Source organism: Rutidosis leptorrhynchoides, chromosome 3 (assembly GCF_046630445.1).
Source record: "Rutidosis leptorrhynchoides isolate AG116_Rl617_1_P2 chromosome 3, CSIRO_AGI_Rlap_v1, whole genome shotgun sequence".
NCBI classification, from domain to species: domain Eukaryota; kingdom Viridiplantae; phylum Streptophyta; class Magnoliopsida; order Asterales; family Asteraceae; genus Rutidosis; species Rutidosis leptorrhynchoides.
In genome coordinates, this window is record NC_092335.1 from 20,355,269 (window position 1) to 20,427,357 (window position 72,089).

General features: G+C 33.4%; 2 protein-coding genes and 1 long non-coding RNA gene across 9 annotated transcripts; 2 read left to right on the plus strand and 1 right to left on the minus strand.

The window, feature by feature from the left end:
* The first annotated feature begins 100 nt into the window (after positions 1–100).
* On the plus strand, positions 101–2,989 carry LOC139895810 (uncharacterized). Of its 4 annotated transcripts, none has more exons than XR_011776035.1 (4): positions 101–445; positions 596–681; positions 1,609–1,726; positions 1,803–2,989. It is a non-coding gene; the product is annotated as an uncharacterized lncRNA (long non-coding RNA). The 4 variants fall into 4 exon arrangements; XR_011776034.1 differs by having other exon boundaries at positions 632–681; positions 1,803–2,988; XR_011776032.1 differs by having other exon boundaries at positions 101–681; positions 1,803–2,987.
* A 16,141-nt stretch (positions 2,990–19,130) lies between these two features.
* On the plus strand, positions 19,131–24,689 carry LOC139895811 (uncharacterized). Of its 4 annotated transcripts, none has more exons than XM_071878353.1 (9): positions 19,131–19,488; positions 21,157–21,242; positions 21,879–21,944; positions 22,095–22,337; positions 22,545–23,233; positions 23,324–23,504; positions 23,615–23,734; positions 23,867–24,004; positions 24,141–24,689. In XM_071878353.1, the coding sequence occupies exons 1-7, from the start codon at positions 19,443–19,445 to the stop codon at positions 23,645–23,647; spliced, it is 1,344 nt and encodes a 447-aa protein (XP_071734454.1). In that variant the 5' UTR covers positions 19,131–19,442; the 3' UTR covers positions 23,648–23,734; positions 23,867–24,004; positions 24,141–24,689. The 4 variants fall into 4 exon arrangements, with proteins under 4 accessions (XP_071734454.1, XP_071734455.1, XP_071734456.1 ...); XM_071878354.1 differs by having other exon boundaries at positions 22,548–23,233; XM_071878355.1 differs by having other exon boundaries at positions 21,160–21,242.
* Positions 24,690–25,120: 431 nt separating this feature from the next.
* Positions 25,121–53,625, minus strand: LOC139899740 (protein FAR1-RELATED SEQUENCE 5-like). The gene is made up of 7 exons (XM_071882581.1): positions 53,478–53,625; positions 52,849–53,009; positions 38,682–39,334; positions 27,129–27,387; positions 26,682–27,023; positions 26,042–26,269; positions 25,121–25,899 (listed from the first exon to the last, which is right to left on the minus strand). Exons 1-7 carry the CDS (start codon positions 53,623–53,625, stop codon positions 25,273–25,275), a joined length of 2,418 nt encoding a protein of 805 aa, XP_071738682.1. The 3' UTR covers positions 25,121–25,272.
* Positions 53,626–72,089: the final 18,464 nt, after the last annotated feature.

Sequence of the window (72,089 nt, forward strand, 5' to 3'; positions counted from 1 at the left end):
TGCACACTCTAGAAATGGACACGTGGCAATCACATCTTAATAATTCATCTAAACTGTAAATTACTAATTATATAAATAAAAATAAAAAACGCAGGTTTTAGCCTCATTCTCTCTCTCGGGTCTTCTTCCCCAAGTTCCTTTCAATCTCCGATTATGGCCGAAGGTCTTCTGAAAATGGTTAACCGCTATCAAAGATTTAATCTCTGGACTGTTACGCACATAAATGTATAAATTTTTTATAGCCCCAAAACCCTTAAATCCTCCATCCATGATTTCGTTTGATCTAGCGAGATGCTACTCCCAAATCTATAATCCAAACTCAATTTTAGAATGAACACATCAACCGATTAAAATCCATTTGAATATCCCTCTGTAGATCCCGGTCACTGAATGTTTCAATATCATCTTTTATGTTTGATCAACGATGTTTTGGGACATCAAAAAGGTACGTATTTGTTTGTTAGGGATCAGATCCCATCCCAAATAGGTATGTATTCATCTCTAAAAATAGATACGTATAATGATCATTTAATCATTTATATATTTTTTGTTTATATTTTTGTTTATATATAATATATACTCCGTATATTTGTAGGTTATCCTCTCATCATTTTCCGATTTCGTTTTCCAGATTCACACTGATTAACCGTCTAACGGATTCACATCATCATCTCAGATTAGGTAAATTTTCTTGCAATTCAAATTTTTCTGTATATGTTGTTGGTAAATTGTTTAATCTATTGCATTTATGTCAAACCCTAATTTAGATGGTAACTTATTTTTAATAGTAATAATAAAAAATGATTTCACCCTTTGTTCGTACAAAAATAGAAAAAAAAAAGAAGCAATTATAAAGCTTGAATTCTTACCAATATTTGAAAAATATCATATCTGAAGCTTTAATTTATCGGCGTGGCCTATAAACTGCTCATAATTTTATTTGTCTATGAAATGATTATAAGAAATTTTGAATAAGCAATTAGTGATCTGATTAGTTAAAGCTGCTTAATGATCATTGATTGTAGATTATAAGTTTCTTTTTCATTGATACAACTTTGTATAGTGAATTAAGAATTGTTGTTTGTTAAGAATTTTGATTGATTGAATATGGGCTATCTGAATTCAATATCATCGCCGGGTCAACCCAATGGTGATTCGCCTGTTAATGGCGGTGGGTTGAGCGAAGATTCTAAATTCATCTACGGATTTGCGAGTTCACCCGGAAAGAGATCTTCAATGGAAGATTTTTACGAGGCAAGAATTGATAGTGTAGAGGGTGAAACCATCGGCCTTTTCGGAGTATTTGACGGTCACGGTGGTGCTCGAGCTGCAGAGTACGTGAAACATCTGTTTAGTAATCTAATTAAACATCCAAAATTCATATCTAATACTAAATCAGCTATATCTAATGCGTATAGTCATACTGATACCGAGTTTCTGAAATCTGAGAACAATCAGAACCGAGCTGTGTTACAGTTAAGATGTAAGACACACGCTATTCAATATCGTGTACGGTGTATCTAATTATTGGATGTACGCTTAAAAGTAATTGCAGAATGAAGAAAATGTTACCCTCGGTATGTACTAAAACATCTTTCTTTTTCACAGAATGAAGAAAATGTTACCCTCAGTATTAGGCTGGCTGCTTTAGCTTCTCGAAAATGACTCTGACCTTGGGAAGTAGTTACGCTCAAATATAAGCACTCCCAAAGATACTCTCATTGAGGTAATTGGTAACAATTTTTTGTACATTTGTTAATGAGGTAATATAAGCACTTATAGGTACAAATTCCTTATTGTAGCAAAAATTAAGATCTCGGTGTAGAAGAACTCATTTGGAGGTACCACCATGCCATATGTAATATGTAAGGTAACTCTTCCCATATTTCCTTATTGTAGCAAATTAAGATCAGATCCGAAATATTAGAGTATTTAAAGGAGTTATCTTGAGTTACTTCTAATGCCAATGGGTCAAAGGGGTATAATTTATCTTAGGCCAGGTTAACATAGGCTCATATTTGTTTTTGTAATCATATTTACAACATTAATAATTGTCGAATTTTGAAAGAAGTTTCAAAAAGAAGTGGCGGTGACCATTCCGAGCCAGTCATTTATACTTCATTGCACGTTTAATTTTATCATGTTCTCTACTTATCATGATCAAAGAACATGGTGTTTGCATATGTCAACAAGGCCTCTTCCATCTACTTCACCAGTAATCATTGAGGTAAATGCTTTTCGCACTCGCTTTCATATTTCAATTTTTCTTAGGTATAGTTATCATGTACTGACCTGATGTGATTCTCACATCAATGTACATTTTATATGTTTGATATTGGTCAGCGGGATGGATTTTCAACCATTTTTTTGTCAATATGATTAGTAGTAAATATGTAGTAGATTAGAGCCTATGATGAATGTTGTTTTAACTGTTTTAGCACGTTACTATGTTTAGGTAATTGAAAGGTATATGGTAAATGTCTATATCTATTCGCTTTACAGATGTCACGTGAATACGTTTGATTATGAATCATGATACTTGACTTCACTGCCAATGGTTTGGGGTGTCGGGCTCAATTCTTCTCTCTGATGCACTTCTGCCCGAAGGTGATGGGTGTACTTTACGATTTAACTCTCGGTCATCTCTCTACCAAAAACCAACATGTAAGTTGTTTTAATTTGTAAGAATTCATTTCAATTTTAAGTGACTGAAGTGAAATTGTTATGGTTTTTTATGTCAACATGAACGGGTCGGTTAGGTTGGGAAACGAGGTTGAACGGGTCGATTTCACTATGTATTTATCAAAGTGAGCTTATAATACTGTCAAACAATATAACAACTTTTAGTTTATTAGATGTACAAATATACTTGTCATATTTAGTTTATTAGATGTACAAATATACTTGTCATATTTAGCTTATGATAAAGACAAATGATATAGCGTTTTACATATCAATTTAATTTGCTTATTCACCTACGACTTTAGTAAACGTGCTTTATATCTTTATTAATCTTTACAACAATCCTTAGAAGAAATGCTATGCATTGGTTGAATTAAAAATATTGTTTGTTTACATATCAAGTGTATGTTTTATATTGACGTTGTTATGTTCATTTTTCACAAGTTCGTTAATATTTTATACTTAGTTTTATTTTATTAGGGTCTGCCGTGCAACGCACGGGCTTTTAAAGGCTAGTTAACTTTTAAAAACCACATCACCCACTAACTTGATGTACAAGTAGAGTACAACAACTAATGCATTAGAAAAAATCCTTAAGTCTTAAGAACTATAATTAGACAAACTCTTAAAAAAAAAAAAGTAAGTTTAAGTGCAGAGTACAAATCAGAGACAACAAACAGGGTAATCTCACCCTAATGTGAATTAAACATTTGTCAAAACACACCAACACTTGCGGTGATAAAGAAACAATTGTGGGTTCATAAAAGCATTTACGTAGTTCATGTTTATAGTTACTCGGGCACAATCAATTTGCAACGCTGATTCTCCGGTTCCTTTTCCCGCTAAAATCCTACGGTAACTCCTTCAATTCTTCATGACTCAATTCGTCTGTATATCAACGACTTGTGCCCTTTTATAAATATTCTGTCAAATGATAACTACTTGGGTTTATCTGATTCAATTAGTTTCGCGGATTACTATGCATTATTGGTCTGAGTTGACGATTTTATATTGACAACGAGAAGGTCAATTGTTGATAACTTAATTTCTCATTGTGTTATCATGTTAAAATAAAATATGAATATGATTACAGATTTTCTTTTTGCACTTAAATAAATTTAGTGTATTATGCACTAATAACACACTCTGGGTGCCTTTTGACATGTTCAACTCGTTGACCCATTTTTTTTTTTTTTTTTTTTTAAAGCAAGTTGTTGGCATCGAATACTCTCATTTGATACGCACGCACGCGCTTTTGGGCGGAAACCCGAACCGCATTACAGTGTCCGAACCTTAAAGCATCCCGAGGGGCAATTCGGCATACCTCTTCAGTTTACCTCTTTGATCCTTTATGGATGAAACATAACCTCAGTCGACCCATACATATGTAATTAGTTAAATTAATCAAAACGACGACCTAATTAATCAAAACAACCACCTAATTCAGGCGAGAAAGCATATAATCGCCAATGAATCGATCTATACAGAAACTATTATCACGTGACAAATAAAAAATGCAGAATGTTTCATTGTCATAAAGGAGTCATGTAGCAACTGATAACACACTCGACAAGCCTGCCTAAAAACAACTGATTAAAGAGAGGCAGCGTTCTTAATATCTAATCTACCGTTAAATGAAAAAAATTTCAACATTAATAATTGAAACAACAAACGGAAAATGAAACAGAGAAAGTAGCAAAACTTATTGTTATATGCTTGATGTTCTGAATCGAAAGATGAAATTTTACTGTATAAAACATCGCCACGGGTCGATCCAAATTTTATGCTTAGTGGTTTTATGGATCACTATGGGTGTCCTTGTCCCCTGTAGAATTGACCACCTTCTCCCCTGTTCTAACCTTTTTTACTTTGCAAAAGACAGTCATAAACATACCCAGAACAGTCCAGTTTGGATATATCAACATCATCTGTTATACTTGGAAGGAACTTTGTGTTGCAATTTCCAAATTTTGTTGATTGGCCAAAGCATGTTGCAAATAATATCAGAAAATTCAATATGAAGGTTCTGTCAGCTTCTTTTGTTGTTTTCATATAATCAACTATATCCCCACACCTTACAGTTTGCTTCCCGAAATTCGCTTTCCACATTTTTGTTATTGGTTCCTCTAAATCAACTCTTTCAACTGGCTTTATATCCATTCCACCAATTGGTACTCCAAGTAGTTCATGAACTGTTTTTTTGGTTATTGGAATTGATCCTTTTTTGAGGTTTAAAGTTGATGTAGTTTCATCAAACTTATCAGCTAAATAATATGCAAGCTTCATATTATTTTCAGAGAATTTGATTTCTAAGATTGATCCAAAACCTATCTCCTTGATTTTGTTTCTTTGCTGAATTGACATGGATTGAATGGCGTTGTACAAACATCTCGGAGATGATCTTGATTTCATTATTTCTTCAACTTGTCGTATAGCTGCGTATATTACATATGTAATCAGTATATACATACATTCAATACATGTAACATTTTATAAAAACTACATTGATTATAAAAATTGAATTGCATATAATAAGTTGATTTGTCAATGAACATTACTAACATGCATCATATATATAATATTTTCACTTTTTATAGTTGAATATTAGCTTAAATTGACAACAAATAGAGTTACCTGTTTCTTTTGTACTTTTCGTCTTGCAGACTTCTTTATGTTGAACAAAATCATCATCAGATTGCACTTGTTCACTACTTCCTTCCCCCAAAGTTTTTTCTTTACTTTTTGGAATGACATTATACTTTTTTAACAATTGTACAAAAACATTCTCTAAACACTTTGGATCTAGAATTTACAAATCAACTACTTTCTGTTTCTTTTTGGGTTTTTGTATTTGCACTTCTTTCCGTTTCCCTTGTTCTTTTTTTTCACATGTAACAATTTCAATAATATTCATTATAAAACTGTGATACACTATGAATTATGTACATACAGAGAACATTCATTACATTTATTACTCTTTCATATACTAGACATAAACCATACTATCAAAATCTCTTTTATTATGAAACATTCAACACAAGTAATGTTTTTAAAATTTCACTGAACACACATGATCTGACTCCTAAGCTTCATTAACACAAATATGTTTATCTCTTGAATATTCATTACAACGAATCTGTATGATAATTCATTCAGTTTCATACAAATACAATGCACAATTTAATATTCTATCATATGTTCTTTTTAACTCATGATTTATCATAATATCATAATACTCAGTACATGTAATATAAACATGATGCAATATTAAACTGTGATACACTTTGAATTATGTACATACTGAGCACATTCATTACATTTATTACTCTTTCATATACTAGACATAAACCATACTATCAAAATCTCTTTTATTATGAAACATTCAACACAAGTAATGTTTTTAAAATTTCACTGAACACACATGATCTGACTCCTAAGCTTCATTAACACAAATATGTTTATCTCTTGAATATTCATTACAACGAATCTGTATGATAATTCATTCAGTTTCATACAAATACAATGCACAATTTAATATTCTATCATATGTTCTTTTTAACTCATGATTTATCATAATATCATAATACTCAGGACATGTAATATAAACATGATACAATATAAAACTGTGATACACTATGAATTATGTACATACAGAGCACATTCATTACATTTATTACTCTTTCATATACTAGACATAAACCATACTATCAAAATCTCTTTTATTATGAAACATTCAACACAAGTAATGTTTTTAAAATTTTACTGAACACATATGATCTGACTCCTAAGCTTCATTAACATAAATATGTTTATCTCTTAAATATTCATTACAACGAATCCGTATGATAATTCATTCAGTTTCATACAAATACAATGCACAATTTAATATTCTATCATATGTTCTTTTTAACTCATGATTTATCATAATATCATAATACTCAGGACATGTAATATAAACATGATGCAATATAAAACTGTGATACACTTTGAATTATGTACATACAGAGCACATTCATTACATTTATTACTCTTTGATATACTAGAGGTAAACCATAATATCAAAACCTATTTTATTATGAAACATTCAACACAAGTAATGTTTTTAAAATTTCACTGAACACACATGATCTGACTCCTAAGTTTCATGAACACAAATATGTTTATCTCTTGAATATTCATTACAACGAATCTGTATGATAATTCATTCAGATCATAATTATGTTCAAACAGAGCACATTCATTACATTTATTACTCTTTGATATACTAGAGGTAAACCATACTATCAACACCTCTTTTATTATGAAACATTCAACACAAGTAATGTTTTTAAAATTTCACTGAACACACATGATCTGACTCCTAAGATTCATTAACACAAATATGTTTATCTCTTGAATATTCATTACAACGAATCTGTATGATAATTCATTCAGTTTCATACAAATACAATGCACAATTTAATATTCTATCATATGTTCTTTTTAACTCATGATTTATCATAATATCATAATACTCAGGACATGTTATATAAACATGATGCAATATAAAACTGTTATACACTTTGAATTATGTTCAAACAGAGCACATTCATTACATTTATTACTCTTTGATATACTAGAGTTAAACCATACTATCAAAACCTCTTTTATTATGAAACATTCAACACAAGTAATGTTTTTAAAATTTCACTGAACACACATGATCCGACTCCTAAGCTTCATGAACACAAATATGTTTATCTCTTGAATATTCATTACAACGAATCTGTATGATAATTCATTCAGATCATAATTATCTTCAAACAGAGCACATTCATTACATTTATTACTCTTTGATATACTAGAGGTAAACCATACTATCAACACCTCTTTTATTATGAAACATTCAACACAAGTAATGTTTTAAAAATTTCACTGAACACACATGATCTGACTCCTAAGCTTCATCAACACAAATATGTTTATCTCTTGAATATTCATTACAACGAATCTGTATGATAATTCATTCACTTTCATACAAATACAATGCACAATTTAATATTCTATCATATGTTCTTTTTAACTCATGATTTATCATAATATCATAATACTCAGGACATGTTATATAAACATGATGCAATATAAAACTGTGATACATTTTGAATTATGTTCAAACTGAAGCGACCCGTCCTAATTGTAACATCCCGCGTTTTTCCGTTAAATTTATTTTAACGCCGTCTTTTTTTAATAATATCTTTCGTCACCTATATTCGTACACTTCGTTAACTAATGTTCTTGATAATCCCGTTACTCGATTACAACATCTCTCGTTAACTTGCGTTTTAAAAATATTCGATCGGTTAATTCCCGCACCCGACTACAAACTTGAGGGACTAAACTCGCCAAAGAGCCAAACTAGTTGACTAGGTCAACTAGTCAACTCCATCCTCCTCCATTCATTTTCATCTCCACCATCTTCATTACTTCCATCTTTTCTCTCAACCTTCAAACAAAAGATTCATCATCTAATTTCGATTTAGCAAGCAAACATCAAAACAAACTACATATTCTTGATCCTCTCATCATCCTCTACGATTTGATACTAACTTCATTGATTTTGGGTAACATTTCTAAAACTCTAGATTTCTTTAAATTCGTGTTTTTGACTTGAAATGTTGTTAGTTAGTGTCTATGGCTCGTGTATAACATGAATATATGATTTGTATGCTCGATCTTGATGTTTTGGTGTAACTAGCTTGAAAATGAAAAGTGTATGCTTAATCTTTGATTTTGGATGATCAAATGTGTTAGATTGTTAAAGTTCATGTTTTAAAAGTGTTAGTAGCATCATTAGCTTCATGTTGATGTATAGATTGATTAAAGAAACTTCATAAACGTGATTATTGATTTTGTGAACTTTTGGTTAGGGTTTGATAGCTTTAAAACGAACTTTTGATGCGTTGAATGCTCGTTAATGTTATTAACAAGTGTTTAGTTGTATTACATGTTTGATTACCTTCAAAACGGCATATCATATGTATAAATTGGATTCCCGGAACTTGAAATGCATTTGATGAACCTAAACTTTGATTTTGAACGCTTAACGACCATTCAACGAGGTTTCTGTTGTCTTAAATGATGATTTTGATTAATGATATGTGGTTAGTTGTATTCCTTGTCGAAATAGCTTTCCGATGATATAAAATACATGTTCTAATTGTTTGCGGATCATAAAATGTGATTGTTTGTGTTTTGGTTCGTCCATTTGAGGAATTCAGCAAACAGACCCTGGATGCCAATTGGGACGCCGTCCTGACTTTTGGGACGCCGTCCCACTCTTCATATTGGGACGCCGTCCTGATTTTGGGACGCCGTCCCACTCTTCATATTGGGACACCGTCCTGATTTTGGGACACCGTCCTGATACACTAAAATGGGCTGTTTTGCTTGGTCATTTGACGTAAAATGTTTGATATGCTACGGACCTCCGATTAACATGAAACTTGGCCAACATGCTCATATATGATTATATAACTTAGAAAAATTGTCGGATACCCGACCCGACCCCGTTGACTTTGACTTTGACCAAGTTTGACTTTTAGTCAAACTTAACTAAACACTTATGCAATCGTTCTAGTCTTTCTTTTATACTTGATTCTTGCATGAAACTTGACAACGTGATTCACATGCTATACTTTTCGAGTCGTAACGAGCCATAGGACTAATTGAACACATTTCGCCCGATCTTGTGTCGTAACCGGTTAATTGATACAACTTACTTGTTTAGGTCAAGGCTAAGCAACTATCATGCACACGTTTACTTGTGAAGTACTTTTATACTCGTGCACTCGAGGTGAGATCATAGTCCCACCTTTTCAACAACTTTTTATACTTTTAAATTGTGGGCTGAGAAACATATACTTTGTTACATTTTGTACTACTTACTTTTATACTTTGAACACAAGTACAAGGAAAACAAACATTCCACAGCGAGTTAGAACAAAAATCCTCAATTCGATTATCATTAGTTACACTTGCAGGGTGTAAGCGAGAACTTATATTGTGTGGCCATACGGGTTTGACAAACCCTCATTACGGACGGTTCGCTACCGTCTACGGATGAAATATATTTTCGAGAAACAGTGTATGTTCTAACACTATTGTGATGGGGTTCTATGGAAGGAAACGTTAAGTCTTGATAATTGGGTGCTCGCGAACAATACTTTTGGAATGCAAACGATTATGATAATCAACGTTATGGGAATACTAAATCTTGTGGTTCAAAAACAACGTTTATTACAAACACCTATGATTTCACCAACGTTTTTCGTTGACAGTTTTCTATATGTTTCTCAGGTTCATACTTGGCTATTTGATACATGCTTCCGCGTACACTCATACTTGCTTGGAGTCGAGCATACATGCATACACTCTGATTTCTTGCTTGGGGTCAAGCATACATACATACATACGCTAGTGATAGCACCTTTAGATTCAAACATATTGTTTACATACTTACGCTATTTATAGCAACTGTGATTTTCAACTTATATTATGTCGCAAGTTATGTCATTTATACTTTACAATTTTTGTAATCTTAAACTTGTTGTCGAATTGTTTGTAAACTAAACTTTGCAAGTCTTGTACGTTTCAAATGAATGCGACATAATTTTGGTCAAACGAGTCTCATATAGGGACTACGACCACGTTTCGGGACCTCATTTAGCGACGCCGTCAATGACGATTTTGGTCGGGTCGCCACAGATGGTATCAGAGCGTTGGTTGTAGGGAACTAGGATGTGCATTAGTGTGTCTGACAGAGTCGTTGGGACGCATTAGTGAATCTAGACTACAACCGGATAGTTAGTCATTGCATTCTGACATACATTGCTATAGATAGCACTTACTTGACTACTTGTGCATTATACTTGAATCATTCTTAGGCAAACTTTTTAATGGTACCCAACCTTCATCATACGAACTCGTATTCCGCCACTTTTTGGTAACACACGTGAATTCAAGGTTTATACGCGTACGGATGACCACGACTTCGTTAGTCACTCTAGTTCGGGAATTCTGACTCCTTGGTTGTTATCCACCCCGTCTCAGCGTACTATCCACGAGTGTTGTAAAGTTACCACCACCACTCTAGATGAGTATCGCCATCACTATTTATCACTACGGTTGCGTACTACTCATTATCATGACTCGTTACTCTTTTCATACCTGAATACGTTATTGTCTGACTCGAACCGCATTGACGTGAACAAACATTTATACACTTCCCTCGGGGAACGCTTCTTTAGAATTGCAGAAATTCTTTCGATTAAATACGAGTCACGTTTGAGACGTCGTTACACTTTCTTTATTCTAGATCTTCACAGTTACACGAACTTGATGTTATGGAGTGATGTGGGAATGGAGGTATGAGTTAGCGTAATATAACGACACTCGATCAACGTGGTTATATTACGGTAAGACATACCAAAGTTCTAGTGACACGTGATGGTGGTTAGACTCGATCAACCTAAACACCACCATGTGCCATGTACATGACTTCATCTATTCATGTTTGGACATCTGAAAACTCCGAAAGTACTGACAACAACCATACCGGGGACACACCTTCGAATATTGTCGAACCATATTTATGCTTCCGAATGAATGACGAATTCTTTCAACTTCAAACATACGTTATACATGAATACTATCTCGTCCTCGCACAGTTTTATCAACGAACTACAATATACCTGTTATGCTCACACCGAGGTGGAAACTTCTCTCGTATTACACTCGTACTTCCGTATAAGGAAATCTTTGATTCTAAATTTTCAATGGAGAGATAGACTCTTCACGTTATACTAGTACTCGCCTCGAGGGTGAATAGCCCCGACGAACGTTTTCAGAGACCGATGAGAACTTGCTCCGACAAACGTTTTTGGAAACAGATAAATCTTTCGCGACGCAAATTTCTTGAGAAATTTGTTCTAACTAACGTTTTCGAGTCCTGATGTACCCGTTCAAACATACCTTACAGAAATGTACCTCATTTCAGATCGAGATTCTTGTTTCACTTCTAGATTTCGGAGTGCTTTTCGAAAAGCCTCGGGACCACGTTTAAACATGAGTACAACACATCAACGCATCTCGAAGGGCCAAACAAACATACGATTCAAACCTTGGAAATCATAAAACGAATTCGTGTTATCGACTTCAAAATTTCTTGAGAAAAGTCATTGCCTTTACTAAATTCTCTTACGCCGATGGTTATCATTCAAGTCTTAACGTCAGACCTTTTGAAATCTTATGTGACCGGAAACGTCATTCTCCTTTTGTAGAACCAAGTTAATGATAATCAAACCACCGAACCCGAGCTAATTCATGGAACAACCAAGAAACTTCTTTAACCTCAGAAAGGCTCGAGACGACCGTAGTCGCCATAGGAGCTATGCCACTGTTAGACGTAAACTTTTTAAATTCCATGTGGAAAACCGCGTGACGTTAAAAGTCTCACCTTGAAAAGGTGTAGTCCATTTCGGAAACGTAGAAAGCTATATCCGCGATGTTTTTAGTCCTTTTGAAATTTTGGGGTGTGTTGTGCCCGTTGCTTACCGCTTCGAACTTCCGACTCAAACAAATTCCGTTCATCCTACATTCTGTGTATCAAACTTAAAGGCGTGTCTTGCGAGACAAGAACTTGTTATCCTCTTCGATGAACTTACTATCAACGATAAACCTCACTACCAAGGAGGACCGGTTGAGACTATAAATCGTGGAACCAAACTTTAAACCAACGTAAAATCACGACTGTCGAAGTTCGTTGAAATACCCGAGGGAGTACCTTCACTTATTCGTAGAACCGACAACGCAAGATCTCGAGGAAGAAACAACGACTACTACTTCCAACTAAATTTCGGGACGAAATTTCTTTTAAGGTGTAGGTAATGTAACATCCCGCGTTTTTCCGTTAAATTTATTTTAACGCCGTCTTTTTTTTTTAATAACATCTTTCGTCACCTATATTCGTACACTTCGTTAACTAATGTTCTTGATAATCCCGTTACTCGATTACAACATCTCTCGTTAACTTGCGTTTTAAAAATATTCGATCGGTTAATTCCCGCACCCGACTACAAACTTGAGGGACTAAACTCGCCAAAGAGCCAAACTAGTTGACTAGGTCAACTAGTCAACTCCATCCTCCTCCATTCATTTTCATCTCCACCATCTTCATTACTTCCATCTTTTCTCTCAACCTTCAAACAAAAGATTCATCATCTAATTTCGATTTAGCAAGCAAACATCAAAACAAACTACATATTCTTGATCCTCTCATCATCCTCTACGATTTGATACTAACTTCATTGATTTTGGGTAACATTTCTAAAACTCTAGATTTCTTTAAATTCGTGTTTTTGACTTGAAATGTTGTTAGTTAGTGTCTATGGCTCGTGTATAACATGAATATATGATTTGTATGCTCGATCTTGATGTTTTGGTGTAACTAGCTTGAAAATGAAAAGTGTATGCTTAATCTTTGATTTTGGATGATCAAATGTGTTAGATTGTTAAAGTTCATGTTTTAAAAGTGTTACTAGCATCATTAGCTTCATGTTGATGTATAGATTGATTAAAGAAACTTCATAAACGTGATTATTGATTTTGTGAACTTTTGGTTAGGGTTTGATAGCTTTAAAACGAACTTTTGATGCGTTGAATGCTCGTTAATGTTATTAACAAGTGTTTAGTTGTATTACATGTTTGATTACCTTCAAAACGGCATATCATATGTATAAATTGGATTCCCGGAACTTGAAATGCATTTGATGAACCTAAACTTTGATTTTGAACGCTTAACGACCATTCAACGAGGTTTCTGTTGTCTTAAATGATGATTTTGATTAATGATATGTGGTTAGTTGTATTCCTTGTCGAAATAGCTTTCCGATGATATAAAATACATGTTCTAATTATTTGCGGATCATAAAATGTGATTGTTTGTGTTTTGGTTCGTCCATTTGAGGAATTCAGCAAACAGACCCTGGATGCCAATTGGGACGCCGTCCTGACTTTTGGGACGCCGTCCCACTCTTCATATTGGGACGCCGTCCTGATTTTGGGACGCCGTCCCACTCTTCATATTGGGACACCGTCCTGATTTTGGGACACCGTCCTGATACACTAAAATGGGCTGTTTTGCTTGGTCATTTGACGTAAAATGTTTGATATGCTACGGACCTCCGATTAACATGAAACTTGGCCAACATGCTCATATATGATTATATAACTTAGAAAAATTGTCGGATACCCGACCCGACCCCGTTGACTTTGACTTTGACCAAGTTTGACTTTTAGTCAAACTTAACTAAACACTTATGCAATCGTTCTAGTCTTTCTTTTATACTTGATTCTTGCATGAAACTTGACAACGTGATTCACATGCTATACTTTTCGAGTCGTAACGAGCCATAGGACTAATTGAACACATTTCGCCCGATCTTGTGTCGTAACCGGTTAATTGATACAACTTACTTGTTTAGGTCAAGGCTAAGCAACTATCATGCACACGTTTACTTGTGAAGTACTTTTATACTCGTGCACTCGAGGTGAGATCATAGTCCCACCTTTTCAACAACTTTTTATACTTTTAAATTGTGGGCTGAGAAACATATACTTTGTTACATTTTGTACTACTTACTTTTATACTTTGAACACAAGTACAAGGAAAACAAACATTCCACAGCGAGTTAGAACAAAAATCCTCAATTCGATTATCATTAGTTACACTTGCAGGGTGTAAGCGAGAACTTATATTGTGTGGCCATACGGGTTTGACAAACCCTCATTACGGACGGTTCGCTACCGTCTACGGATGAAATATATTTTCGAGAAACAGTGTATGTTCTAACACTATTGTGATGGGGTTCTATGGAAGGAAACGTTAAGTCTTGATAATTGGGTGCTCGCGAACAATACTTTTGGAATGCAAACGATTATGATAATCAACGTTATGGGAATACTAAATCTTGTGGTTCAAAAACAACGTTTATTACAAACACCTATGATTTCACCAACGTTTTTCGTTGACAGTTTTCTATATGTTTCTCAGGTTCATACTTGGCTATTTGATACATGCTTCCGCGTACACTCATACTTGCTTGGAGTCGAGCATACATGCATACACTCTGATTTCTTGCTTGGGGTCAAGCATACATACATACATACGCTAGTGATAGCACCTTTAGATTCAAACATATTGTTTACATACTTACGCTATTTATAGCAACTGTGATTTTCAACTTATATTATGTCGCAAGTTATGTCATTTATACTTTACAATTTTTGTAATCTTAAACTTGTTGTCGAATTGTTTGTAAACTAAACTTTGCAAGTCTTGTACGTTTCAAATGAATGCGACATAATTTTGGTCAAACGAGTCTCATATAGGGACTACGACCACGTTTCGGGACCTCAGTTAGCGACGCCGTCAATGACGATTTTGGTCGGGTCGCCACACTAATCCATAAGGACGAATACGATAACATATGATTACATCGCGAGGTATTGACCTCTACATGATACATTTTTACAAATATTGCATTCGTTTTTATTAGAAAATCTTTCATTACATTGAAAGTTGACAGGTATGCATACCATTTCATAATATCCAAACTATAAATGACCTAATCTGTCATTTACTTAATAATAATCTCTAATGAACTTCAACGACTCGAATGCAATGTCTTTTGAAATATGTCATGAATGACTCCAAGTAATATCCTTAAAATGAGCTAATGCACAGCGGAAGATTTCTTTCAACCTGAGAATAAACATGCTTTAAAGTGTCAACCAAAAGGTTGGTGAGTTCATTAGTTTATCATAATCGATCATTTCCATAATTTTGATAGACCACAAGATTTTCATTTTTCCATAAATATCATTCTCATATCAGGCATTTCGCAAACTGCATAGAGATAAAAATCATTTATATGGTGAACACCTGGTAACCGACATTAACAAGATGCATATAAGAATATCCCCTATCATTCCAGGACATCCATCTGACATGATAAAAACAACATCGAAGTACTAAAGCATCCGCTCCAACGGATGGGGTTCGTCGGGCCCATAGATCTATCTTTAGGATTCGCTTCAATTAGTAGATCGGTTTACTAATTCTTAGGTTACCAAGCAAAAGGGGCATATTCGGCTTCGATCATTCACCCATATAATGTAGTTTCAATTACTTGTGTCTATTTCGTAAAATATTCATAAAAGTTGCTCATGTATTCTCAGCCCAAAAATGTAAAGGGTAAAAAGGCAAATGAAACTCACCATACTGTATTTTGTAGTAAAAATACATATGACGTCATTAAACAAGTGTAGGGTTGGCCTCGGATTCACGAACATATATCATTTGTATATTTATTAATATTCATAGTTGTAATTGAACACATATACATATATATATATATATATATATATATATATATATATATATATATATATATATATATATATATATATATATATATATAAATGTATTAGTTATATATATATGTTTTATATGTTCATTTTGTATATAAAGATATTAAATTTTTGTTATGTTATATATGTTAAATATGTATGTTTATGTATGTATTTAGTTTGTTTATCAAAACAGTAGTTTTATTATACTAAGTTAATATTAGTAAAACTAATGATAATAACATTAATAATATACATATGTTAATAATAACCCTATTAGTGATAGTAACAATGATATTAATAATAGTACTTGTAAAAATATTAATTTTACTGTTTAAGATAGTTATGATATTAATGATTTACTAATAATAATAATAATAATAACTTTATTAAAAATGATAATACTAATAAAAATAATGATATTGTTATTATTGATACATTTGTTTAATAATAAACATAATAATACTAATAGTTACAAAAGTGTTACTAATACTAATATTAATAAAATTAATGATAACTTATATTATTTTCATAATAATAATAACACTAATAATAATCCTAATCATAATTATAATAATAACAAAAATACAACTATTAGTGATAATAATAATAATTCTCATACTTGTATTTATAATCATATTACATGAGAATTTTATCATAATACTTATATTAATAATAATAATGTCAATAGCTATAATATTAATACTAATAATAATAAGGATAATAATAATAATAATAATAATAATAATACTATTGGTGATACTAGTAATAATTATGATATTCATAATACATAATAATAATAATAATAATAATAATAATGTTATAATAATATCAATACTTAATAATAGTACCACTAATAATATTAATAACAATAACCATAATAATTATAATAATAACAATAATAACAAATAATAATAATAATAATAGAAATAAAAATAAAAATAAAAGCTTTATACCCTTTATAAAAACTGCTGTAAAAAGAATTGCTCCATACCGGGTTCGAACCCATGACCTTTCGCACACCCGACAACACCCTAACCATTGAACCAGGCGTGTTTTTATGAAATTGTACATAACCCATTTATATTTATTCCCTCTTCGTTACACTTCTTCTTCTTCAAACAATCTAGTCGACTATGGTACTTCTATAATCACGATAACGAATTTGTGGGTTCACTTAAGACTTGTAAACGACTAGAGAAGTATAAATTGTATCTTTGATTATCAAAAAAAATAAAAAATTAAAACAAAAGAGCCCTCGCTGCTGCTGTTCGAAATTATTAAGAAAAAAAAAATTCGCTTTTCGATTTTTAGCTTGTTTTAGATCACGCTTTCTACATAAAATAGTTCACAAATCATATCTAGAAACTATTGGAATCGTCAATTGAACTTGAAACATTAAAACGAACTCGAATTTCTCGATGAACGATTTGTTTGACTTTTTGCTAAAAAACTTTGACTCCGAAATTAAGATTCAATTTAAAGAGTTGGAAGTTGTGATTTTGTAGAAAGATTGAAAGAACGGTTCCTAATAAAACTGCAATATTAGTTTTTGCAATTGAATTTGAAATCGAGTTTTTGAAAATATGAATCAAGAACAGGGGGTACGTGACTTTTAATTGTTTTTCTGTTTAATTTCGTAAATAATGGGAGTTAAAAGCTGTTATGGTTGATAATGGTGATAGATAGTTAAATGAATTCCTTATAATTACTAGCTAACCGATTGTTATATATCAGTTTATGGATTTGGCGAATAAAGGAGCCAGAAAGGAAACAAAAAAAATAGTAAAACAGATAAAGACTTGCAACAGACTTTGTTATTTTCCTGTGATTGGTTTCGTTTAATAATCAGATTAGGGACAAGAAGTACAATCACATATAGTGAGACTATGATGTGCAACTGAATTCAATGATATACCTAATGTTATATATTTAATATTAATAATAATTAAACATAAATACATTAATAATAATAATAATTCAATTATTAATATTAGAATTAATAAAAATACAAATAATAATAATAATAATAGAAATAATAATAATAATATTAATATTAATAATCAAAATAATACTAGTAATAAGAATGATATCGTTATTAACAATATTTAATAATAATAAAAATGATAATTTTTGGAAACTTTAATAATAATAATAATACTCTTAATAATAAATAAAATTTGTAATAACAATAGTATTATTATTAATGGTAATGATAATAATAACTATAAGATTGATAATATTATTTTTCATAATATAGTACTAATTATAATAATATTAATATCATTCATGATACTAATAATATAAGTAATAACACTATAACAATTTATATACATCATACTTCATATCTATATCATAATACTGTTAATACTGATATTTATTTTAACAATAATAATGAAAGTAATTATAGTATTATAATAACTATATTTGAACTTGCTTTATCATTTAATTATTAATATTATATTTTATATGATTACATATGTTGAATATTTAATATTTGTACATATCATATATATTATCATATAATTATATTTGTATTTATTAATAAGAACCATATATTTTTATTCTTCTTAATAATACTTAATTATTCTATTTATTATTTTACATTTTTAATTCAAGTGATTAAAGTATATTTTATTAACTCAAAATATTATATATACACTTACTTTTATATTTATTTATATATATATATATATATATATATATATATATATATATATATATATATATATATATATATATATATATATATATATATATATATATATATATATATATATATATATATATATATATATATAGGGGAGGGTTCAATTAAGAACCTCAAAAAGATACAGAACTGCAGGAACTCTTATTAACCGTTGGATTAAATACATCTATGGCTAGTATAATATACTAATAAATAAAAATTAATTAATAATATGTGTACACTAAAAGGGGCATTTACGGAATAAAAGTAATATAATAGGGATCTGAAAACTTAATTTTTGAAAGATAACCGACGCTTCAGTTGAGTGAAATCAGGAACAACGGTTAGATGAACAAATTAACGATGATTCGATCTCCGATTCTAAAGGGATTCAAGCTACAATCCCGAATTTTAATCAACTATGCGTATAACTGCAATTTTATTTGTTGTTATTTTATTTATATGAACCACCAATATTCAAGAACAAAAAAAATTTGGTGTGTAATCGTCCGAACCCGAGGTATGTTTTCTTTTATATGTTCATATTCAGCGAGTAACATTAGAATGGGTTATTCGTGTTACTAATTATTGAAAGCAAAACATTTTTTTTTCAGAGCTGTAGTATATGGAGTCGTCGAAGAAGAAGTCGAATACTGCTGCGAAGAAGACAGGTATGTTAGTTGTTCAAAGTATATATGGTGCAAATAGTGTGTCTTTGTTCACAATTTAGTGCAGACGCATGTATTATGTAGTATGTGCATAAATGTTAACAAGATAATTTGGTTGAATCTTGGTGTTTTGACCTCTGGTATGGAAATTTTTTTTTTATTCACTTGTTTTGATAAGTTCTTGGAAAGATGTTCAGATGATGACATGTTTGATATTAGATGTATGAAATTTTGTTTGAATATGTTCACATTTGATGCCAAAAAGTTACTGAATTTTCTGTTTGGTTATGAGTTTATGTTAAGATGACAAGATACTACAACATGATCATTAGGTTATGATGTTCAGTTGGTGAAATTGCTTTAATGTTAACATGTTAATCAAGAGTTTTAATTAACAGAGGTTATAATATGGTTTGTTCATTAATGTATGACAGGAGAACAATTAGAGATGTGTAGTTGTTCATTAAAGGAACATGTTTAAGAAAACAAAGGATAACATGTTCTGTTTTTTTCTGGTGTGCATTACTTGAACATTGTCTGGTTGGTTAAGATGAACATTATGTGAATATCTGTTAATGTTAACATGTTATTTTTGTGTTTATCAGGTGTTGTATTTAATTAGGATAACAAAATACTTAATGTTTAATGAACAAAGGTACACGTGTTAATGTTAGCATGTATTAGTTGTGGTTTCAGTAAACTTGTCTATTTAGTGTGCGTTATGTGAAAATTTATAAACGTTAACATGTTCATTGTGTTATATTTATAATTGGTAACATGTTCATTTGTAGTTTTTAATTGGTAACAAAGTAACACATGTATGTTTCTTAAACAATTGAAATTATGTTTTAATTAACAAGGGTGCACGTGTGCAGGTTAGCATGTTTGGATGTTAATTAGGACTGAAGTTTTTTTTTTTTTTTTTTTTTTTTTTTGGTGAAAATGTTAATGATTCAAACCAACAATTTAAAAAGTGAGAAGTTTCGAAGAATCTGTTAGTTGTTAACATATTATTTTATTTTGTTCACCTGTATTTGATAAGCCCTATTTCCAGATTGTAAATGCATTAATTATTTTTTTATTTAATTTGTTAGTTTGTTGGTGTGTTGATCTATTGGTTACCTGGGCAAACGTTATAGATATGATCATATTGTTCACTGGTTTAATTGATTGATAGGAGAACATTTATAGTTGTTAAGTTCTTAATTAACAGAACATGATAATAACAGCCTATGATAACAATTTTTTAAGAATTTTTGTAGTTGTGGTTTCAGTGAACCTTTCTAGTTGGTTAAGTTGTGCATTATGTGAAAATTAAGTAATTGGTAGCATTAGTTGTTAATTTTAACGAAGAAAAGTTCACGTGTGCAGGTTAGCATGTTTTGTTGTTAACTAGATAAGGATGTTCATTAGTTGATGTACAGTTATTTATGTTGGTTAATTTGGTGAACATCTTAATGATAACAGGCTAATAATGGCAAAAAATGGTTACGTAAACAATAAGATAATATGTTAGGATGTTAATATATACTGTTCATTAGTTCACTTTTATTTAACATTATCATTTGGTAGTTAATTTGTTGAAAGAACGTATCGATTGCTTAGTTATTGTAAAAATATGGTTAGTGTGTAGTTGGTAATGACTAACTTTATGTAATGTTCTAATAATAGCAGCATTAAGATCATCTGGGAATAGTCGCCTAAAACTGAAAAAAAACTTGGCTGAAGTAGAAGATAATGATTTCGACGTTCATCAGGTAAGAAATAAGTATTCTGAAGGAAAGTCAAATAGTAACAAGAAAAAAGATGATTTGAGCAATAAGCATGCATCAGAAAGTACATTGCCTTTAATTAGAACTAGATCTTCGCCGAAGCCATTGTTCACCGCAATTAAGCGTTTGAACAAAACGCAAAAGGAAAGTGTTAAAGAGATGGGGTTTGGGGGTCTACTCAATTTTAATATTAGCAGATTGCCTGGTAAGTTAGGGTACGTTGCTGTCGATAAATTCGATGATGATGATTTGGATTTCAAAATGAACGGAAAATCATTAGTTGTAACAAAACAAACAGTCCATGATATGTTTGGGTTACCAATCGGGGGTGTAAGCTTAAGATCCTTGAGTTACAGTAAGGTAAATGATGGAATATGGGAAGAATGGTTTAAACAGTATGATAAGAGGAGCGTAAGCCCGAACGAAGTACAAAAGAAAATAAAGGAATCTGATGTTGCAGATTGGAACTTCAAGTTAAATTTCCTTGTGTTATTCACAAGCGTGTTGGGGGGATCATTTACAAGGGGAACATGCAATCTAATGATCTCTAAGTATATTCGCGAAGAAACGTCTATCAATAACGTTGATTGGTGTGGTTTTCTGTTTGAGTCTGTTAAACAGTGCAAGGGTGGATGGCAAAATACCGACGAATCAAGTTACTTTGTCGGTCCACTAGTGTTGTTAACAGTAAGTTAATCTTGTATTTTTCTTTGGAATACTATAAATCATTGGTTAACATGTTTGGTTCGTTTATATTTGTTAATAATCTGATGACAATTTAAGTAATAATGTACCTTGTGTATGCGATGTGTAACCTACAAGAGTTTAAAATTGCAGTTGATTTATGTCGATGGAACAATAGTTAAAGGAATGGATGTTGAGCAAAAAAGGCCGGCAATCAATTTTTGGAGTTATGAACAACTGAAGAAGAGAGAAAAACTAGAGCTAGATATTGGAGAGTTAGGTGTAGTGAGACTGAGAAATGGTGTTGACGTTGACGAACTCTGGAAAAAGAAAAAAATTGAAGAACAGCGTATTACTCCTGAAAAGTCAGCCAGAATCAGAGATAAAGAGGGCCAGGTTAGGAGTATATCTTTGTAATATTTGTGAATATATACTATGGTATATACGGCAGTTTAAAAGTTGGGGACGTAGAGTACGCATGTCATATCAGGAAATGTTAATATTGTTAATTTGTTATGTATTGAACCGAAATATTTCACGGTTTGTTAAACTAGTATGTGGTTCATATTCGTTGCATTATTAACAATTAGTTCCTAATATTAGCAGGTGTTAGTAAACAAGATGGAGAATATGTATCAGCGGATTCTCAATGAAAAGTTACTTCTGGAAGAAACCATACGGGAATCGCGAATAAAGTTCCCTGATAGTCTAGTTATCGATGCGTTTGCGCATAAAGTAAAAACTTTATTTGGATATGTTGATGAAAACGGAAAGTCAGATGTGTCAAATAGCGAAGATGAACAAACAAGTATGCCCAACAACTGTGTAGATGTACCTGTGATTGTTTCAACAGAGACTGATGAAGTGGACAATAATTTGAATGCATCATTGGCTCCTTGTAGCCAATGGTGGCATGATAATTTGGATTCAATAGAAGAAATAATGCACAGCCACAAGAAAGATGAAAATAAAAAGAAAGGATCAAGTAATGATGCGGCGATGGATTTTGAGCCGCCAAGTTTTAGTTTAGGTTTTACTCAAGAGTTTATGGAGATTTATAATAAGCAGATAGTGGCTTCGCAAGTAACAGACGAGTATTTAGATGTCGAACCAGTTAGTGCTATAAAACCAACTAAAGGAAATGCAGATAATGGGAGACCTGTTAGAACCAAACGAGTAGCAGAATCTGGGTGTTCACCTTTTTATGTACGAATTGTGGATGTTAACGAAGGATTTAACACTGAGGAAAATCAAGTGTTGAAATATATACAATCCGGGCCTGGAATGAGAACGTAAGTTAGATGTTATTTTTAGTACCGTATTTAAGGTGTTCGATGAAAAAATGCAATGGTTTGTTGTTTACTTTATTATCTAATGAACAGGGATATTGTGTTTCAAACAAGAGAGGGTGTTGAAAGTATATTGGACACGTTTCACAGCTTGCTTCCAGATAATTGGGTTGCTTCACCAATTATCGATTGCTGGTCTGCTTTACTGAATCTGGAAGAAGAGAGGAGGGGTAAAGGCGCACGCAAAAGATTGTTTTTTCATAGTGGAATGTTGGTGAGTATGACTGTAACAGATTTGTGAACATGTTAATGATATTTTTTGCTGTAATGTTAACTTTCTTTTTTTTATTTTATTTATTTATCTTTTTTTTTTTTTTTTTGCAGAAAGATGGCATGATTGATGGTTCGATGTCATAAAGGGATTGTTTTAATCTTTTTGTGGCTAATATTGAAGAAGTTGTGATGGGGGACAGAGAACGTCGGGCTTTACCAAACGTCGATTTAGTTTGTTAAACGTGATATCTTTTTATTTTGTTTTTAAGATTAATGTTTTATTAAGTGTTCTTATTGTGTATTTTCCTCGTGTTAAATTAATTATTTTCTTGTTCGATAACCAGTTAATTATTTGTGATGTAGGTGTTTTTCCCTGTTATACAAGATAACCATTTTTATCTCGTGTATTTTGATTTGAAAGAAGAAAGAGTTGGAATACTAGACAACATGATAACAACGCTCTCGTTTGAGGAAAAATACAACGTTTTTCCTAACACGTTGGTATGTTTTTTATTTGAGTAAAGATTTCGATTGAATGTCGTATACCGGTAAAGTTAATGTTATTACTAGTATTATTTAGGTACATGATGTATGAAAGTGCGAATTATAGTTAATTTTTTTTTTTTTTCTGGAACAGAAAACCTTGTTTGTCGAGTATCTTGCGTCTATTAAGCATCCAAAGAAAGAAGAAATCGAAACAGCTGAAATTGAAGTCCATGACCTGAGTTGGGGAACTTACAATAACTTTGTCGATTGTGGAATATTTTTAATGCGACACATGGAGTCTTATGCAGGTGAAGACGTAAGTAGATGGAATTGTGGACTTGGAGGAGCGGGACATTCACAAAAAACTGTGTTGAAAACGTTAAGGAAGAAGTATGTTATAAAGTTACTCTTATAAAATCACAACTTATTAAAGGATAATATTTTGTTTAATGCGGGGTGTTATGCAACCATCGTGAGAAATAATAACAAGAGGATGAAGTCGCGTGGAAGGGGAAATTAAAGAGAGATGAACGTGAATTTGTGACGCAAATGAAGATAACATGTTTTGGTATTTTTAGTTTTTTAAGATTTTCAACAACTTATGGTTTGTTTATGTTTTATTGGTAACTTTATTTCTGGATATTAGGCATTTTGGTATTTGTTATTGGTATATTTAGGTATGTTTCTTATTCGTAGTGAACTTAGGAATGTTATGTTAAGTTCGGTTGTGAAACTCGTGTTACTTTATTCAGTGTACTTGATTGATGTGGTTTTCATGGTTTATTTTTATTTGGACCGTTGTTTGTTGGATAGTTCATGTTATGATTTATATTCGTGTGACAATTGAATTTTATGTAATTAGTTGACTGTGTTGGCGAAAAAAATCAGGTGTCATAGTGAACAATGCATAAGATACGTTAGTGTGTTTAATTTGGATTTTTCATTAAATCATACTTGCCTGTACATAAATCTGAGTAACCATTTTGGACAATCTGCACAGTTTAGCAAGGCTTTTGTAACAAATTTATTGTAATAAAATCATAACACAGGTATCTTACATTTATAATATAGTAATAAGTGAAAGATGAAATTATAAACGTGTTATAAATAAAACACCAACACATCGTTCCAAGAAACCGAAACTGTATAAAAACAACGAAACATAGTTCTAAAAAATAAATACCAAATCGTACTTAAACTGTTCAAATTAGTTACTTTATTTGTGATCATAGTAACCATCGAACGTGATCACTCGTGCATGTCCAGAAATTTCATTGTGTCCTTCACTTACACCTCTTTTTTTTCAACATCTTTTCCTTTTCTATCTCTTTCAACTTTTCACAGTTGCGTGAATCGTGTGTATCTTGATATTCTCCACATTTTTTGCACAACCTATAACATCGTTTGCGTTTCTTGACATGCCTCTCTTCTTGTCCAATCATACGTTTTCTTGAACCAGAACCTTTGGTTTTTACGTTTTTTGGATTTGTAACGTGGATCTCGTCAGGTATGGTCACACCAAGCATCTCGCATATCATGTCTTCTTTTGTTTGTTCAGCTGATCGCGGAGGAGTTTGTAGTAAGACATCTTCCTTCATCTTCTTTACCAATTCAGCAATGTCATTTAACTTTTCCGGATTGCTCTTTAGTCTACTGACAATGGCTTCGACGTCTGAAATTACTTGTGTGCACATTTTTGAGGTTTCATCGGTTTCCATCCCATATCTATGTATCTTATCCAACAAATGCGAAGGTAGTACGTCCCGTCTCCATCGCTGCTTGATATAAGGTTCTGGGATTTCTTCAATTTTGTTGTTGTTAAGGACATGAAAAATGTGACGACACAACCATCCATGACGGCCAAAGTGGTTGCAGCTACAGACAATGCTACCATCTTTGTTATGCACAACCTGTTAGGTAGTAGAAAATAAATGATAAAATACAAAAAAAAAAAAGACAAAAAGCATACATATATACTATTGAAATATAAGTTGTTTATTCTGTTATTTGTATTTTGATTTTGAATTCAACATGGTCCAACTTCTATATTACCTGATGCCGAGAAATGACTTTTGTTCTCTGATTAACATCTTCAATCGCATATACTTCCGAAACATCATCAGTCGAAACAACCTTGTGGAAACAAAAATATAAACCTCTGTATATTTCTTTCTGTACCTTATTAAAAATGGTTAACGTGTAGACACTAGCAGCGTGCTCCTCAATTTTTAATTCAGTAAGCATACGTGGGGTTGTTGTCTTCGTTTGATAATCAAGTTCCTGTATAGTGAAGGTGTTTACATCAGTACTTGTACATGGTGTTATAACAATAGTAATTGTGTTAACAATAGAATAGGATATCAAAGGTTACAATTAGTACATGGGTGTTAACACATACAAATGTAAGTTAATGTAGATACATAACAGTTGTACACTAATTGATGATAAAGTTAACATCAAAACATGTTTGTTAACAAACACATGTGCTAACTTAACATGTTAGTTAACGTGTACCGTTAACATTGGTACACGTTACTAATGGCATGCATCTGTTACAGTTAACATGTTATACTAGTGAAGTTGATAATGTTCACGTTACCAATGTATTAACACCATTGAATATAGTAAACATTTGATAGTGTGTCGACAAAATCACTACTAAGTTAATCGTACAAATTTATAACACTAGTACCTGGTGAGTATGTCTCTGTTTTTCCATTGCCGACTCAAAGCACACCATAAACTGAACAAGTGTGTGCGCTGGATCTGTAAATATATGGAAGAATGAGTTTGAACTTTCTGCCCTCGATGTTGTTTTCATCAAACAGCACATTGGCACGTGAGAAAAAAACCCAGGAACCCATCTATCACGAATCTTAAACATGTCAGAAAGCCATGTGTTAGCTTCGAGATTAAAATCTCTAATCAACAACTGCCACCTGGCCTCAAATTTTTCGACTGTGAGTAGAACATCCCAAACTAGTTTGTGTATCCGTCTCCTAAGATCTGTGTTCTTTAAGAGCTCCCCGCATACCTTGAGGATATTAGATATGTAGATGTAATAAGTAAAAGACAAGATTAGATAATAACGAACACCAAAAACTAGTTAATAAAAAAAAAAATGTTTTATATACATTACCTTAAAAGGTAATTTCCTCATTACATGCCACATGCAAAGTCTATGTGTAGACTCAGTAAAAACCTTTTTTACAGCTTCTTTCATTGCCGCGTCCTGATCCGTAAGAACAAGTTGGGGTTGATTCGGATTCGCTTTCATAAATGCATTAAGAAGCCACTGATAACTCTCAATAGTTTCGTACTTAAGCAGACCACCACCAAACGTTACACACTTGTTGTGGTGATCCACACCAGTAAAAGGAACGATGTCATAACCCGTCCTTAACCATAAGAACGTGTTAGATAACGTATGATTTCATTGCGAGGTATTGACCTCTATATGCGACATTTTTAAAAGAGAAACTGCATATATTATACATTACAAACCATAACCATTATTTTTGTTACAAGCTTTAGACAATAAAAAGATGATTATCGTTTAGCGATAATCTTCGACTTACAAACTTTACATATAATGATAACAACACGATTTCGAGCATATTTTACAACACAAATCCTTGGGTATGCAGTTTTATTTTTGACACAAATATGCGTACGCAAGATCCTGCTCAAATTCAACATAATGCAGCGGAAGCTTTAGTAATCACCTGAGAATAGACATGTTTTAAAAGGTCAACATAAAGTTGGTGAGATATAGGTTTAATGCCGGCAGCAATATATATATATAGACCACAAGATTTCGTATATAAACAGTTTAATAAAAATATTCTAAGTGGTTGAGCACTTGGTAACCATACTTAACATTTAATCACGTCGCATATTCCCTTTATTATGAAATCTTACTACACCGTACCAAGTGTAGTCACGAAACGAAGTACTGTGCAACCGTTGAATACTGGTCGTCCAGTCCGGTTGGGGTTGTCAGGCCCGATAGATCTATCAACAGGATTCGCGTTTACAATACCGCTGTAAATAACAGTTACCAAGCTACAGGGAAGTATGCCAGTGGTACAACTCAACGTAGAATATATTTTTCAGTTACTTGTGTCCATAACGTAAAACATAAAATACATGTATTCTCATCCCGAAATATTTTAGAGTTTAAAAGTGGGACTATATACTCACTTTCGTCTTGAAGATATATATATAATTTGACTTGGTCTCCGGTTGATATCACGAACCTATCCATATATAATATATCAATACCTTTTCTTTTTAAACAAACGTCACAAATATATACTTGTTATACTTTTAATACTTTGAATAATTCCTTAGTCCGTAGTTAGCAGTTCGTTGTTAGTAATTCAATTTTAATGGTTCATTTTTAGATGTTTAATATACCCGCAATGAAATAAATAAAACCCCCAACGAAATAAATAAAACCCCATCGTATATGTATTGGTCGAGATTAATCTTGACCCATGGTACCGGTGTTGTCAAATGACGTGTTGCGTACATAAAGTACCGGTGTTGTCAAATGACGTGTTGCGTACAATCATGGGATCTTATGATTAATCTTCTCGTGTTGTTTACGGGTGATCCTGAACCATATAAAATTGAATTATAAGTACATATATATAAAATATCATGTTAACTTAAAAAGATGTGATTTATTTAATTTTTTTCCCAATTATTTTCGTGGCTAAACTAGTCTTGGATATCCGATTTTGTTTCGGTCATAGTTTCTTCGTTACAACTCCGTTTTCGTTGATTCAACTTGCCATCTCCTTGGATCGAGTCCCTCTTTAAGACTATGAACTGTAAATACCTTAGTTTGTATTCAAAATCACACGGCATAGGTCAAACTTTAGTGAAACTTATGAAGTTAATCATTTTCCATCATGTAAACAACCTTAAATAATTATTTTTCTAAAAATACATATACTTTGAATTAAATCATGAAATTTTTATGTATTATCATATTCATAGAAAATATCATTTTTCCAGAAAATAAACCTCCAATTCAAGGCTCAAAATAGTTTTTAATTATCCAACCCAAAACAGCCCCCGGTTACACTCCGACACCGTAGATTCAGTTTTTAAGGTGTTCTTTGAAAAACCAAGTTATACCTTGTTAAGTTAGCATATAATTAAGATATGTTACAGGTCTTGAAGTATTTTAAAAGTTAAGTTAGAAGGATCTATTTAGTTTGCGAACAAGTTTGAAATCATTCAAACTATGTTCTAGTTTATAAACTCTTATATATATAGCTATAAATATATGAATTGAAAAAGAGTTGAAGTAGAGTTTTTACCCCAAGTTTAAAATGTAAAGTTGCTGGAAAGAAGTAGTAAAATAAAAGTTGAGAGAGTTCTTGCAAGTGTGTGTGAAAATTGGAAGTAAAATTTGGAAAATGAATGTGTAAAAATGAGTTAGAAATGGTGCTTATTTATAGGCTTGAAAATTTGGTTTTTAGTGAAAATATCTAAGATAAGTTAAAATTTATTATGTCATGAATGACATATTATTCCAATAATTGAAGATTTCTATTGGTATATACCAATAGTAAATACTTCTAGAAGCTGTGTATAGTACCCTAGATATACGTATAGGATTATTGAGGAAACGGAACGAGAATTCAAATATAACTATCTTTTGTAAATATACTTATATTGTTTTATGTATAAAAGCCCTTTAAAAATGATTAAATACATTACTTATACGATATATGTATAAACATTATAAATCATCAGTATTTATGTCAAATAACGTTACGTATGGTTATTGCTTTGAAAACTTAAGTTAGTAGTTTCAAGATATACTTATGAATTTTTGTTATTAATACAAAATGAGATATTAAAACATCCTTAGATCATGTTAAATATGTATGTATAATTATCATATATTGTATAGTTCGTGATATCATCGGTCAAACTAGACGGTCAAACGTTATGTAAAACTCTTTTCAAAAACATAAGTCTCAACAATTTGGATTGCTTATCATGTTGGTAAGGTTTAATTTATGTAAATATTAATCTCATAAGTATAGAACGATCGGAAAAGTCCGGGTCATTACAGTACCTACCCGTTAAATAAATTTCGTCCCGAAATTTTAAAATTGTACCTATTTTGCGTCATCGAGAAACAAGTGTGGATACTTTTGTTTCATCTGATCCTCTCGTTCCCAAGTAAACTCAGGACCTCTTCGAGCATTCCAACGAACCTTGACGATCGGTATGTTGCTCTGCTTGAGCTGTTTAACTTCACGGTCCATGATTTCGATTGGTTCTTCGACGAATTGTAGTTTCTCGTCGACATGGATTTCTTCAAGAGGAATGGTGAGGTCTTCCTTTGCAAGACACTTCTTAAGGTTTGAGACGTGAAAGGTATTGTGTACTCCGGTGAGTTGTTGCGGTAACTCGAGTCGATAAGCTACCGGTCCAATGCGTTCGATGATCTTGAACGGGCCTACATATCTTGGGTTCAGTTTACCTCTTTTACCGAAACGTATTACACCTTTCCAAGGTGACACCTTTAGCATAACCATGTCACCGATCTGAAACTCTAATGGTTTCCTTCGGACATCGGCGTAGCTCTTTTGGCGACTACGGGCTGTTTTCAATCTCTCTTTGATTTGTACTATCTTTTCAGTAGTTTCATGTATGATCTCGGGACCAGTTAATTGTCGATCTCCTACTTCATTCCAACAGATAGGAGATCTACACTTCCTTCCATACAATGCTTAGAATGGTGCAGCTTTAATGCTTGCATGATAACTATTATTATACGAAAATTCTGCTAACGGTAGATACTTATCCCATCCGTTTCCAAAATCGATCACACATGCCCTGAGCATGTCTTCAAGAGTCTGAATTGTTCTTTCACTCTGCCCGTCGGTTTGCGGATGATATGCGGTACTCATATCCAAACGAGTTCCTAGTGCCTCCTGTAGTGATTGCCAGAACTTTGAGGTAAATCTACTATCACGATCGGATATAATGGAAATAGGTATTCCATGCCTTGAAACAATTTCTTTTATATACAATCGTAATAGTTTCTCCATTCTATCTGTTTCCTTTATAGGCAAGAAATGTGCAGATTTGGTAAGACGATCAACAATTACCCAAATGGTGTCGTATCCCCAGGCAGTCTTTGGTAACTTCGTGATGAAATCCATGGTAATACCGTCCCATTTCCATTCTGGAATTTCGGGTTGTTGAAGTAACCCTGACGGCTTCTGGTGTTCTGCTTTGACTTTGGAACAAGTTAAACATTCCCCAACATATGTTGCAACGTCTGTCTTCAAATTAGGCCACCAATAATGCGTCTTAAGATCTTGGTACATCTTTCCAACTCCAGGATGTATCGAATATCTTGTCTTATGTGCCTCGTTCAATATCAACTTCCTTAATCCACCCAACTTCGGTACCCAAATACGATTTGCAAAATATCGAATTCCATCTTCCCGCATAATGAGTTGCTTCTCATACTTCTTCATTATTTCATTTCCTATATTTTCTTTAGTAAGTGCTTCTCGTTGAACTTCTTTGATTTGTGAGTTGAGATTCATGCAAATTTTTATGTTCATCGCTCGTACTCGAATTGGTTCTCGTTCCTTTCTGCTTAGAGCGTCGGCCACCATGTTCGCTTTCCCGGGATGATAACGAATTTCACAATCATAGTCATTTATTAACTCGACCCACCTACGTTGCCTCATGTTCAATTGTTTCTGATCAAAAATATGTTGAAGGCTTTTATGATCAGTAAACACAGTGAATTTAACCCCATACAAATAGTGTCTCCACATCTTCAGTGCAAACACAACTGCTCCCAATTCTAGATCATGCGTCGTATAATTCCGCTCGTGAATCTTCAATTGTCGGGATGCATATGCAATAACTTTCTTCCGTTGCATAAGAACGCAACCAAAACCTTGTCGCGAAGCGTCACAATATATTTCAAAATCATCGTTCCCTTCTGGTAACGATAAAATAGGCGCCGTAGTCAACTTCTTTTTCAGTAATTGAAATGCACTCTCCTGCTCAGAAGTCCATTCATATTTCTTCCCTTTTTGCGTTAACGCTGTTAACGGCTTAGCTATTCGGGAAAAATCTTGAATAAACCTTCTATAATAACCGGCTAAACCCAAAAATTGGCGTATCTGTGTTGGTGTCTTAGGAGTCTCCCATTTTTCAATGGCTTCAGTTTTTGCTGGATCAACCTGAATTCCTTTGCTACTAACAACGTGGCCAAGAAATTGAACTTCTTTCAACCAAAAAGCACACTTAAAAAATTTAGCATATAGTTGTTCTTTTCTCAACAACTCTAATATCAACCTTAAATGCTGCTCATGCTCTTGCTCACTCTTGGAATAGATAAGAATATCATCAATGAAAACGATAACAAACTTATCTAAATATGGACTACAAACTCGATTCATGAGGTCCATGAATACAGCTGGCGCATTCGTCAATCCAAACGGCATGACCAAAAATTCGTAATGACCGTAGCGTGTCCGAAAAGCAGTTTTCGGTATATCTTCTTCTTTGACACGTAATTGATGATAGCCCGATCTTAGGTCAATTTTCGAGTACACACATGATCCTTGGAGTTGATCAAATAAGTCGTCAATTCTCGGTAGTGGATACCGATTCTTGATAGTTAACTTATTTAATTCACGATAATCTATACACATTCGGAAAGATCCGTCTTTCTTCTTGACGAATAAAATTGGAGCTCCCCACGGTGAAGTACTTGGTCGTATGAATCCACGATCCAGTAATTCTTTTAACTGACTCTGAAGTTCTTTTAACTCGGACGGTGCAAGTCTATATGGAGCACGGGCAACCGGTGCAGCTCCTGGTACAAGATCTATTTGAAATTCTACAGATCTAAATGGAGGTAATCCCGGCAACTCTTCCGGAAATACTTCAGGAAAATCTCTTGCCACAGGCACGTCATTGATGCACTTCTCTTTTTCTTTCTTTTCGACTTTATTAACATGTGCTAAGATAGCATAGCACCCTTTCTTCAAGCACTTTTAAGCTTTCAAATAACTAATGAGTTTTAGCTTTGAGTTACCCTTCTCTCCATAAATCATCACCGGCATTCTATCCTTACAAGGAATGCGAATTGCCTTCTTGGCACACACAACTTCAGCTCCTACTTTGGACATCCAGTCCATGCCGACTATTACATCAAAACTTCCTAATTCTACGGGTATTAAGTCAATTTTAAATGTTTCTCCGGCTAAATTTATTTTACAATCACGGCAAATTTTATCGGCTTTAATTAGTTTACCATTAGCTAACTCAATCATGTACTTAGCATCTAGAGGTAATGATGAACAATTCAATTTAGCGTGAAAGTCTCTACACACATAACTTCTATCAGCACCAGTATCAAATATAATAGATGCGGATAAGTTATTAATGGTAAACGTACCCGTAACAAGCTCCGGGTCTTCACATGCCTCTCTAGCATTAATAACAAATGCTCTCCCACGTGCAGGTCCGATATTCTTCTCTGGATTCGGGCACTGGCTCTTATAGTGACCTTGTTTTCCACACCCAAAACAAGTAATGGTAGCCAAAGCAGTTCTATTTGCATTGGTGGCAGGAGTCTTGGTACCATTTGTATTTGTAACGAGAGCCCTACAATCTTCAGCAAGATGACCCTTTCGATTACATTTGTTGCATACCACATTACAGTAACCAGAGTGATGTTTGTGGCATCGGTTGCATAAAGGATTTTGTCCTTTATAACCAAAGCTTAAACCACTACCCGCACCTTGCGTGTTTTCTTGTTTCTTAAAAGATTGTTGTTGGTTACCTCGATCATAATTTCCATTCCACTTTCTTTTGTTACCTGATACCTTCACATCAGTATTGGATGCTTTCTTATCCATGATGACCTGATCCATTAGCTCGTTTGCCATGGTTATAGCTTCATGAATTGTCTTAGGTTTCGATGCTGTAACGTTTGCCTTGACCTTTTTGGGCAAACCATCTTTGTACATTTCAATCTTCCGTTCTTCGGTTGGAACCAATTCAGGACATAGCAAAACTAATTCCATGAATCGCTGATTGTAGTTGGTGATTTCAGTACCAACAACCTTCAGACTTCGTAATTCATCTTCCAACTTCCTAACCTCGTTCCTTGGACAATATTCGTTGATTAACATTGTTTTGAATTCTTCCCACGGAGTATCATAAGCTACATCTCCTCCTACAGCCTTCACATAATTTTTCCACCACGTGAGTGCACTATCTTGTAAAGTGCACGATGCATACTTGGTCATGTCCTTTTCAACACAACCACTGATTTTAAACACAGTCTCCATCTTTTCTATCCACCGGGTTAAACCGATCGGTCCTTCTGTTCCACTGAATGATGAGGGCTTGCAAGCTTGAAAAGTTTTGTAAGTGCACCCCACACGAGGATTTGGGTTAACTGCAGCACCTCTTGCAGCCTCGACCCATAACATTCTGTCGTTCACTCGTTGATTGATGAGTTCCTGGATTTCTTGTTCCGTCATTCGGTTCAATCGCGCCATATTCTTCTATAAGAATGAAAAGAAAATAATTATTCACATGGAATATTATAGATGTAGTGTATATTTACAGTACATTATAGCTTATTAATAATATGAACCAGGTATTATTATAAAAGCCTTTTCTTCTTATTAGCGTTTTATAATTATATCTCGGGTAGTACCTACCCGTTAATGTCCATACTTAATAGCTTAGTACAGAATCAATTACTACCATCTAAATAATACTTAACCATGGAAAATTATTGCATTTCACACTTCACTATTTTACATATGCTTATCTTACATCGAACATTAAACAAACCACACTAATAATATTATACAAAACATTATATGATCCCATGGTTTAATACGGCAGCGCATCGTTTGGTCTATTTTCTAGGACGTTTAGGTTCAAAGAATCGCTTAACGCTTATCCTGGCTGTCTGCCTATATTTTGGCTGTGGGACTAAAGAACTGGATGCCGGGATAGAACGAATAGGAATAGCGGGAATAGGGGTGGTAGTGTCTAGTGGAGTTAGTGCCACATCATCCTTACTAAACTCGGGATTTGAATTTTCTAATTCATTAGCCTTTCGTTTCTTTCCTAGTTCGAACTCGTCTTTTGTAATTTCCTGTATTTCTTCCTCGGGTTCACTTTCCTCCTCGGGTTCACTTTCCTCCTCGGGTTCACTTTCCTCCTCGGGTTCACTTTCCTCCTCGGGTTCACTTTCCGGGTTCTCTATAGTCGGTTCATCCGGAATTTGTGAGTCTTCCCCAAAGATATTATTTTCGTCATCGGATAGGTTAATGACTGGAACACCATCTGAAGATTCTGGTTCGGAGTCGCTGAACGTGATGACAAGTTTTGAGCCCGACATCTATCACACCACAACTAACTCATTAGTACTACATAATATTTACATATAAATTTTAACCAACAGTGATAAGCAATGGTTTTTGAAATCAGACCCGGTCAAAGTCCAGACTTACTAATGTATCCTAACGACTTATCAGTTAGACACACTAATGCAAACCTGGTTCGCTAAGACCACCGCTCTGATACCACATGTCATAACCCGTCCTTAACCATAAGAACGTGTTAGATAACGTATGATTTCATTGCGAGGTATTGACCTCTATATGCGACATTTTTAAAAGAGAAACTGCATATATTATACATTACAAACCATAACCATTATTTTTGTTACAAGCTTTAGACAATAAAAAGATGATTATCGTTTAGCGATAATCTTCGACTTACAAACTTTACATATAATGATAACAACACGATTTCGAGCATATTTTACAACACAAATCCTTGGGTATGCAGTTTTATTTTTGACACAAATATGCGTACGCAAGATCCTGCTCAAATTCAACATAATGCAGCGGAAGCTTTAGTAATCACCTGAGAATAGACATGTTTTAAAAGGTCAACATAAAGTTGGTGAGATATAGGTTTAATGCCGGCAGCAATATATATATATAGACCACAAGATTTCGTATATAAACAGTTTAATAAAAATATTCTAAGTGGTTGAGCACTTGGTAACCATACTTAACATTTAATCACGTCGCATATTCCCTTTATTATGAAATCTTACTACACCGTACCAAGTGTAGTCACGAAACGAAGTACTGTGCAACCGTTGAATACTGGTCGTCCAGTCCGGTTGGGGTTGTCAGGCCCGATAGATCTATCAACAGGATTCGCGTTTACAATACCGCTGTAAATAACAGTTACCAAGCTACAGGGAAGTATGCCAGTGGTACAACTCAACGTAGAATATATTTTTCAGTTACTTGTGTCCATAACGTAAAACATAAAATACATGTATTCTCATCCCGAAATATTTTAGAGTTTAAAAGTGGGACTATATACTCACTTTCGTCTTGAAGATATATATATAATTTGACTTGGTCTCCGGTTGATATCACGAACCTATCCATATATAATATATCAATACCTTTTCTTTTTAAACAAACGTCACATATATATACTTGTTATACTTTTAATACTTTGAATAATTCCTTAGTCCGTAGTTAGCAGTTCGTTGTTAGTAATTCAATTTTAATGGTTCATTTTTAGATGTTTAATATACCCGCAATGAAATAAATAAAACCCCCAACGAAATAAATAAAACCCCATCGTATATGTATTGGTCGAGATTAATCTTGACCCATGGTACCGGTGTTGTCAAATGACGTGTTGCGTACATAAAGTACCGGTGTTGTCAAATGACGTGTTGCGTACAATCATGGGATCTTATGATTAATCTTCTCGTGTTGTTTACGGGTGATCCTGAACCATATAAAATTGAATTATAAGTACATATATATAAAATATCATGTTAACTTAAAAAGATGTGATTTATTTAATTTTTTTCCCAATTATTTTCGTGGCTAAACTAGTCTTGGATATCCGATTTTGTTTCGGTCATAGTTTCTTCGTTACAACTCCGTTTTCGTTGATTCAACTTGCCATCTCCTTGGATCGAGTCCCTCTTTAAGACTATGAACTGTAAATACCTTAGTTTGTATTCAAAATCACACGGCATAGGTCAAACTTTAGTGAAACTTATGAAGTTAATCATTTTCCATCATGTAAACAACCTTAAATAATTATTTTTCTAAAAATACATATACTTTGAATTAAATCATGAAATTTTTATGTATTATCATATTCATAGAAAATATCATTTTTCCAGAAAATAAACCTCCAATTCAAGGCTCAAAATAGTTTTTAATTATCCAACCCAAAACAGCCCCCGGTTACACTCCGACACCGTAGATTCAGTTTTTAAGGTGTTCTTTGAAAAACCAAGTTATACCTTGTTAAGTTAGCATATAATTAAGATATGTTACAGGTCTTGAAGTATTTTAAAAGTTAAGTTAGAAGGATCTATTTAGTTTGCGAACAAGTTTGAAATCATTCAAACTATGTTCTAGTTTATAAACTCTTATATATATAGCTATAAATATATGAATTGAAAAAGAGTTGAAGTAGAGTTTTTACCTCAAGTTTAAAATGTAAAGTTGCTGGAAAGAAGTAGTAAAATAAAAGTTGAGAGAGTTCTTGCAAGTGTGTGTGAAAATTGGAAGTAAAATTTGGAAAATGAATGTGTAAAAATGAGTTAGAAATGGTGCTTATTTATAGGCTTGAAAATTTGGTTTTTAGTGAAAATATCTAAGATAAGTTAAAATTTATTATGTCATGAATGACATATTATTCCAATAATTGAAGATTTCTATTGGTATATACCAATAGTAAATACTTCTAGAAGCTGTGTATAGTACCCTAGATATACGTATAGGATTATTGAGGAAACGGAACGAGAATTCAAATATAACTATCTTTTGTAAATATACTTATATTGTTTTATGTATAAAAGCCCTTTAAAAATGATTAAATACATTACTTATACGATATATGTATAAACATTATAAATCATCAGTATTTATGTCAAATAACGTTACGTATGGTTATTGCTTTGAAAACTTAAGTTAGTAGTTTCAAGATATACTTATGAATTTTTGTTATTAATACAAAATGAGATATTAAAACATCCTTAGATCATGTTAAATATGTATGTATAATTATCATATATTGTATAGTTCGTGATATCATCGGTCAAACTAGACGGTCAAACGTTATGTAAAACTCTTTTCAAAAACATAAGTCTCAACAATTTGGATTGCTTATCATGTTGGTAAGGTTTAATTTATGTAAATATTAATCTCATAAGTATAGAACGATCGGAAAAGTCCGGGTCATTACAAACGAACACCATGCTGTACCTGAAAATATAGAGTTAAATAGTTATATATAATGTACAAGTATGGTTCTAAAAAGTATTGTATAAAAGCCCAAAAATATAAACAATAAAATATGATACAAGTATGACACCAAGTCTGATGTTATCTAGCATGTTTTTATTTATTTTTTTAATTCAATTTTTGTTTTTTTAACTTGTATCTTTTTTATTGTTAACTAGTAGATAGAATGTATGTTGATTTGAAGATTAAAATGTTTGAACTCAACATAATTAGTTAATAAATACACAGTAAAACAATTCAACATAGATGCACTAATCAAACCATAACATACGATACACTACACATAAAAATGAAGTTTTCACCTGTTAGTTCGGTAGGTTGCGTCAAATGCAAGTACATCGCCAAACAACTGATAATTACAACGTGAGGTCTCATCAGCCCAGAAAAACGCAACAAGCTCATTTTGTTCAGTTTTGTATTCAAAACATAACTCAGGATTGTTTAACTTCCTGTTGGCGAACTTATTGATCAACATTTGAGCATCTCTCTCACCAATACAAACGTTCACATCTCTCTTATGATTCTTATAATCAACCACAGTTCCCCTAACTTGATCATATCCGCCATTAAGACATGCACGTAACCGGTGTGCCCTAACAGGTCCGATATTGTTCGTACCGGCCAATTGTATAAAACGTCTGTCTTCATACTCTAGCTGTCTTCGTGCTCTTGCTAGATGTCTATCTTCGACTTGATCAAGTACGTGATTGTGCTCCTCCACAAAACCATATAAAAAACATTTTTCCGTTCCTTGAATCAGCCTCAGTTTTATTCTAGCATAACAGTCTGTAACTTTGAAGTTTGAGTTTCGTCTTTGACGTACAGGCTTCTTTTTCTCAGGTTCGTTATTTGGTTCTTCATTACACACGGGCTGCTCTTGAGATTTCTCCATCACCGGGCCACGTTTCAATGAATCAGCTTGTGTTTGAAGCCTCGGTTTATGTAGTGACCCGAACTTTTCCATGTTTATATATATTAATTGAGATTGATATTTACATGATTAAATGTTTCCAACATGTTAAGCAATCAAACTTGTTAAGATTTGATTAATTGAAATATGTTTCATATAGACAATTGACCACCCAAGTTGACCGGTGATTCACGAACGTAAAACTTGTAAAAACTATACGATGACATATATATGGTTATATATATAGTTAACATGTTTTTATTATAAGTATTTATCTCATTAGGTATTTTAACAATGAGTTATATACATAAAAATGAGACTATTAATTTAAGAAACTCGAAAACGATATATATAACGATTATCGTTATAACAACGTCTTACTAGGTACATATGAATCATATTAAGATATTGATACACTTGGTTAATTATGTTAAATGATAAGTAAATATATTATAACGTATATTAACAATGAAATACATATGTAAAAATAAGACTACTAACTTAATGATTTCGAAACGAGACATATATGTAACGATTATCGTTGTAACGACATTTAACTGTATATACATCATACTGAGATATATTATATATCATAATATCATGATAATATAACAATTTAATATCTCATTTGTTATAATAAACAATGGGTTAACAACATTCAACAAGATCGTTAACCTAAAAGTTTCAAAACAACATTTACATGTAACGACTAACGATGACTTAACGACTCAGTTAAAATGTATATACATGTAGTGTTTTAATATGTATTCATACACTTTTGAAAGACTTCAAGACACTTATCAAAATACTTCTACTTAACAAAAATGCTTACAATTACATCCTCGTTCAGTTTCATCAACAATTCTACTCGTATGCACCCGTATTCGTACTCGTACAATACACAGCTTTTAGATGTATGTACTATTGGTATATACACTCCAATGATCAGCTCTTAGCAGCCCATGTGAGTCACCTAACACATGTGGGAACCATCATTTGGCAACTAGCATGAAATATCTCATAAAATTACAAAAATATGAGTAATCATTCATGACTTATTTACATGAAAACAAAATTACATATCCTTTATATCTAATCCATACACCAACGACCAAAAACACCTACAAACACTTTCATTCTTCAATTTTCTTCATCTAATTGATCTCTCTCAAGTTCTATCTTCAAGTTCTAAGTGTTCTTCATAAATTCCAAAAGTTCTAGTTTCATAAAATCAAGAATACTTTCAAGTTTGCTAGCTCACTTCCAATCTTGTAAGGTGATCATCCAACCTCAAGAAATCTTTGTTTCTTACAGTAGGTTATCATTCTAATACAAGGTAATAATCATATTCAAACTTTGGTTCAATTTCTATAACTATAACAATCTTATTTCAAGTGATGATCTTACTTGAACTTGTTTTCGTGTCATGATTCTGCTTCAAGAACTTCGAGCCATCCAAGGATCCATTGAAGCTAGATCCACTTTTCTCTTTTCCAGTAGGTTTATCCAAGGAACTTAAGGTAGTAATGATGTTCATAACATCATTCGATTCATACATATAAAGCTATCTTATTCGAAGGTTTAAACTTGTAATCACTAGAACATAGTTTAGTTAATTCTAAACTTGTTCGCAAATAAAAGTTAATCCTTCTAACTTGACTTTTAAAATCAACTAAACACATGTTCTATATCTATATGATATGCTAACTTAATGATTTAAAACCTGGAAACACGAAAAACACCGTAAAACCGGATTTACGCCGTCGTAGTAACACCGCGGGCTGTTTTGGGTTAGTTAATTAAAAACTATGATAAACTTTGATTTAAAAGTTGTTATTCTGAGAAAATGATTTTTATTATGAACATGAAACTATATCCAAAAATTATGGTTAAACTCAAAGTGGAAGTATGTTTTCTAAAATGGTCATCTAGACGTCGTTCTTTCGACTGAAATGACTACCTTTACAAAAACGACTTGTAACTTATTTTTCCGACTATAAACCTATACTTTTCTGTTTAGATTCATAAAATATAGTTCAATATGAAACCATAGCAATTTGATTCACTCAAAACGGATTTAAAATGAAGAAGTTATGGGTAAAACAAGATTGGATAATTTTTCTCATTTTAGCTACGTGAAAATTGGTAACAAATCTATTCCAACCATAACTTAATCAACTTGTATTGTATATTATGTAATCTTGAGATACCATAGACACGTATACAATGTTTCGACCTATCATGTCGACACATCTATATATATTTCGGAACAACCATAGACACTCTATATGTGAATGTTGGAGTTAGCTATACAGGGTTGAGGTTGATTCCAAAATATATATAGTTTGAGTTGTGATCAATACTGAGATACGTATACACTGGGTCGTGGATTGATTCAAGATAATATTTATCGATTTATTTCTGTGCATCTAACTGTGGACAACTAGTTGTAGGTTACTAACGAGGACAGCTGACTTAATAAACTTAAAACATCAAAATATATTAAAAGTGTTGTAAATATATTTTGAACATACTTTGATATATATGTATATATTGTTATAGGTTCGTGAATCAACCAGTGGCCAAGTCTTACTTCCCGACGAAGTAAAAATCTGTGAAAGTGAGTTATAGTCCCACTTTTAAAATCTAATATTTTTGGGATGAGAATACATGCAGGTTTTATAAATGATTTACAAAATAGACACAAGTACGTGAAACTACATTCTATGGTTGAATTATCGAAATTGAATATGCCCCTTTTTATTAAGTCTGGTAATCTATGAATTAGAGAACAGACACCCTAATTGACGCGAATCCTAAAGATAGATCTATTGGGCCTAACAAACCCCATCCAAAGTACCGGATGCTTTAGTACTTCGAAATTTATATCATATCCGAAGGGTGTCCCGGAATGATGGGGATATTCTTATATATGCATCTTGTTAATGTCGGTTACCAGGTGATCACCATATGAATGATTTTTATCTCTATGTATGGGATGTGTATTGAAATATGAAATCTTGTGGTCTATTGTTACGATTTGATATATATAGGTTAAACCTATAACTCACCAACATTTTTGTTGACGTTTAAAGCATGTTTATTCTCAGGTGAATATTAAGAGCTTCCGCTGTTGCATACTAAAATAAGGACAAGATTTGGAGTCCATGTTTGTATGATATTGTGTAAAAACTGCATTCAAGAAACTGATTTCGATGTAACATATTTGTATTGTAAACCATTATGTAATGGTCGTGTGTAAAACAGGATATTTTAGATTATCATTATTTGATAATCTACGTAAAGCTTTTTAAACCTTTATTTATGAAATAAAGGTTATGATTTGTTTTAAAAATGAATGCAGTCTTTGAAAAACGTCTCATATAGAGGTCAAAACCTCGCAACGAAATCAATTAATATGGAACGTTTTTAATCAATAAGAACGGGACATTTCAGTTGGTATCCGAGCGTTGGTCTTAGAGAACCAGAATTTTGCATTAGTGTGTCTTATCGAGTTTGTTAGGATGCATTAGTGAGTCTGGACTTCGACCGTGTTTACTTGAAAAATGATTGCTTAACAAATTTTGTTGGAAACTATATATTTTTAACATGTGAATATTATGTGATATATTAATCTCTTAACGCGTTTGATATTATGTGATAGATGTCTACCTCTAGAACAAGTCCCATTGACTCACCTAATAATAATGAAGAGTCAAATGTAAATTGGAATGATTTGTGGACTGATTCACAAGTTCCCGAAGAGGAACCGGAAGAAGAGTCGGAACCGGAAGAAGAATCGGAACCGAAAGAAGAATCGGAACCGGATGAAGAAATAGAACCGGTGGGGGAAATAATAAAACGGTTAAGAAAAAGAAAATCCTCAACCAACCGACCAAGGTTAATTATGGTCAATGGTGTTTCCGCCAAGGAAGCAAAATATTGGGAGGATTACCAATTCTCCGATGAATCGGATTCCGACGAGAATTCCGATGATGTTATAGAAATTACCCCAACTAAATTTAAAAAGGCAAAAGAAAATAATAAGGGAAAGGGCATAAAAATAGAGAAATCTAATTCCAACCCCGATGAACTTTATATGTATCGTCAACCCCCGAAGTCCTTAAGTTGTAACAATGACCCGGGAACCTCTAAACCACCAGGTTTTTCTAAACCAATGTGGATCACGACGGCTCATATTAGGGGAACATCATATATCCCTAGAAACTTGGCAAAACGAACCAAAACCGAAGAAGAAGAAACGAGCGAGTCGGAATAAGATAGTTGTATTCGTGTGGTGTAATATATGTAATATAGTGTTCGTATGCTTTATGATATATGTAAAAATTGCTTGTATTAATAAGTATTTTTTTATGAATCTAACTCTTGTCTATTTTACAGTTTAAAAACACAAAATGGATAGACAACCCAATATTTTAAGAGACCTACCCGGAGACATGATTGATGAAATCTTGTCTAGAGTCGGCCAGAATTCCTCGGCACAACTATTTAAGGCGAGATCAGTTTGTAAGACATTCGAAGAACGTTCCAAGAATGTCTTGGTTTATAAGAGACTTTCGTTTGAAAGATGGGGGATATCACATTGGGAAACCCATAAGTTACGATGTGTTTACTTTGACGCATATATTGCGGGGAACCCAAATGCTATTTTACGCAACGGGTTAAGAAATTATTTTGACTCAATATATCCGAATATTGGACTTCGTGATTTAGAAAAAGCGGCTAACATGCAACATAAAGAAGCATGTTATGCTTACGGATTAGTAATGTTCGCTTCTCACCAAAGTGAGAACAAGAACATCGGGCTACAACTATTAAACAAAACGTTTCCACAAGTGACGGAGTCGGTAATTGGGGTAAGAAATGAGGTTTTTAGATTATTACGGGACTGTTGGACATTACGTAACCCTCGTCCCTTTGACGACGCTACAACACGCTGTCTTATCAACGGCCATAACGGTTATGTTGCACAAGACCAAGGATGGGAAGTAGTCCTAGTAAAACCAGAATGCATGACTTGTTTCTGGACGTATGAATTACGTGTCTTTATTGCCTTTGCTGAACGACTTGTGTACTAGCTAGAATTATCTTCACAACTATCTTGTATCAAAGTTATTGTGTGCTATATTTCATGCTTTATGTAAAATAAGCGGTATTGTAAGTTTGTAAAATATTGTATAAAAGTTTGAACGCGAAATATTATTATAATCAGTTTTTCATATAGAATTGTAGTAGTTGAATTGTATATTAGCTACTAAGTATGAACTTAACGGGTAGGTACTACCCGAATTTAAACTTATAAAACGCTAATATGAAGAAAAAGCTTTTATAAATGAGTTCATATTATGCTACAAAATACTATTAACTACTCTTAATATTCTGTATGATTAACTTGTTCCATTTAACTATTTTGAAGGAAATGGCACCGACTACTCGACACACCGTGAATATGAATGAAGAGGAATTCCGTACTTTTCTAGCTTCAAACATAGCCGCAGTACAGGCTGCGCTACATACCAACAATAACCTTGGATCTAGCAGTACAGGAAATCGTGTAGGATGCACCTACAAAGAATTCACTGCCTGCAAACCTTTGGAATTTGATGGAACCGAAGGACCGATCGGATTGAAACGGTGGACCGAGAAGGTCGAATCGGTGTTTGCCATAAGTAAGTGTACTGAAGAGGACAAAGTAAAGTACGCTACGCATACCTTCACAGGTTCTGCGTTAACATGGTGGAATACCTATCTAGAGCAAGTGGGACAAGACGATGCGTACGCACTACCGTGGTCAGCATTCAAGCACTTGATGAACGAGAAGTACCGTCCCATAACCGAGGTCAATAAGCTCAAGACAGAACTTAGAGGGTTACGAACCCAAGGATTTGATATTACCACGTACGAAAGACGATTCACAGAATTGTGCCTATTGTGTCCGGGAGCATTCGAAGATGAGGAAGAGAAGATCGACGCGTTTGTGAAAGGATTACCGGAAAGAATCCAAGAAGATATAAGTTCACACGAGCCCGCCTCCATACAACAGGCATGTAGAATGGCTCACAAACTCGTGAACCAAATTGAAGAAAGAATTAAAGAACAGACTGCTGAAGAGGCCAATGTGAAGCAAGTCAAAAGAAAGTGGGAGGAAAACGGTGATAAGAATCACCAATACAACAGCAACAACAATTACAACAATAATCGCAACAATTATCCCAACAATCGCAACATCAATCGCAACTACAACAAACGGCCCAACAACAACAACAACAACAACAACAACAACAGCAACTACAACAATCATCCCAACAACAATAATAACCGCAACAACAACAACAATCAGAAGCAGCTATGCCAAAGGTGTGAAAAGAATCACTCGGGGTTCTGCACCAAATTTTGCAACAAGTGTAAAAGAAATGGTCATAGCGCGGCGAAGTGTGAGGTCTATGGACCAGGGGTTAATAGAACGAAAGGAACAAATGGTGTCGGAACGAGTAATGGCGGAGCAAGTAGTGTCGGAGCAAGTTATGCCAATGTAGTTTGTTATAAATGTGGAAAACCGGGCCACATTATTAGAAATTGCCCGAACCAGGAGAACACGAATGGACAAGGCCGTGGAAGAGTTTTCAATATTAATGCGGCAGAGGCACAGGAAGACCCGGAGCTTGTTACGGGTACGTTTCTTATTGACAATAAATCTGCTTACGTTTTATTTGATTCGGGTGCAGATAGAAGCTATATGAGTAGAGATTTTTGTGCTAAATTAAGTTGTCCATTGACGCCTTTGGATAGTAAATTTTTACTCGAATTAGCAAATGGTAAATTAATTTCAGCAGATAATATATGTCGGAATCGAGAAATTAAACTGGTTAGCGAAACATTTAAGATTGATTTGATACCAGTAGAGTTAGGGAGTTTTGATGTGATAATCGGTATGGACTGGTTGAAAGAAGTGAAAGCGGAGATCGTTTGTTACAAAAATGCAATTCGCATTATACGAGAAAAAGGAAAACCCTTAATGGTGTACGGAGAAAAGGGCAACACGAAGCTACATCTTATTAGTAATTTGAAAGCACAAAAACTAATAAGAAAAGGTTGCTATGCTGTTCTAGCACACGTCGAGAAAGTACAAACTGAAGAAAAGAGCATCAATGATGTTCCCATTGCAAAAGAATTTCCCGATGTATTTCCGAAAGAATTACCGGGATTACCCCCACATCGATCCGTTGAATTTCAAATAGATCTTGTACCAGGAGCTGCACCAATAGCTCGTGCTCCTTACAGACTCGCACCCAGCGAGATGAAAGAACTGCAAAGCCAACTGCAAGAACTATTAGAACGTGGTTTCATTCGACCAAGCACATCATCGTGGGGAGCTCCTGTTTTGTTTGTCAAGAAGAAAGATGGTACATTCAGGTTGTGTATCGACTACCGAGAGTTGAACAAACTTACCATCAAGAACCGCTACCCACTACCGAGAATCGATGACTTATTTGATCAACTACAAGGCTCGTCTGTTTATTCAAAGATTGACTTACGTTCCGGGTATCATCAAATGCGGGTGAAAGAAGATGATATTCCAAAGACTGCTTTCAGAACACGTTACGGTCATTACGAGTTTATGGTCATGCCGTTTGGTTTAACTAATGCACCCGCTGTGTTCATGGACCTTATGAACCGAGTGTCTGGACCATACCTTGACAAGTTTGTCATTGTTTTCATTGATGACATACTTATTTACTCAAAGAATGACCAAGAACACGGTGAACATTTGAGAAAGGTGTTAGAAGTATTGAGGAAGGAAAAACTGTACGCTAAGTTTTCAAAGTGTGCATTTTGGTTAGAAGAAGTTCAATTCCTCGGTCACATAGTGAACAAAGAAGGTATTAAGGTGGATCCAGCAAAGATAGAAACTGTTGAAAAGTGGGAAACCCCGAAAACTCCGAAACACATACGCCAGTTTTTAGGACTAGCTGGTTACTACAGAAGGTTCATCCAAGACTTTTCCAGAATAGCAAAACCCTTGACTGCATTAACGCATAAAGGGAAGAAATTTGAATGGAATGATGAACAAGAGAAAGCGTTTCAGTTATTGAAGAAAAAGCTAACTACGGCACCTATATTGTCATTGCCTGAAGGGAATGATGATTTTGTGATTTATTGTGATGCATCAAAGCAAGGTCTCGGTTGTGTATTAATGCAACGAACGAAGGTGATTGCTTATGCGTCTAGACAATTGAAGATTCACGAACAAAATTATACGACGCATGATTTGGAATTAGGCGCGGTTGTTTTTGCATTAAAGACTTGGAGGCACTACTTATATGGGGTCAAAAGTATTATATATACCGACCACAAAAGTCTTCAACACATATTTAATCAGAAACAACTGAATATGAGGCAGCGTAGGTGGATTGAATTATTGAATGATTACGACTTTGAGATTCGTTACCACCCGGGGAAGGCGAATGTGGTAGCCGATGCCTTAAGCAGGAAGGACAGAGAACCCATTCGAGTAAAATCTATGAATATAATGATTCATAATAACCTTACTACTCAAATAAAGGAGGCGCAACAAGGAGTTTTAAAAGAGGGAAATTTAAAGGATGAAATACCCAAAGGATCGGAGAAGCATCTTAATATTCAGGAAGACGGAACCCGGTATAGGGCTGAAAGGATTTGGGTACCAAAATTTGGAGATATGAGAGAAATGGTACTTAGAGAAGCTCATAAAACCAAATACTCAATACATCCTGGAACGGGGAAGATGTACAAGGATCTCAAGAAACATTTTTGGTGGCCGGGTATGAAAGCCGATGTTGCTAAATACGTAGGAGAATGTTTGACGTGTTCTAAGGTCAAAGCTGAGCATCAGAAACCATCAGGTCTACTTCAACAACCCGAAATCCCGGAATGGAAATGGGAAAACATTATCATGGATTTCATCACTAAATTGCCAAGGACTGCAAGTGGTTTTGATACTATTTGGGTAATAGTTGATCGTCTCACCAAATCAGCACACTTCCTGCCAATAAGAGAAGATGACAAGATGGAGAAGTTAGCACGACTGTATTTGAAGGAAGTCGTCTCCAGACATGGAATACCAATCTCTATTATCTCTGATAGGGATGGCAGATTTATTTCAAGATTCTGGCAGACATTACAACAAGCATTAGGAACTCGTCTAGACATGAGTACTGCCTATCATCCACAAACTGATGGGCAGAGCGAAAGGACGATACAAACGCTTGAAGACATGCTACGAGCATGTGTTATTGATTTCGGAAATAGTTGGGATCGACATCTACCGTTAGCAGAATTTTCCTACAACAACAGCTACCATTCAAGCATTGAGATGGCGCCGTTTGAAGCACTTTATGGTAGAAAGTGCAGGTCTCCGATTTGTTGGAGTGAAGTGGGGGATAGACAGATTACGGGTCCGGAGATTATACAAGAAACTACAGAGAAGATCATCCAAATTCAACAACGGTTGAAAACCGCCCAAAGTCGACAAAAGAGCTACGCTGACATTAAAAGAAAAGATATAGAATTTGAAATTGGAGAGATGGTCATGCTTAAAGTTGCACCTTGGAAAGGCGTTGTTCGATTTGGTAAACGAGGGAAATTAAATCCAAGGTATATTGGACCATTCAAGATTATTGATCGTGTCGGACCAGTAGCTTACCGACTTGAGTTACCTCAATAACTCGCGGCTGTACATAACACTTTCCACGTCTCGAATTTGAAGAAATGTTTTGCTAAAGAAGATCTCACTATTCCGTTAGATGAAATCCAAATCAACGAAAAACTCCAATTCATCGAAGAACCCGTCGAAATAATGGATCGTGAGGTTAAAAGACTTAAGCAAAACAAGATACCAATTGTTAAGGTTCGATGGAATGCTCGTAGAGGACCCGAGTTCACCTGGGAGCGTGAAGATCAGATGAAGAAGAAATACCCGCATCTATTTCCAGAAGATTCGTCAACACCTTCAACAGCTTAAAATTTCGGGACGAAATTTATTTAACGGGTAGGTACTGTAGTGACCCGAACTTTTCCATGTTTATATATATTAATTGAGATTGATATTTACATGATTAAATGTTTCCAACATGTTAAGCAATCAAACTTGTTAAGATTTGATTAATTGAAATATGTTTCATATAGACAATTGACCACCCAAGTTGACCGGTGATTCACGAACGTAAAACTTGTAAAAACTATACGATGACATATATATGGTTATATATATAGTTAACATGTTTTTATTATAAGTATTTATCTCATTAGGTATTTTAACAATGAGTTATATACATAAAAATGAGACTATTAATTTAAGAAACTCGAAAACGATATATATAACGATTATCGTTATAACAACGTCTTACTAGGTACATATGAATCATATTAAGATATTGATACACTTGGTTAATTATGTTAAATGATAAGTAAATATATTATAACGTATATTAACAATGAAATACATATGTAAAAATAAGACTACTAACTTAATGATTTCGAAACGAGACATATATGTAACGATTATCGTTGTAACGACATTTAACTGTATATACATCATACTGAGATATATTATATATCATAATATCATGATAATATAACAATTTAATATCTCATTTGTTATAATAAACAATGGGTTAACAACATTCAACAAGATCGTTAACCTAAAGGTTTCAAAACAACATTTACATGTAACGACTAACGATGACTTAACGACTCAGTTAAAATGTATATACATGTAGTGTTTTAATATGTATTCATACACTTTTGAAAGACTTCAAGACACTTATCAAAATACTTCTACTTAACAAAAATGCTTACAATTACATCCTCGTTCAGTTTCATCAACAATTCTACTCGTATGCACCCGTATTCGTACTCGTACAATACACAGCTTTTAGATGTATGTACTATTGGTATATACACTCCAATGATCAGCTCTTAGCAGCCCATGTGAGTCACCTAACACATGTGGGAACCATCATTTGGCAACTAGCATGAAATATCTCATAAAATTACAAAAATATGAGTAATCATTCATGACTTATTTACATGAAAACAAAATTACATATCCTTTATATCTAATCCATACACCAACGACCAAAAACACCTACAAACACTTTCATTCTTCAATTTTCTTCATCTAATTGATCTCTCTCAAGTTCTATCTTCAAGTTCTAAGTGTTCTTCATAAATTCCAAAAGTTCTAGTTTCATAAAATCAAGAATACTTTCAAGTTTGCTAGCTCACTTCCAATCTTGTAAGGTGATCATCCAACCTCAAGAAATCTTTGTTTCTTACAGTAGGTTATCATTCTAATACAAGGTAATAATCATATTCAAACTTTGGTTCAATTTCTATAACTATAACAATCTTATTTCAAGTGATGATCTTACTTGAACTTGTTTTCGTGTCATGATTCTGCTTCAAGAACTTCGAGCCATCCAAGGATCCATTGAAGCTAGGTCCAATTTTCTCTTTTCCAGTAGGTTTATCCAAGGAACTTAAGGTAGTAATGATGTTCATAACATCATTCGATTCATACATATAAAGCTATCTTATTCGAAGGTTTAAACTTGTAATCACTTGAACATAGTTTAGTTAATTCTAAACTTGTTCGCAAATAAAAGTTAATCCTTCTAACTTGACTTTTAAAATCAACTAAACACATGTTCTATATCTATAAGATATGCTAACTTAATGATTTAAAACCTGGAAACACGAAAAACACCGTAAAACCGGATTTACGCCGTCGTAGTAACACCGCGGGCTGTTTTGGGTTAGTTAATTAAAAACTATGATAAACTTTGATTTAAAAGTTGTTATTCTGAGAAAATGATTTTTATTATGAACATGAAACTATATCCAAAAATTATGGTTAAACTCAAAGTGGAAGTATGTTTTCTAAAATGGTCATCTAGACGTCGTTCTTTCGACTGAAATGACTACCTTTACAAAAACGACTTGTAACTTATTTTTCCGGCTATAAACCTATACTTTTCTGTTTAGATTCATAAAATATAGTTCAATATGAAACCATAGCAATTTGATTCACTCAAAACGGATTTAAAATGAAGAAGTTATGGGTAAAACAAGATTGGATAATTTTTCTCATTTTAGCTACGTGAAAATTGGTAACAAATCTATTCCAACCATAACTTAATCAACTTGTATTGTATATTATGTAATCTTGATATACCATAGACACGTATACAATGTTTCGACCTATCATGTCGACACATCTATATATATTTCGGAACAACCATAGACACTCTATATGTGAATGTTGGAGTTAGCTATACAGGGTTGAGGTTGATTCCAAAATATATATAGTTTGAGTTGTGATCAATACTGAGATACGTATACACTGGGTCGTGGATTGATTCAAGATAATATTTATCGATTTATTTCTGTACATCTAACTGTGGACAACTAGTTGTAGGTTACTAACGAGGACAGCTGACTTAATAAACTTAAAACATCAAAATATATTAAAAGTGTTGTAAATATATTTTGAACATACTTTGATATATATGTATATATTGTTATAGGTTCGTGAATCAACCAGTGACCAAGTCTTACTTCCCGACGAAGTAAAAATCTGTGAAAGTGAGTTATAGTCCCACTTTTAAAATCTAATATTTTTGGGATGAGAATACATGCAGGTTTTATAAATGATTTACAAAATAGACACAAGTACGTGAAACTACATTCTATGGTTGAATTATCGAAATCGAATATGCCCCTTTTTATTAAGTCTGGTAATCTATGAATTAGGGAACAGACACCCTAATTGACGCGAATCCTAAAGATAGATCTATTGGGCCTAACAAACCCCATCCAAAGTACCGGATGCTTTAGTACTTCGAAATTTATATCATATCCGAAGGGTGTCCCGGAATGATGGGGATATTCTTATATATGCATCTTGTTAATGTCGGTTACCAGGTGATCACCATATGAATGATTTTTATTTCTATGTATGGGATGTGTATTGAAATATGAAATCTTGTGGTCTATTGTTACGATTTGATATATATAGGTTAAACCTATAACTCACCAATATTTTTGTTGACGTTTAAAGCATGTTTATTCTCAGGTGAATATTAAGAGCTTCCGCTGTTGCATACTAAAATAAGGACAAGATTTGGAGTCCATGTTTGTATGATATTGTGTAAAAACTGCATTCAAGAAACTGATTTCGATGTAACATATTTGTATTGTAAACCATTATGTAATGGTCGTGTGTAAAACAGGATATTTTAGATTATCATTATTTGATAATCTACGTAAAGCTTTTTAAACCTTTATTTATGAAATAAAGGTTATGATTTGTTTTAAAAATGAATGCAGTCTTTGAAAAATGTCTCATATAGAGGTCAAAACCTCGCAACGAAATCAATTAATATGGAACGTTTTTAATCAATAAGAACGGGACATTTCAGTTTACCTTCTCTGTTGCACACAAACAGCCTGTGTGTTAATTCTCCATTTAGTTTATGTTTAGCCGTTGATTTTCTTACGGTGAAACCAGCTTTTTCAGCATAACTTTCATACATAACTAAGGCTTCCTCGAGTGAATTAAACACGGTGCCTACAACCGGCTTGTGTATTGACGGAACCTCTGGTATGAAGTATCTGGTTCCATTAGGGGTGAAGAATGGAACACTTGAACCGGATGAACCTATTGAGAAAAAATATAACAATTCAATAAGGTATCTGTGATCACAAAATATGTACCAATGATAACTTATTAATCATTCATTTATTGAAAAAATGTTAATTTTAACATCTATTCAAACATGTATTTGTTAACATACATGTTCTGATGTTAACTAACGAAACAATTAGTGTGCAACTATTATGTAAAACTGTATATATAAATAATGTAAAACCACAATCTATGTATTTATGTACAACACTAATAAACATATCAGATAGTGAATTGTGTAAAACCACAGAAACATAATGTTTACATAAAGTATGTAAAACCACAAATGCATCAATTATGTAACAATTTTTTCAAAATGGTATCAATATAAACACTAGTAAACATATCAGATGAAGCATTGACGACAAATTCAATGGATAATTTATTAACATTGATGAAAAATTCACTCGATAATTTTAAGAATTCTAAAATACTAAATACCTTGATTTCGATTAGGGGTGGAATGTTCTTGATTGATATTAACATCTTCCAAATGATGAACATTAGAACACCCTGCATCGTCTGAATTGCGATGGTTCGGTAAATTGAATTCATTCAGTTCTCTCCCTTGATCGATTGGCACAGACATCGTAAATTAAAAACGTAATTTTTTTTTTGAAAGGCAAATTAAAAACGTAATTGTGGAGTAACCGGCTTGTGTTCTCTCCCTTGATCGAATGACTCATTCTAGTGAGGGGGAAAGAGATAGCGTAAACCATGGCCAAAATAACTGCTATGCTAGATTGTGGAGTAACCGTCGCTGTTTATCAGGCAAAAAAATGAAATTCAAAAACAGAAAACCTAATTTAGCCTGTAAATTACTGATTTACCCTCATCTATTGAGGTTCTCACGGTTCTGTATCTTTTTGGGGTTCTTAATTGAACTTTTGGCTATATATATATATATATATATATATAAATTTTTTTACATATTTATTTACACACAATAGTTCGTGAATCGTCGAGCACGATCAAAGGTAATTGATTACATGAATATAGTTCCAAAATTTTGAGATTCAGTATTACAGACTTTGCTTATCGTGTCAAAAATATTAAATCGTATCGAGAGTTTGGTTTAAAATTAGTCCAAATTTTTCGAGTCACTACACAAACAGAGCACATTCATTACATTTATTACTCTTTGATATACTAGAGTTAAACCATACTATCAAAACCTATTTTATTATGAAACATTCAACACAAGTAATGTTTTTAAAATTTCATTGAACACACATGATCTGACTCCTAAGCTTCATGAACACAAATATGTTTATCTCTTGAATATTCATTACAACGAATCTATATGATAATTCATTCAGATTTATACAGATTCAAAAAAAGTTTTAGAATTCAACATACAATTCTTTATTATTCATAAATCGTAATATGTTTATTACCCGAACCTTCAGTTTCTTTCGATTTTCCTTTATCGCATAATTTTCCCCCCCTTTTTTGATGAATCCCCCGTCATTTAATTGCGATCTTTCTTCAGTTTCAGTTTCTTCAGCTATTGAATGAAAGAATTTGATGGATTGAATGATAGAATTTGATCGATTAATGTGTGAAAGCGAGCGAATGAATGAAAGAATTTGATCGATTGAAACCTAGAAAATGGAACGATGAATAAACCCTAGAATTACGAACGAAAATAATCAGTATTTTTATTTTTATTCATTTTATTTTATTTTCGTTATTATTTTTATTCAGCGCTTTTTTCATCTGATTTGCAAAATGACCAAATTGCCCCTCTGTGTTTTTCAGTTAGTTACCAGCAAACCCACTAAATTGCTAAACTTCCCCCTTCCCCCCTAAAAATCACTTCCCTCTTGATGATGACCCTATATATATATATATATATATATATATATATACACACACACACACACACACACACACACACACACAGGGTCAGGTTCAAACGAGAACCACTAAAAAGGTGAGAACTGCGAGAACTATTTAAACTAATAGTTTTTATGCGTTTAAATACAACAAATTAAATGCAAATGTTAATTAATGCACATATCATTAACAAACATATGTTCATTACCTCAAATTATATGTTAAATTGTTAATTATACGAAACTGTTCACATGTTCGGAAAGAAATATGCACATTTGAACCAGAAACTATATATTTAATTATATAGGTAAAATATAAGTGTTTTTCAACTATTTTATGTTCATTCATACTCTTCATCAAAGTTTATGTGTGATTCAATCTAGTTACATGTGAAAATCTTTATAAATCAAAAGTTCTCGCAGTTCTCTCCTTTTTAATGGTTTCCGTTTGAACTTTTGGCTATACACACATATATACTTATATACAAACATTAAAGTTGAATTTTTAGCAGCCTGGGTCAATATCTATTATAGTACTCTACGTTTTCAAAACTTGGTATGCTGGAAGAACGTGCTTATAGACATGAGCATACATACGACATACGTGAAGGAAATTCGTGCCGTTCAACATTTCATCTATCAAAGATAATTCAACAAATCAATAAATATTACGATGAGCTTTTATGCATAAAAAACAATTGCAAAAATAAGTGTCATGTCAATTATTAATGTCACACGTGTAACATTACGTTATGTTGATTGGTGGGATGCATCTTCGGATATTCTCAAAGTAAGGCTAATAAAGATAATACTTTTATAACCTAAAATTATTATAGCAAAGTTCAAAATATATTTGATTGTACTAACATTTATAACTGACATAGTCTTTCTTATTGTGTGTCAAGTTTAGTTTAAAAGCTCAGTATTATATACAACTTTGTGGATAAGGTAAATTAATCAATACATTTTCAGCTTTGAATATTTTTTAATAATTTTTTTTGAAAGGCAGAATATTTTTTAATAATATACACACTTGTAACGAAATATAATTTTATGATTTTTACAGGCTGACCGATTTCGTGAGGTAAACGGGTCAAGGTTGCGATCTGCCGATCTGCAGCTTATTTAGAAAATATTCTAACATTTCAATTATGATTATCACATAGTTTTGATTTAAGGGTTTCAAATGAGAATCGCTTTTCCTGAGTTTCTTCTGAACATTAATGGTGCATGTGGTGGAATATTATTGCTTTGGATTGTTGGGCTGTGAAGGTACATCTATATCTATATCATATATCATATATATCATATATCATATATAATATAATAATTATACGAGTAATTATATATAGAAATCAGAGCATAGGTTTAGCTCATTGTGTTGTTCTTTCTAAGTGTAAGGACTAAACGCGTATTTTTCTATATAACAACCATCAACATTATTTTCTCTAATCTAAAAATGTTATATTTTCATATACTTTAAATGATTGGATGAAAAATGTATAAAATGGTTTAAGATTGAGAAACCCTTTGGAGCAAGATTCTTTAAACCAAAGCATGGGTTAGAAGACTTGTTGACTTCCATTTTTGAAAAATATAAGTCATCCATTTTCTTGTGGTTCAGCTTCTTCACACAGGAAATTTCCTTGTGGTTGATCTTCATTTTTGGTAGTCCCAAAATCTTAATAGGCAATAAGCGAACAGAACAGCACCAAGTCATCACTTCTTCGGAAAAACTAAAGAAACACGGAATGTTAGAAAATTTATGATACTCATTTATTATTTAATTTATTTATCTTGTCAGTTAATACAATTACAAATATTTAAACATAACTTTTTGTAAAAACATTCTTTAAAAAAACATAAAACAAAAAAAATACTAATCGGGGGTTAATTAGACGAAACCCTGTAGGATTAATCAAGAAGTTGGGGGATTAATTGGATTGGACATTTTATATATTTAAATTAGTTAAAGACCCGCGATTTCGCAGGTTTTATAAAATCATGATATTTAAAGACAATCTTTAACCATGATAACACAAATAAACAATATAAGAATTTAAAAGTTCAAATACGTAAATATATATATATATATATATATATATATATATATATATATATATATATATATATATATATATATATATATATATATATATATATATATATATAAATCTTGTTCGAAAGTAGTAGTAATCAACGGTTCGTTCTGCCAATGGGTTCGAGGTATAAAGTTGCAGGCGGTGATATAATTTTTTGATTTTTCTCAATTCTTCGGTGAATGTTATTCTATAACAAAGAATGTTATTAAATATTATGATGTTTTATACATTACATGCATTGAATCTTATTCTATGACAAATAAATATGAAGCAATACATTGATTGCTTGGAGCAGAGATACGAACACGTTGTTGAAGAAAGCGAACAACTCATGCTATTGTTGAAGGAAGCATTAAAGAAGTATCCAAACAGTAAGGATATAAGAAGCTGCGGAGAAAAAATCTTATTGATTTTTCAAGAATATGAAAACAAAGAAGAAGAAGAATCAGCATTGAAAACAGAAATTATACTAGATGAAGTTACAGGCCTTCCAATGAATGAGTTCCTTAATATAATTGATGAAAACACAAAGAAAGTAACAATATCAAAGTTGAGACCAACAATAATGGATGATTCTTCTGTTCCAAAGTTTGATCTTATAAATGAACATGATATAAAAGATGTTCCAAGTGCAAGTGATATGGCCGAAATGGACGGTTTTATTTTCGCGGTGTCGTTAGGCCACAGCACGTCAGAATCAGCTACCATGAGGAGGAGTAGTGGTTGTTTTATTATTTATATTTAGCTGGGGTTCCAAGCTATAACTCACCTACTTGTCTTCCTTTTAACGAGTAAGTGGTAAATATAACTCATGTACGTATTTTTGTATGTTTGTTTAGTAATGTGGGACAAAAGTGCCTATATAGTTAACCCTAATGACAAGAGGTGATAGACTAAAGTTAACTAAGTAAAATAGTAATTAGACAGTAAAAGTAAAGATAGGTATGAAGAATAGAATTCTGAAGGGGAATTATCGCAAGAGTTTAACTTCCTAGGATAAACACTAAACCTCAATCAACTGGCTGTGAACCTAACTGATTTGTCACTAAGAGTTTAGGCCTTGAAGATTCTGGCTAAGACAGGTATCCCTACTCCCAACGTTAACCTGAAAGGTTTGAACGACCTTATGGATAGAATCCTAGGTACATGAACAAAGTGGTTTACCCAATAAAGGAACGTCTCAGCTTTTATTAATCCTAGTTGGTCTGACTAAAGCAATATCCTACCACTTAATCACTATGCTATGCCTTAACATTAACATATGTGCAATCTTAGATATCCCAAGGTACTGCTAATTGGGATAGAAGTCTCTCCTTTTGCGATCACTTATTCAACCCCGGATCATCTTACAATATCTCAAGAACATTGCTTCTGACGTGAATCATGCTTCTGAGTAAGCTAGTGTTCACTGAACTCTCTATTGCTAACTCTAACCAAAACCTAAATGGGCAGCTCTTCTATGATGAACAAATGGTTATTAATACGTAGGTACTATATCCAAATTGTAATGTTAAGCACACATAACTACTTACCTCGTATCCTAGGGTTGATCAGGTCCTAATACTAGGTTATAGCCACGTGAATAAGTGGAAAGGGTGATCCGTAAATTAAACTTCTAAACCATCAAGGTTTCAGCATAACAATATGATAAGTTTCAGATAAAATATTCAACACATAATAAACAATTGTAAAAGATAGATAATCATGCAAGATGAAAGCAACTCAAGATAATAACTTTATTAAATTAAGGAAAGCGTTCACCGTTTACAGACGAGATCTGGACCATTACAAGTGCTGACAACCTCTAGCCCGCTCCTATTACAATCTTCGGCGTTCGCCTCCGGGTACTTAATTTCCCGCTCGGAGGTGAGAAGGCCTTGAAAACTCTAGTGGGAGAAAGTGTATTGTAGTGAGAGAGTGAAGAGAGGTGTGTGTTGGAATGAATGACAAAGACCCATTAAATAGACTTGAAATTTTCCAGCATACGCCTGGAAGGGCGTTTGGCAGGCCGTATGGCAGGCCGTATTTGGCAGGTCATATGGCTGGCAGGCCGGATGGTGGGCCGTGTAGTGGCACGTATCTGGCAGGCCGTTTCCATACTGGCAGGCCGTATGGCAGGCCGTATGGCTTGCTGGTCAGCCTTGATTCCCTAGATCGTAACTTGATTTCTTGTCTTTCACCGTTTTCGCTCTAGAATCTTCGTTTTAGCTCCATTTCTCTCGATTCTTTTTGCATTGTCTTTGTAATTACTTTACCTACAAGTTTAACCGAAAAAATGATTATTTTGCCGACAAAGCTTTGAACTTTATGCTTTTGGGACTCAATATCGGGGGTAAAAACGTGACTTTTTAGCCGATATCAAATATCCCACACTTTAACTTTGCTTGTCCTCAAGCAAACTTCTGAACTTAAAACAGTGAGGACTTTAATTCATAGTGATCAAGCTGTTTTCGTTCTGCAAGACGGAAGAGCAGAAACTTAGTTTTTATTCTTTTTGCTATTCTCGAATCTTTTTCCGAAAGCATGAGAAGAGGTTACATAACTAAGGCTATCTCACTCGGGTCACTCATTTCACTAAAGTGTTTAGGGTTTCCTATAGTTCTAAGAAATGGAGTCACTCTTAGCCAGTCATGCTTTCATTCTTCTTCATAGGCTTGATCAAGACTCAAATCTCCATCACTTATTTGCGAGAATTTTTGGTTATCGACTCAGCTTGAATTATGAAGAGATGGGTGTTTGAAAGCTTCTAGAGTACGAAGGGTTTTGATAGATAGGAGTTACTTTTTCGAAAGATTGATTTCGACGATCCCTTCAGCTTTTATCAGGAATTTCTTGGTGAGTATCCTTCTTTTTGACTGCAGGAGTTTCTTTTCTCGAATCTTTGCTGGTTCTGCTCCCTTTCTCGGAACCTTTATTCGTAGAGACTTTGCTCTAGTTTTTTTTTTTTTAAAGCATCTTTTGCTTTTCTCTTCGAGGTCTCCTTTTGGGCGATCTTCTTTGATAATTGGCTTGGATGCTCGCATTTTTCTAGTGCAATTTTGGAGGTTTTCCCGAAAAAGAGTGATTTAGTCGGGATTTATTTATTTTTGAAGCGGATAGAGTAAATACGAAAAAGTGAAATGGATTTGTGGAGTGAAAGTGGAAGCGAAGGTGGAGGCTGTTTTTGTCTTCACGAATAGCTGAGGTTTTAACTTAGTCATCCTCGTCAAAATGTGTGATTCTGAAATGTAGATCAAGAGCAAGTTCTGATTCCGAGATGTTAACATCGGCGCGCTCAACGGAAATATAGTGAAACACTAAAAATGAGTGCTTATAAAGCCTTATTTGGGGGTGCCTCACAACAATTATAGCAGGTCGAATTGCGCCTTTTGTTATGCAATGCTCTATTGGAAAATTGATTTTGTTTTCGCAAAAAGTTTTCAACCTTTTTTTTTACCCTTTTTGTCTATTTTGTAGCAAAAACTTTTTGATCTTTTATAGAATTTTATCATCCTTAGCGTTTTATAATTCAAAAAGTTTTAAATTTTGTGAAAAATTTGAGGATTTTACAAGAATCGCTATGTGCAACATTTGCTATCCCACTGATGTCAAAGCAGAGGGGTATAAAATACTATTAAATTTTAGCAGAAAATACTATTAAATACGATACAATTTTACACAAGATATTTATTTATTTATAGAATGGATATACTTAAACCTTGCTACAACACTTATAGGCAGTGTACCTAATCGTACAGTAGTGTAGTTTTTAGTAAGTCCGGTTCGTTCCACAGGGAAATCTTTAAGCAAAGCTCAACGCTATATTAGTTTACTTTTATAAAAATACAAATATATATATAAGTGATATTATTATTATAAAGGGGGGTTTTTACCGTTTAATGACCGGTTTGTCGATTTTAAAACTTTAGTCGCAGTTAAAACCTAATGTAAAATATTAAATCAATACAAGACTTTAAATTAAAGCGTAAAGTAAATAACGATAATGAAATTGCGAATAATAAAAATGCGATTAAATTGCGATAATTAAAAAGTACGATAAATAAAAGTGCGATAAAATGAAATAACAATAAATAAAAGTGCGATAATTAGAAGTGCAATTAAATATACAATAAAGGAAATAAAATATGATATAAAAGAATTATGCTTATTTAAACTTCCGTAATCATGATGTTTGACGTGTTGATTTTAGTTTTATGCCCATGGGTTAATTGTCCTTTGTCCTGGATTATTCAATATGTCCGTCTGGTTTTTGTCCATAACAGTCCATCAGTCATAAATATAAATTGCAAGTGTCCTTGTCAAATTATTATTATACCCGAAGATAAATATTCCAACTAATTGGGGATTCGAATTGTAACAAGGTTTTAATACTTTGTTTAATGAATACACCAGGTTATCGACTGCGTGTAAACCAAGGTTTTACTACTTTGTTAACAATTACACCAATTACCCTTGAATGTAATTTCACCCCTGTTTTAATTATTTTAGTGGCTATTAATCCATTCCCGTGTCCGGTTAAATGAACGATTATTCGTACATATAAATACCCCGCCCATCGTGTCCGATCGAGTGTATATGGTAATTTATAGGGACGCCCAATTGTAAATCTTTATATTAACATTAACAAACTTTCATTTAGTTAAACAAATATAAAGCCCATTAATAGCCCATAGCCTAGTTTCCACAAGTGTCGTTCTTTTGTCCAAACCCCAATTATGGTACAAAGCCCAATTACCCAATTTTAGTAATTAGCCCAACATCATGATTACTTCGTTTTAAATAAGCATAATAATAACTTAGCTACGAGACATTAATATAAAAAGGTTGAACATAACTTACAATGATTAAAAATAGCGTAGCGTTACACGGACAGAATTTCGACTTACACCCTTACAACATTCGCTAACATACCCTTATTATTAGAATTAAAATTAAAATATAAATTATAAATATAAATATTACTTCGTATGAAGGAGAAGAAAAAAAATAATGATGATTTTGATCAGAATTCGGGTTGATTTATAGCCAGGAATGATTTTTGGGGCTCCGCGACTCGCGGCCAAATAGCCTTCAAACTCCGCGAGTCGCGGAGAGGTATTTTCAGTTTACACCCTTGGAGTTTCCTGCTGCCGACGGTTTTAAATATATATATATAATATATATATAATTAATATAATTAATTATATATTATATTATATTTATATATATAGTTAACTTGTAATTTTTAGTCCGTTGCGTCGAGCGTTAAGAGTTGACTCTGGTCCCGGTTCCGGTTTTTCGAACGTCCTCGCGTACAATTTAATATCTTGTACTTTGCGTTTTGAATCTTGTACTCTTGTGATTTCGAGACGTTTCTTATCAATAATTGGAACCTTTTTGATTGTCTTTTGTTCTTTTGAGCTTTTTGGTCGTTTGCGTCTTCAAATTGTCGAATCTGTCTTTTGTCTTCACCTTTTATTATTTAAACGAATATCACTTGTAAATAGAACAATTGCAACTAAAAGCTTGTCTTTCTTGAGGAATAATGCTATGAAATATATGTTCGTTTTTAGCATTATCAAATATTCCCACACTTGAGCGTTGCTTGTCCTCAAGCAATATCGTCTTGAAATACTAGAATCACTTCTTTATTCTTCACACTTTGTACATCAGTGATTTCTATACGGCGGTATAAACAATGGTAGTAACGATATGGTTTACAGTCCCACATGACTATAAAAATTTAGATCCATTAAGGAAATTGGATCTTTATGAAAACATTTGATCTTTTGAAAATTAAATCTAGTTTTTACCCTAGATAAATTTTCCGGAATAACCCTTTACCGGTGTTTGCAAAATATTTTTGTGGGTTTGGTGGGTTTCAGATTTGAAAATTTTAGCTCAAAACTTGCGGTTTTGTGTCACCCACTTGCTAACCTTGTATTTGGAAAGCAACACGTCCAGTTTACTTGTTCCGTATATTACCTTTCGGCAAACTACAGTCCGGTTGTAAAGGAAAGCGTTGAACAAGCAACTGTTTAAGGCAATGTCCCGTGACATGCTTTTGATTATGGTCTATAACGTGTCGGACGCAATTACTATCCTTGGTAGGAGCAATAGTAAAGCTCACCCTTATAATTTTTCGGTCTGGCACAAGGTCCTGTCTTTGACCATGCTATGCAACCACCGTTCTTACGGTTGACACCCGATTTGATTCAGGTGACCTAATGAATTCCAGGTGAATTCCTAGGATTTTACGTTCAATGGTAATGAACGCATTGAAAATAGGGTTTTCAGAAAACAAATCGGTTTGTATTTTTATCAAAATATTTTCTCGTTCAAGCTCGAGTTTAGATATCATTGAATTCCATGAGTTTGAATTCTCAATCTTTAAGGTCAATCTCAAGGATTGAGTAATATCAGTCTTAAAAGCTGATTTTTAATCTTTAAGGAGATTATCCTTTCTGGGGATCTGATTCATTAGTCTTATCAAGCTAATTTGCACGGTGCCTCCCCATTGTACGAGATAAATCCTTCTCATGGTTAGGATAAATCTGACCACTTGGCGACCCTGTTTAATGCTGAGGTCCGTGGATTTCCTGCTGATTTTAGTGATGACTTTTCTAGATTTTTCGTCAACCTACAGCTGGTCTGGACGACAACTTCATGACCTAAATCAAGAAGCGCGTGTCTTTTTCGGAAGACTTTACTTCCTTTTAATGATGGAATTGATTCATCGTGTAGATCCATCTCTTCTTTTCTTTCATTGGGTAAAACAGTTTAGTTTAGTCCAAAGCAAAAGTATTTTCAGTTATTTGTTACAAATATATGTGGCATATGTTTAAAATAACTTGGTAAATTTTCCCACACTTGGCTTTTTATTTCTTTTTATCGTCCTCTATTCCATTTTAAATGAATTTTAACATTTTAGTTTGTTTCTCAATTTATGTCCTTTCCGAGGTAACAATAATTTCGGTGTTTGAAACCTAGTTTTATCGTTCATAAATATGTATAAACATGATTTTGAATTCATTTAATTGAAAATTTTGAAAAATTTTACTAGAATTGGGTAGTCAGTATATAAGACTAGGGCTGTTCTTTTTTATCAGAGAGCACTAGATTCTAATACAACTACTGCTTTACTAGTATTTTTAATGGTAACCAAGTGTTTAATATAAAAATTTTAAAATCCGAAAGAATTTAATCCCTTCCCACACTTAAGATCTTGCAATGCCCTCATTTGCAAGAAATCAGTAACAATTTAAATTATTAAGGGTGATTTGTGTGAAAATGATTAAATTTTTACCAAAGTTTCCAAATATATTGGCGTTTGTTTGCTGAATGATAAATGGTGCACGTCATTTGTTCATTCCGTCTTGTTGTTATTTCACATACATTTTGCATCATTGTCGTCAAAATTACTTGCTTTTGCTGAACTTAATGCCAGTCTTTGAAAATGCGTTGTTTTACCCTGTTGTGTACATAAGATAAACTGCAAACATATATACATATTTTTGAAGTTTGGTTTATTACCCCACATTCAAAAATTATTAAAATCTAAGAATAAAAGTTAGAAATTATAAAAATGATTACAATATTAACAAAAATATTAAATATATCAATAATTACAAATTACAAAATAATAAAAAAAAAATAAGTAAACTAAGGATGATATTGGTACCAATAGGGGTTCCACGCATAACCATAAGTGCTATAGAATGCTTCGGCAGGGTCATACGTAGGATATGGTGGCTGCATCTCTATCGACCAAGGAGGGAAGACGGGTTTCGGTGTAGGAATATAGTTTCTACCTATGTGTTGGCAATGCGCTATGATCTGGTTCTGATGAACTTGCCAATCTTCAAATGCTCTCTGTCTAGCATTTTCGTATTCCTGAGAAGCTATAAACCTATGCATTTCTTGCATCTGGTTCCCCCCTCCTACATTACCTTGTTCCTGGTTTCTCTCTACCTGTGGATGTCTACCATTGTATCGTACTGCGGCGTTATTTCGTCGCTTCAACACTTTCGCACCATGGTATACATTTAAACCTATAGTGTCGCGGGGTTCCGGCTCTTCTACTAATAATCCCCCCCGACTTATATCCACACCGAGATATTCACCAATCAAAGTAATAAAAATACCACCTCCTATTATGCTATGTGGACGCATCCCTCGAACCATAGCTGATAAATAATAACCCACACAATATGGTATACTTACAGCGCTGTGTGGGTCTCGAATACACATATGGTAAAACAAATCTTGTTCATTTACCTTTTCTTTGTTTTTACCCCTTTGTGTAATCGAGTTAGCTAAAAATCTATGTATTACTCTTAATTCGGCTCTATCTATATCCAAATAAGAGTAGTTTCCCCCTTTGAAACGGTGATGGCTTGTCATTTGACTCCACACACCGTGTGTATCAAAATTTTCATCTATTTTCCTACCGTTTAGTATCAATCCTCTACAATCGGCAGACGCTAATTCCTCAGGCGTGTATATACGTAAAGCCTGAGCCATGTCCAGTAAAGACATGTGGCGCATCGAACCGCCTAACAAAAATCTAATAAAAGAACGATCGGTTAAACTAGCTACCCGATCATTCAACTCTATACTACATAACAACTCTTCACACCATACTTTATATACAGGTCTGCGTATGGTGAATAAACATATCCAGTCATTGAAAGAAGAATTACCATACCTCTGTACCAGTAATTCCCTAATTGGCCCGGCCAATTCTACAGCTTCCAAGGGTCCCCATTCTATGACCCTCGGTACCTCAACAACCTTTGAGTGAAGAGTATGCAAACCCCGTTGATATTTTGGATAATCTATCCAAAGTCTGTCAAATCGCAGGTTCGGGTGCAACTGTTCCAAATGCATATCTGAAAAGGTCATGACTGGATGAGGTACATCCTGCCTGTAGTAGTTATCTACCTCCTGTTGTTCCAAGTTCTCAGCAGGAGCATGGCGGGCTTGGGATGAAGATTCACCCCTTTCATTCTGCAAAACACATCAAACACAAATTTTGTGCATCCAAATATGCATTAGTGTCAGCAAAATCATCAATCAAAATAATTATAATGACATTATCAATTTACATCAAACTTAAGCTTATTTTCACATTTTTATCAAATCTACACTTTTTCAAATAAGCATATACGAAAATTTTCGCCAAGTTCATAAGCATTCAACTCAAATAACATGTCAAAATAATCATTATTAGCAAATAAACAAGTCTCAAATGGCATTATCTTTCAAAAATCAAGTTCATGAATTTTGGACTTGAAAAAGTCCACTTTAATTCTCAAAATCATGTTTAGGCTCAAAGTTTGGATCATTTAACTACCTAGACATGTTACACTACTCAATTTAGCAACAATTCATGACAAAAATCGGCCATAACCTGTTTATATCAAAAAGCCCCAAATTTGCTCAAGAACACAAACCCTAGATTCTAAAGATTTTGAAGTTTTTTGGCTTCAAATCATGTTAACAAGCATCAATCTAGGTTATACATGCATAATATACTAACAATTTAACACTAATTACACTAAAAATTAACAAAATTCAAATTATGAAAATATGCTCAAGAACACACTAAAATTCGGATTTAAAGGTGATTTGGGGTGTAATTGTACCTGTTTTCTTGAGTAGTTCCTAGATATCATCCTTCTCAACATGATTGTAGTGAAAAATTTGAAGATTAACGGTGAAAAATCGAGTTTTTGGGATGATTTTCGTGGGTTTTCTCGGGTTTTTTTCGAAGTGCAGTATGTGTGTGTGGTGTTGGTGGGAGTGAACTGATCGTGTGCAGCTGTTTTATTTTTTTTTCTGTAATTTGGTCCCTCCGCGAGTCGCGGAGGTTTTCACTGAAAACTCCGCGAGTCGCGGAGTTATTTTTTTTTTTTTTTTTTTTTTTTTTTTTTTATTTTTTATAATCTTTAACTTATAAAACAATTAAGAAATTAATTTTAAAATTTTGTTTCCCTTGTTATTTAGGACGAGGTCGTTTCGGATCGATGTCCTAGTCCGTCCCTCGACAAAATTTTAAAATTTGTCTTTTTGTAGCGATTGTTTTAAAAGCTAAGATTTTTGGGTTTTTTAATGTTTTTGGCATACTTTAAATCAATAAGATTAAAAATAATGATAATAAAAGTTCTCGTCCCTCCCTCGGGTAAAGCAATTTCGGTTCAAAGACCTAGTCTTCAACTTACGACGAATTTTAAAAATCATATTCTTAACTTAATGAGATAAAGTAAATTTTTGTTTTTAAATTCACACAACATAAATATAAAATTCAAAATTAATATTAAAAATTAAAAATTCACACCAAACTTAAAATTTGAAATGCATAAAATTAAAATTTCATATTTTAAAAATTAAAAATTCAAACCAAACTTAATTTAAAAATTCATATTATAAATTTACACCAAACTTATATTAATTTTTCAAATATTTACAATTTTAAAAATATTGTTTTTACAAAGTTTACAATATTAATTTAAGATTTAAATATTAAGATTAAAAAAAAACATGGTAAAAATAAAATTAAAAATCTTTTTGTCTTTTTATCCCACTTTAATCAATCAAATATTATCAAAAATATGCGCCCCTCTTTTCGGTAAAGTAATTTCGGTTCCAAGACCTAATTTAACTCATGACGAATTTTTGAAATATTTTGCGTTGATTGATTAGAGATATTTATACCTTAAGAATAAACGTTAAATTTCGCAGTGATGTAATAAATTTTTGAACGATATCAATAATTTCGGTCGCCAAACCTAATTTTATTTAATACCAATTTAATACTTTTTAGCGAACAAATTAGCGTTTATTATCAAAAGGTTAAAAATAAAAATAAAAATAAAAACTGTACAGACATACCTGTGAAATAGATTTCTTAGTTATATGATCTTTTATATTCATAAGATAGTTGGTTTAATTGGTCTTCCATGGCTGCATAGGCGTAACCTCGAGCATTCATTGTCTTTTCTTCTAAACATATGAACGGTCCGTCTCTGCATAAAGTAACAAATTCGGTATTTGAATAGGTTTGATTATTTGAACATTTACCTCCATGTGACCATTTTCCGCATTTGTGACATTTTTCTAGGTGTCGTGCTCTTCTTTTCGCTGCGGATTTTGATTTTCCTTTACCAAATTGTAACTTATTATCTTCGCATCTGGATCCTTTTCTAACTCCGTCCATTCTTTCTCTGATTACTGATACTAATTCACTCGGTAGTATGTCATTATTTCTTTTAGTGATCAAAGCGTGTAGCATTAGACCATGGTTTAGTTCACAGGCAGTCTTCATTTCGTAAAAACCTAAAAAAAATAAAAATTCAGAATGGGGGGAGAAGACTAGTTCTTTAGGGTCTGCTAGGGAAAGACCATACGTGTTCCATTTTCGAGAACTACACGAAAACAGACAATCTAACTCTAACAGAAATACATATTATCCTTTAAAGACTTGATTCTCCCCACACTCAGTTAGCTGTGGTATCGAAATTGTGATTAACTTCGTTGTCGACTTCCATCGGACCATGTATGTAATGTTTAACTCTGTGACCATTAACTTTAAATTCAATCCCATTTGAATTTATCAATTCTATCGTTCCGTATGGGAAAACTCTTTTGACTATGAATGGTCCAGACCATCTTGATTTCAATTTTCCAGGAAATAGCTTGAATCGTGAATTGAAAAGAAGAACTCTGTCTCCTTCTTTAAATTCTTTTGAACTTCTGATTCTTTTATCATGCCATTTCTTTGTTCTTTCTTTATAGATTAACGAATTATCGTATGCTTCATGTCTTAATTCTTCTAATTCGTTTAGTTGACTTAATCGTAGACGTCCGGCTTCATGTAAATCAAGATTACATGTCTTCAAAGCCCAAAATGCTTTGTGTTCAATTTCTACTGGAAGATGACACGCTTTTCCATAAACAAGTCTAAAAGGTGTGGTTCCAATTGGAGTTTTGTAGGCTGTTCTAAAAGCCCAGAGTGCATCCTCCAATTTAATGGACCATTCCTTCGGATTTGATCCTACGGTTTTCTCTAGAATACGTTTTAAAGCTCGGTTGGTATTTTCAACTTGTCCACTTGTTTGTGGATGATATGCGGTGGAGATTTTATGAGTTACTCCATATCTTTTAAGAACTTTCTCAAGTTGATTATTACAGAAATGAGTACCCCGATCACTTATTAAAGCTTTCGGTGTTCCAAACCTTGCAAAAAGACGTTTTAAAAAGTTGACTACAACTCGTGCATCGTTAGTTGGGAGAGCTTGTGCTTCCGCCCATTTAGATACATAATCAATGGCTACGAGTATATATAGATTATTATGAGATTTTGGAAATGGACCCATAAAGTCAATACCCCAAATGTCAAATACTTCACATACTTGGATGACATTTTGTGGCATTTCATCACGTTGACTTATTTTTCCGGCCCTTTGACATGCATCACAGGATTTGCAAAGAAGGTGTGCGTCTTTGTAAATTGTAGGCCAATAGAATCCAGCTTCATAAACTTTTCTTGCTGTTAGTTGAGGCCCATAATGCCCTCCTGTTGGTCCTGTGTGACAATGGTTTAAAATTTTACTAGCTTCATCTCCAAATACACATCGGCGTATTATTCCATCGGGACAACTTTTAAACAGATGTGGATCTTCCCAGAAATAGTGTTTTATATCACTGAAGAATTTCTTTCGTCTTTGGTACGATAATCCTTTTTCAAGGAATCCACAAACTAAGTAGTTTGCATAGTCTGCAAACCATGGGATTTCTTTATAATCTATCTTCAATAGATATTCATCAGGAAAGTTGTCTTGTATGGCCGATTCATTTAGAACTTCTAATTCGGGATTTTCAAGACGAGAAAGATGATCAGCGGCGAGATTTTCTGCTCCTTTTTTATCTCGGATTTCAATATCAAACTCTTGTAAGAGTAAGATCCAACGGATTAATCTTGGTTTAGCATCTTGTTTTGAAAATAGGTATCTAAGAGCAGAATGGTCGGTATAGACCACCGTTTTTGCTAGAACGAGATATGATCGAAATTTGTCAAAAGCAAAGACAATAGCAAGGAGTTCTTTTTCAGTAGTTGTATAGTTCGTTTGTGCTCCTTGTAATGTCTTACTAGCATAATATATAGGTTGAAATCGTTTTTCAATCCTTTGTCCTAAAACGGCTCCCATTGCAAAATCACTTGCATCGCACATTAGTTCAAATGGTAGATTCCAATTTGGTGTTATCATGATCGGTGCATTAGTGAGTTTTTCTTTAAGAATATTAAAAGATTTGATACACTCATCTGAAAAGATGAATGGTGCATCCTTTTCTAGGAGTTTATTCATAGGAGTGGCAATTTTAGAAAAATCTTTTATGAAACGTCGGTAAAAACCGGCATGCCCTAGAAAACTCCTAACTCCTCTTACATTGGTGGGATGTGGAAGTTTAGCAATTACATCTACTTTAGCTCTATCCACTTCAATTCCTTCTTTTGAAATTTTATGTCCAAGAACGATGCCTTCTTTAACCATGAAATGGCATTTCTCCCAATTAAGTACTAGATTTGATTTTTCGCATCTAATTAGCATTCGTTCCAGATTAACTAGACATGATTTAAATGTATCACCGAAGACTGAAAAGTCATCCATGAATACTTCCATGCATTCTTCTATCATGTCATGAAAAATCGCCATCATGCACCTTTGAAAGGTTGCAGGGGCGTTACAAAGTCCAAATGGCATGCGTTTGTAAGCAAAAGTACCATAAGGGCACGTGAATGTGGTTTTCTCTTGATCTTCGGGTGCTATTGGAATTTGAAAATATCCGGAAAATCCATCTAGAAAACAATAGTAACTATTTCCGGCTAATCTTTCCAACATTTGATCTATGAAAGGTAAGGGAAAGTGATCTTTTCTGGTGGCGTCATTTAATTTTCTATAATCAATACATACACGCCATCCTGTTACAGTCCTAGTAGGAATAAGCTCATTTTTCTCATTTGTAATAACAGTCATGCCACCCTTCTTAGGCACGCATTGAACTGGGCTTACCCATGGACTATCAGAAATTGGATATATCAAACCTGCATCTAGCAGTTTAATAATCTCTTTCTTAACTACATCTTGCATATTAGGATTTAGTCTTCGTTGGTGTTGCACATACGTTTTATGACCTTCTTCCATAAGGATTTTATGTGTGCAATACGAAGGACTTATTCCTTTAATATCATGAATCTTCCATGCAATGGCTGGTTTATGAGCTTTCAACACAGAAATGAGTTGTGATTTCTCATTTTCAGTAAGAGAAGACGATATTATTACAGGTAATTCAGATTCACCATGTAAATAAGCGTATTCCAAATGGTTTGGAAGTGGCTTTAACTCTAATTTCGGAGGTTCTTCTATCGATGATTTATATCGATATCTGTCTTCTTCTTTTAGCATTTGAATTTCTTCTGTTGTTGGTTCATATCCATTAGCTATAAGTGTAGCTAACATTTCAGCTTCATCAATTGGTTCATTACCTTCTCCTAAAGAACATTCTCCTGTTCCTTGTAATTCTGGAAATTCTTCTAATAATTCTGCATGTGCATCTATAGTTTGAATATAATAACATGTATCATCTGCAGATTGTGGTTGTTGCATTGCTCTATCAACTGAAAAGGTAACACTCTCATCCTCTATACTTAGGGTCAGTTTCTTACCGAACACGTCTATCATTGCTTTAGCCGTGTTTAAGAATGGTCTTCCTAATATGAGAGGAACTTGAGAATCTTCTTCCATGTCCAAAACAACAAAGTCTACTGGAAATACTAAAGTACCAACTTTAACTAGCATGTTCTCCATTATCCCTCTAGGATATTTTATTGATCTATCGGCTAGTTGTATGCTTATTCTGGTTGGTTTCAATTCTCCAAGGTCTAGTTTAGCGTATAGTGAATACGGCATTAGATTTATACTAGCACCTAAGTCTGCCAATGCTTCTATTGAACTAAGACTACCCAGAAAACATGGAATTGTGAAACTTCCTGGATCAGATAGTTTTTCTGGTATCTTATTCAACAGCACTGCTGAACAATTTGCATTCATAGTAACAGCCGAGAGTTCTTCCAT

What these genes read in the sequence shown, in the direction of transcription:
- LOC139895811 (XM_071878353.1), top strand. Translation starts at nt 19,443, where the DNA reads ATGGAGTCGTCGAAGAAGAAGTCGAATACTGCTGCGAAGAAGACAG. An exon ending in TACTGCTGCGAAGAAGACAG is followed by an intron (nt 19,489 to 21,156) that starts GTATGTTAGTTG and finishes TTCTAATAATAG; the next exon opens with CAGCATTAAGATCATCTGGG. An exon ending in ATGATTTCGACGTTCATCAG is followed by an intron (nt 21,243 to 21,878) that starts GTAAGAAATAAG and finishes TCTGTTAAACAG; the next exon opens with TGCAAGGGTGGATGGCAAAA.
- LOC139899740 (XM_071882581.1), bottom strand. Translation starts at nt 53,625, where the DNA reads ATGTCTGTGCCAATCGATCAAGGGAGAGAACTGAATGAATTCAATTTA. An exon ending in GCAACCTACCGAACTAACAG is followed by an intron (nt 27,388 to 38,681) that starts GTGAAAACTTCA and finishes CTTATGGTTAAG; the next exon opens with GACGGGTTATGACATCGTTC. An exon ending in AAGTCATTTCTCGGCATCAG is followed by an intron (nt 25,900 to 26,041) that starts GTAATATAGAAG and finishes ACTACCTAACAG; the next exon opens with GTTGTGCATAACAAAGATGG.